Source organism: Mauremys mutica, chromosome 15 (assembly GCF_020497125.1).
Source record: "Mauremys mutica isolate MM-2020 ecotype Southern chromosome 15, ASM2049712v1, whole genome shotgun sequence".
Classification (NCBI taxonomy): Eukaryota; Metazoa; Chordata; order Testudines; family Geoemydidae; genus Mauremys; species Mauremys mutica.
Window position 1 is genome coordinate 10,093,931 of NC_059086.1, and position 71,635 is coordinate 10,165,565.

At 49.7% G+C, this 71,635-nt stretch overlaps 1 protein-coding gene across 2 annotated transcripts; it reads left to right on the plus strand.

Moving 5' to 3' along the window:
* The first annotated feature begins 7,466 nt into the window (after positions 1-7,466).
* On the plus strand, positions 7,467-24,561 carry LOC123350258. Of its 2 annotated transcripts, none has more exons than XM_044988747.1 (3): positions 7,467-7,643; positions 16,221-16,424; positions 22,755-24,560. In XM_044988747.1, exons 2-3 carry the CDS (start codon positions 16,291-16,293, stop codon positions 23,281-23,283), a joined length of 663 nt encoding a protein of 220 aa, XP_044844682.1. In that variant the 5' UTR covers positions 7,467-7,643; positions 16,221-16,290; the 3' UTR covers positions 23,284-24,560. The 2 variants fall into 2 exon arrangements, with proteins under 2 accessions (XP_044844682.1, XP_044844684.1); XM_044988749.1 differs by lacking the exon at positions 7,467-7,643 and adding an exon at positions 8,130-8,278 and having other exon boundaries at positions 22,755-24,561.
* Positions 24,562-71,635: the final 47,074 nt, after the last annotated feature.

The window sequence follows — 71,635 nt, forward strand, 5'->3', positions numbered from 1 at the left end:
CTAGGCGCCCTAAGCGGCTGCCTAGTTCACCTAGTGGTTGCACCGGCCCTGTAAACAGATCAAAGCAGATTACCTAGCAAATACACAAAAAACACAATCTAAGCTTAATATATTAAAGACATGGGATATGAGTAGCAAATTCTCATCCTAATTGTAGATTTAGGCAGTTTGTAGAGATTCTTGAGGGCAAGCTGCACTTGCCTGCAGCTTAAAACTGCAGGTATTTTTCTCACAGGCCAGAAATGCCTGGGTCCAACACTTTTCCCTGAACCTTTCACAATCACTGTCACCATCCTGGTCAGGTGGTTGGAAGTAGATTCCAGTCGATATTCTCTTATTATTCAAGCATGGAATTTCTCACCACAGAGATTTTATGGTACTGTTTGATTCATTTAAGTTTTTTACTATATTTGACTCTATGATTTCTTTCATATATGCTGCCACTTCCCCACCAGGGCGACCTACTCTGTCATTTCTACATATTTTGTATGCTGATATTACCATGTCCCATTCATTATCATCGCTCCACCAATTTTTTGTGATGCCTACTGTATCAATATCCTCATTTCATACCAGGAACTCAAGTCACCCATCTTAGTATTTAGACTTCTAGCATTTGTACACAAGCATTTATAAAATTTGTCAATATTTAGTTGTCTGCCTTCTTGAGATGTAATTGAATGGGACTCTTTTTCATTTGACTGTTTCTCTTCAGTTCCTACCTGAACTTTATAAAATTCCCTACTCTCCTCTCTACTAGGATATAGAGAGTCCCCTTTAATAAATCCCCCACAAGGGATGTCCCTGTCTGAACCATGTGATTCTCTGTACCTGCAACCATGGAGGTCCTGGACTTTAACCTCTCACGTAGCAGCCTAAATTTGGCCTCCAGAACTTCGCTCATTCTTTTTTCTGTGTTACTACCTTTTATAGTCTCTTCCAGGTGTACGGACACCTCTCTGTTCTTACTGTGGCAAATTACAGCAAAATGGAGTTTGGAGTCATATGGGCAAGTCACATGTCCATGCATGTCTCAGTTCTTTACAGGCGGCAACCATTGCTCACATGCTACCTTGAACGTTCCCAGAAAGACTTCTTATGGGATTGGAGTCTCCCAAGGTCCATTGTCCATTAAGTGGTTCTTGATTGGACACTTAATTTGCAAATTCCTTTCTCAAGAAGCTGACCAAATGCTTTACTAAGACTTCTTAGAATCAGAACACATTGAGATACAAGTACATAGCCAATATTCATAACTTTAACTACAAAATTGGTACACACCTATAGACAGCATAATCATAACCAGCAAATCATAACCTTTCCATAGATACCTTACATGACAACCTTTGTGCAAAATATTTGCTTCAAATATATATCAGGGGATAATCATAGAATCATAGAATCATAGAATTCAAGATCAGACGGGACCATTATAATCATCTAGTCTGACCTCCTGCAAGATGCAGGCCACATAAGCCGATCCACCCACTCCTTAAGCAAGCGACCCCTGCCCCATGCTTCGGAGGAAGGCGAAAAACCTCCAGGGCCACTGCCAATCTACCCTGGAGGAAAATTCCTTCCCGACCCCAAATATGGCGATCAGCTGAACCCCGAGCATGCGGGCAAGACTCTCCAGCCATACCCTCTGGAAAAAGGCTAACAATATCCTATCATTGACCCATTGTACTAATTACCAGTGTGGCACTTAATTGACCTATTGACTAAGCCCGTTATCCTATCATACCATCTCCTCCATAAACTTATCTAGCTTAATCTTAAAGTCATGGAGGTCCTTCGCCCCTACTGTTTCCCTCGGTAGGCTGTTCCAGAATTGCACTCCTCTGATGGTTAGAAACCTTCGTCTAATTTCAAGCCTAAATTTCCTGACTGACAATTTATATCCGTTTGTCCTCGTATCCACATTAGCACTGAGCTGAAATAATTCCTCTCCTTCCCTGGTATTTATCCCTCTGATATATTTAAAGAGTGCAATCATATCTCCTCTTATCCTTCTTTTGGTTAAGGAAAACAAACCGAGCTCCTCAAGTCTCCTTTCATACGACAGGCTTTCCATTCCTCGGATCATTCTAGTGGACCTTCTTTGTACCCATTCCAGTTTGAATTCATCCTTCTTAAACATGGGAGACCAAAACTGCACACAATACTCCAAATGAGGTCTCACCAACGCCTTATATAACGGGACTAGCACCTCCTTATCTCTACTAGAAATACCTCGCCTAATGCATCCCAAGACCGCATTAGCTTTTTTAACGGCCACATCACATTGCCTACGCATAGTCATCCTACGATCAACCAGGACTCCTAGGTCCTTCTCCTCCTCCGTTACTTCCAACTGGTGCGTCCCCAGCTTATAACTAAAGTTCTTGTTAGTCATCCCTAAATGCATAACCTTACACTTCTCACTATTGTATTTCATCCTGTTACTAATACTCCAGTTTACAAGGTAATCCAAATCTCCCTGGAGGATATCCCGATCCTTTTCCGAATTGGCAATACCTCCCAACTTCGTGTCATCCGCAAACTTTATCAGCCCACTCCTACTTTTGGTTCCGAGGTCAGCGATAAATAGATTGAATAAAATCGGACCCAAAACCGAACCTTGAGGAACTCCACTGGTAACCCCCCTCCAACCCGACAGTTCACCCTTCAATACGACCCTCTTCAGTCTCCCCTTTAACCAGCTCCTTATCCACCTCTGGATTTTCATTTCGATCCCCATCTTTTCCAATTTAACCAGTAATTCCTCATGCGGTACAGTATCAAACGCCTTACTGAAATCAAGATATATTAGATCCACCGCATTTCCCTTGTCTAAAAAATCTGTTACTTTCTCAAAGAAGGAGATCAGGTTGGTTTGGCACGATCTACCTTTCGTAAATCCATGCTGTAATTTGTCCCAGTTGCCATCGGCCTCAAGGTCCGTAACCACTCTCTCCTTTAAATTTTTTCCATGACTTTGCATACTACAGATGTTAAACTAACAGGCCTGTAGTTACCCGGGTCACTTTTTTTCCCCTTCTTGAACATAGGAACTATATTAGCTAATCTCCAGTCAAACAGTACAACCCCCGAGTTTAGAGATTTATTAAAAATCATTGGTAACGGGCTTGCAATTTCACTCGCCAATTCCCTTAATATTCTAGGATGAAGATTATCCGGGCCCCCCGATTTACTTCCGTTTAGCTGTTCAAGTTTGGCTTCTACCTCAGATACCGTAATGTCTACCCCCATATCTTCATTCCCATCAGTCCCTCTACCACTATTCCTCAGCCCTTCATTAGCCTCATTAAAGACCGAGGCAAAATATTCGTTCAGATATTGTGCCATTCCAAGATTATCCCTAATCTCCACTCCGTTTAAAGTTTTAAGCGGTCCCACTTCTTCCTTCTTGGTTTTCTTCCTATTTATATGGCTAAAAAACCTTTTGCTATTGGTTTTAATCCCCTTCGCTAGGTCCATCTCCACCCAGTTCTTTGCCTTTCTCACTGCTTCCCTACACCCTCTGACCTCAATAAGGTAGGTTTCTTTGCTGATCCCTCCCATTTTCCACTCCTTGTACGCTTTCTGTTTTTTCTTAATCACCCCTCTAAGACGCTTGCTCATCCAGCTCGGTCTAAAACTGCTACCTACGAGCCGTTTTCCCTTTCTCGGGATACATGCCTCTGACAACTCCTGCAATTTCAACCTGAAGTAACCCCAGGCGTCATCCGCCTTTAGATCCCTAAATATGTTAGTCCAATCCACTTCCCTAACTAGTTGCCTTAATTTAGTAAAGTTAGCCCTTTTGAAATCGTATACCTTAGTCTCAGATGCAATTTTGATTATCCTCCCATTTATTTTGAAACGAATTAGCTCATGATCACTCGAGCCAAGGTTGTCCCCTACAACTATTTCCTCAACAAGGTCCTCGTTACTCACCAAAATCAGATCTAAAATGGCATCCCCCCTCGTCGGTTGAGCAACTACTTGATGAAGGAATTCATCAGCTATCATGTCTAGGAAAAGCTGAGCCCTATTATTATTACTAGCATTTGTTTCCCAATCTATATCCGGGAAGTTAAAGTCCCCCATGATCAAACAGTTCCTATTAGTATTTACCTCCTTAAAAACATTAAAGAGCTCTCTATCCATATCCAGGCTAGATCCCGGCGGTCTATAGCACACCCCAATCACTATCCCAGGGGACGCTCTAGTAGTTTTCTTCCCCAATGTGACCATTGCCCAAACAGACGCCGTATTATCCATTGCATTGCTAGTTATTTCGTTACATTTCACCTCATTATTGATATACAATGCTACTCCCCCACCTTTACCTTTGCATCAGTCTTTCCTAAACAGCACATATCCTTCCATACCTGTACTCCAGTCATGGCTACCATTCCACCATGTTTCGGTTATTCCTACCATAACCGGTTTCAATTCTCGGACCAGGAGCTCCAGTTCCTCCATTTTGTTACCTAAGCTTCTCGCATTGGTGAACAAACATCCTAATTTTTGCTGTTTGGCTCCTCTCACCCTTTTCACCCAACTTGGTAGGGACCCAGTATTACCAGTATGACCTGTCGGTCTAGTATCCGTCCCCCCCCCCCTCTTCCTTATACCTAACCGTCCCCCTCTGGCTATATCTGTTGTTATCCTGTTGTTCTCACTCTCAATGTATAAATTTGGCGTGGAGAGTACCTGGACCTCTCCCAACCGTCTCCCCCCAGTGTCTAGTTTAAAGCTCTTTTAATCAGATGAGCCAGCCTCCCTCCTAGAATTCTACTTCCTTCCCTACTTAGGTGGAGCCCATCCCATGAGAACAGCTCTCTGTCCCCAAAAGCCTCCCAGTGCCCATACATCCCAAAGCCCTCCTTGTAACACCACTCCCTCAGCCAACTATTTATCGTCACGATCCTGTCACCCCTTTGGCGCCCTTCCCTAGGGACAGGTAGAATCCCACTGAAGATCACCTGAGCCTCAATTTCCTTGAGTGTCTTACCCAACCTGGCATAGTCTCCCTTGATTCTCTCTAGCGAGAATCTAGCCGTGTCATTTGTTCCTACATGAAGGATGATCAAGGGGTTCTTACCTGCTCCTCTTAGGATCCTTTTCAACCTCAGGTCCACATCCCGTATTTTAGCACCCGGTAGACAGCACACCCTTCTGTTCTCCGGATCGGCCCTGGTCACAGGCCTATCCAACCTTCTCAGTATGGAATCCCCAATCAGATAGACCTGCCTTTGCCTGGGGACAGTGCGGTCCTCTAACCTATCCTCCGTCCCCCCTGGTTGCAAGCTCCTTCCATTCCTATCATCCCTTGTGGTTCCCCTTAAGCCATCCTGTATCCTCCCTGGGCCCAAACTTGGTGCTGTCTCCATCGACTCTTCCCCTCTTTCTATCGGACTAGCCGCTCTTCTCTTTTTCCTTGGCCTCCCACCGTCAGCTACCACCTGCTGTACCCCTTCCTCATTCTCCATGCAACAATGTTCTATATGGTTACAGGTTATCTCAGTAACGTCAGACCCCCAATGCAAAATTGAAGCAGGAAGAGATGACACAAACCTCACTGACTGCATCCCAAGAGCTCCCCATCCTTGGGTCTGTCTCACTAGTGCTAGTGTTGGGTTAGAAGCCGTACCAGTGTATAACAGAAATGGTTTCTCAAAGTCATGTTCAATAACATGACTGAATCTCTTTACAAACTCAAGGCATAACTTGGTTAGAACAATAGTGGATTGGATCTGCTCTTACAGCATGGTTCCTGTATGTTTCATGTGATCTTGCCAAGAGCTAAAGAAGATAGCTACTTTATCCATACAAGCTCTGGCAAATGTTTGGAACCTAATTACCATCAAGTTAATGTAGATATTAATAGTGTGCATAGTATTGGAATCTTACACAACAACCTTTGTACAATATTTGCTGCAAATATATAACAGTGGTTGCAACAATGATTTATACGGTTACAGATTATGTCAGTAATGTCACAATGTCGCACCCCAGAACAGCAGTCCCAACACACACAGACACACAACTGAAGCAAGACACACAGGTAAGTTGTCCATCATCATATATCTGAGCAACTCTCAACATCAAATCTCTTTACACTCACACAGCCTTGGGGACACTGGCAGAGGTGCCCTGGACTCCTCTACCTATGATCCCGAGGATTTTCAGGGATTCCCAGGAGCAGGGCTCCTTTCCTATGGGAACTCTGGCTAGCAGGAGACCCTAAACCAGTTAAGTGTAAGGCCTTTCTTTGCTCAGCAAAACACCCAAAACAATGTGTTGTCCTGCATGAATAATTGGAGCGGAAGCTGTAACAGCCCCAGGGATTTCTATATGTTTTTATTGCATATTTGTTGTTGAAAAGCAAGTATTAGAGTTGTTAATCAAAGATGAACAGAATTGTTGATATCCTTTTCTAAGGGTTAGATAAGAGAGATCAAACACAGCAGGTAGGGAGCCCAGCAAAGCCAACACACCGTAGGTTACACATCCCAGGAGGGATTCGTACTGAGTTTCTAAAAGTTCTGTTGATGAATTTTAAAAATTCAGTTCATCCCATGTGGCCCATGTTTTCTCAGATGGGTCTGTTATTCATCTGATGCAGGTAGCACGACCATTTCTCTTCAGTCTTTTGTTCCGGTTTTGGAGACAGTATGTGTTTTTGCAGTCAAAGCGATAAATTGCATGTTTTTGGGGTGCCACCATGAGGGTTCTAAGCAGATGCCTGTCTCTATTAACTTCAGACACCTCAGGATATGTTCCTAGTACTGTGGCTATGGGAAGGTGGTTGGTGTAGGCCCTGAAATAACTCTTGCATCAATTTTCTAATATCAGATCAGTAAAGAAAATGCTTGTATTTTCAATGTTTATATTTATATTCATTATAACCTTTATAATGACTAATGGAGAAACTCAAGCTTCCCTTCTGCACACACAACAGCTCTGGTGACCCTTCCCGGAGTTCTCATGGGCTTTATAAAGCTCCTTACCAGCCTGACATAATCTAGAAACTTCTCAGAAGACATGGCAGACTCTAGAAAGTCTCCTGGTTCTAGATTCATGATTCTCCATGGCCCTGTGTCCATGTGTCACCCCAGAGGTGGCTGCACTCCCTACTGGACAACCTTATCGCTGTGGATATTTTCTATTTCCATTTGTTACATCTGTAAATGCACTGGCATCCTTTGATCTGAAAAGCCCTATTGAACTCTCCAGCCTTGGTTCTTCTTCTTCTTCTTCTTCATCATCATCACTGCTGTATTTACCCTGTTAGATGACTACCTCTCCTCAATTAACAATCTGGCATCCTCCTTGAGTGGCCCAGTTTAAAGGTTGCTGCCCCTTTCCCATTCTGCTGTGGAACCTTCATGGTCAGCACAACCAAGGTCACACCAGGATAACGTCAATGTATTCTGCACCTCTCCCACCCGCTCATTTCCCATAAATGCTGGCCGAGTTTCCTTCCTTTCTCTTTTGATATGGAGAGACAGGCCTAGAGTTGATTAATCACCACGGCTGGGCTCTCGCTTCCAATAAAAACAGCAACAGCCACAACCTCTGAGGCACAGAGAGAATCTGGAAACCCCCAAGAAACTCACAAGGAGGAGGCTGTTGATCTGCTACAGTACCAGGTAAGTAGGTTCCCACTGCGCCTCAGCAGTGCTTTCTGAGTGAGTCCACAGCTGCAGTCTTTGTGTAGGCTTGGAAGGATGAGATTTTAATCAGGGAATGTTAACAAAAGTCGATTTCACTGTGTGCATGCACAAACCGACAAAACAATATTTCCCTCAATAATAATCAACATTTACTTAGGCAGACTAAGAAAAATGCGGCTTGAGAAATAGTTGGAATTTGATTAGAGGCAATTTACTTTGTATATTTTGGTAGTTAAGATGATGATTTATGTTATAGAGGCTACAGAGCTTTAACTTTTTTAATCTCAGTCTCTACTGTTGTTAAATAATTATTGTCTCATGCCTCCATAAGCTCCTGCAACTGTGAAAATTGGATCAGCAGTTTGCAGGGGAGGGAGAAAGCGGCCATGACTGCAACCTCGTCTGTGCAGCTGGGAAAGAAACGGGGAGGGAGATAACACTACTTTACCCAAAAAGGCATCCTTTCGATTCCCACATTCCTCAGGCATCTGCAACGTTATCAAACCCTTAAAAGGAGAAGGGAGCTTTGCGAACAGGGACTGTTAACAGAGTTTTGCAAGGGAGTTCTGTTCTCTAGGTAAAGGAGGAGGAGCAAATACAGCATCCTGGGGGTAAGTGACTGTCTGTAGTGTGTGTTTGTTTGTGTTTGGGGGTTACTTGCTGTGTGCTGAGCTTGTGTTTGTCTGTCTGTTTGTTTTTTTGAAGGACCCTGTGCTGTGGCTGCAGTGCTGTAACAAGGGTGAGGCACTTGCCTCAGGTGCAAAAAGCCCAGGGCACAGAAAGTGGTGGAGGGGAAAAAAAGCCGCTGACAGGCACAGAGATATCTATAATTGAGGTGATCTCCCCCCGGCCCCACCTGCTCCCCTCCCCCCCCCCGCCGCGCCACTCCTGAGTGTCCCCTGGCCCTGACTTGCTCCCCGCCCCCTTCCTGGACCTGGAGTAGAGCAGCTCCATGCTGCCTCTACTGCTGCCACAGGGTCCTAGTGCCCCCTATTCACTGCCAGGACAGACTGACTGTGAGCCTGCCCTTCTCCCTCAGACCCTTTCATTTTCCAATGGGACCCTCCAGCAGCACAGCCCCCCCCCCCCCCCGCCCGCAGTCACTGCTCCTGACCCATGCTGGGCAAGGAGGCAGCCCCCCATCCCTCACCCCAGTGAGGCTACAGTCAGGGGCAACAGCATGGGAGGAGGAGCACACAGTGCCTCCCGGCACCCACCACGGGGGAGATTTCTGGACCTGAGAGGGGCCCTAGGAGCACATGCAGTAACAGTGGTGGGGGTGAGTGTGCTGCTGAGGGGCAGGGAAGGGGGGCTCCTCCCCCAGAGCTCACTGCTGCTGCCGGCAGGGAAAGGGAGGGGGGAGTCCTCCTCTCTGGCCCCTGTCCTGGAGCAGCCTGCCTGCACCCCAAACTCATCCCTTGCCCTGCCCCACCCCAGAGCCCACACCCCCAGCCAGAGCTTTCACTCCCCCACTGCACCCTCAACCCTCTGCCTGAGCCCTGAGCCCCTCCCACACCCCAAATCCCTCATCCACAGTCCCCACCAGAGCCCTCACCCCCCCAACACCCTGATCCTCTGCCCCAGCCCTGAACCCCTCCAACACCCTAAACACCATATCCCCTGTCCCAGCCAGAGCCCTCATCCCCCAACACCCTGACCCTCTGCCCCAGCCCTGAGCCCCTCCCACACCCCAAAACTCCCATTCACAGCCCCAGACAGAGACCTCACCCCGACTCTTGCCCTGGCCCCACACACTCCAAACCCTCCATATGCAGCGACAACCCACAGCCCTCACCCCTGCGCCCCATCCCCCTGCACCCCTCCCATCCCCAAACTCCCTCCCAGAGCCTGCACCCCAATCCCTTGCCCCAGCCTAAGGCCTGCACCCCAGACCTCCTCCCTCATGCAAACTCCCTCCCAGAGCCTTGGGCAGGTGAGCGGGCAGAGTTTGGGTGGGGGTGGGTTCTGGGCACCACCAAAACTTCTACAAACCTGCCACCTCTGATCCTGCCCTGCAGACCTGAACTCCCAGCATTCTCAGGACACTTGCTAATCCCTAGTGGCCACTGCTGATATCCAGCACCTCCCACCTCTCTTAACCTGTGAGTTCCTCTCTGGATTGGAACTGGACTGGAACCAAAGACCATCTTGGAAGCAACATTACCAGCCCAAGCAGTCAAAAATCATGAGTTGACCCCCCAAAATCACAGGCTCTACCACGGCCCCTTCATTCATTCTTCGGCGGCAATTTGGCGGCAGGCCCTTCCCTCCAAGAGGGACTGAGGGACCCGCCACCGAAAAGCCGGCCCTGGGGGAGGGTGCAATTTTATATTCTTGCCTCGGGCGCAAAAATACCTAGTTACGGCTCCGTGTGGCTGGCAGTTGGAAGCTGTGAACTTCAAAGGAAGGTCTGAAAGCTAGAAGCCTCTGGTAATCGACTGAGCCTTAATCAGTGAGAGAGGCTATCACACAGGCCAGGGCTTTGTAAAGCAGTGCATAAGTGACCAGGGAGCTTTGCGACCAGGGGCTTCTAACAGAGAGTTTCACAAGGGAGTTTGGAAGGGGAGTGGGAAGGGGGCAAGGATCCCTTGCTGTTTTCATCTGTTTCCCTTCCGTTCTCTTGAAAACCTATAAACTAAACTACATCCAAAACTTCTTGCTTGAAACAACCCTTTCATTAACTAGGAGACAATGCAGGCAGAAGCCAAGCAGCAGAGTGGGGGCTATCCAGTTTATTGCGCTGAGTGCAGCATGTATGATTACCTGCCCTCTGGGTGGGTGGCGTATGTGTGCATTTGGTGCAAGGAGCTCCTGGCCCTCAGAGACCATGTACGGGCTTTGGAGGCCAGGGTGGTGTAACTGGAGAAGATAAGGGAGGCAGAGAGGTATGTTGATGAGGCTTTCCAGGACACTGTAGAATTGTCCCACCTCCGCTCAGACAACCCCTGCTCTGTTGAGGAGGATGAAAGGCCCAGAGAAGCAGAGCAGTCAATGGGAGCAGAGGGAAACCTTCCCATAGTTGGGACCCTCCTTCCAGATGGTGTTAGGGTTGCCTCTCGCACTGAGGTTACCTCTCCAGGGGAGGGAACTCCAGTCACTAGGAAAAGGCAGGTATTAGTAATGGGAGATTCGATCATTAGAAACATAGAGAACTGGGTTTGTGATGACCAGGAGAAACATATGGTGACTTGCCTGCCTGATGCAAAGGTTGCGGATCTCTTGAGGCATCTAGACAGACTTATGTGTAGTGCTGGGGAGGAGCTGGTGGTCGTGGTACATGTAGGTACCAATGACATAGGGAAGGGTAGGAGAGATGTCCTGGAGGCCAAATTTAGGCTGCTAGGGAAGAGACTGAAATCCAGGACCTCTATGGTTACATTCTCAGAAATGCTCCCAGTTCCACGCGCAGGGCCAGGTAGGCAGGCAGAGCTTCAGAGTCTCAATGCGTGGATGAGACGATGGTGTAGAGAGGAGGGGTTTACGTTCATTAGGAACTGGGGAAACTTTTGGGATGGGGGGAGCCTATACAGGAGAGATGGGCTATGTAAAAGAAGCAGTGAGAGATAAAAAGACTTCCTTTAAAAAGTGGAAGTCAAATCCTAGTGAGGCAAATAGAAAGAAGCATAAACACTGCCAAATTAAGTGTAAAAATGTAATAAGAAAAGTCAAAGAGGAGTTTGAAGAACGGCTAGCCAAAACTCCAAAGATAATAATAAAATGTTGTTTAAGTACATCAGAAGCAGGAAGCCTGCTAAACAACCAGTGGGGCCCCTCGATGATTGAGATACAAAAGAAGCGCTTAAAGACGATAAAGTCATTGCCAGGGCCGGCTCTAGGTTTTTTGCTGCCCCAAGCAAAAAAAAATTTGGCTGTCCCCCTTCCCAGCCCTGGGCTCCCCCCGTACCCTCCTGCTGCCCCAGTCCTGGGCTCTCCCCCCACCCACACACACCCCCTGCCACCCCAGCGCTGGGCTTCCCCCTTTCCTCCCCACCAGTGCCCTCCCTCCACCCAGCTGCTGCCCCAGCCCTGGGCTCCCCCTCACCAGTGCCCCCCCACACCTCCTGCCGCCCCAGCCCTGGGTCACTGGTAACTCGCTCCCAGGGCGGGTCATTCAGCCGGAATTTTGGGTGTGCACAAAACACAGACAGGATTGGTTCCCATATGGTTACAGAGCTGCAGTAAAGTGGAACAATTTTCAGCTTGTGTGATTGGAGGATATCTGGATGCATATTATAAGACTGTCCTCCATAAATGAGGAAAAGTTGAGGTGCCTTTATTATTCTTTTGTTCCACTCTTTCTTTCTATGGGGAATTTGCCAATGCAATATCACTGTCTTCCTTTCAAACAAACAAAAAGGCAATGGCTGTTGAAAATAGCAATTCCAGTCCTAATAAGCATTTCTTGCTCAATTTTATCCTACTTTTTCTACAGCAAGTTACAGTGTATCAGTATATTTGATTTGGGAGAAATGAAGTAAAAGCTGCCCAAACCGAGCTTGAGCACTCCTAAATTTTGAGGTGTTCAAATCTGGAAGGCAGGTGCTGGGGGTGGGAGAGGGCTGTGGGCTCCATGGGGGAGCATGGCAGCAACTGTCTGGAGCTGCACGGAGCCAGACACGCTGGTCTGAGTGGCACAGCAAGCAGTTTGGGGGTTGGAGAAGGGGTAGGTAGTTCCGGGGGGCAGTCAAGGGACAGGGAGCAGGGGGGGTTGGATGGGGAAGAGGTTCGGAGGGGCAGTCAGGGGACAGGCAGCAATTGGATAGGCATGGGAGTCCAGGGGGTTTATCAGGGGACAGGTAGGGGGTGGGGTCCTGGGAGGAAGTTGGGTGGGGTCTCAGGAGGGGGCAGTTGGGGACAAGGAGAAGGGAGGCTTAGATAGGGACTGGGGTCCCAAGGGGCAGTTAGGGGCAGGGGTCTCGGGAGGGGGTAATCGGGGGACAAGGACTAGTGGTGCTTAGATAGGGGCTGGGGTCCCAAGGGGCAGTTAGGGGCAGGGGTCTCGGGAGGGGGTAATCGGGGGACAAGGACTAGTGGTGCTTAGATAGGGGGTGGGGGACCTCGGGGGCAGTTGGGGCAGGGGTCTGGGGAGGGGGCAATCAGCAGCCAAGGGCGGGGATTCAAAGGGCTCTGGGCTCCCCGCGGCTGCCGGCAGCGCAGAGCCCTCTGATTCCCGGCCATGGCTGGGATTTAAAGGGCTCTGGGCTCCCCGCGGCTGCCTGCAGCCCAGAGCCCTCTGACTCCCGGCCGTGGCTGAGATTTAAAGGGCTCTGGGCTCCCCGCAGTTGCAAGCAGCCCAGAGCCCTCTGACTCCCGGCCGCGGCTGAGATTTAAAGGGCTCTGGGCTCCCCGCAGTTGCAGGCAGCCCAGAGCCCTCTGACTCCCGGCCGCGGCTGAGATTTAAAGGGCACTGGGCTCCCCGCAGTTGCAGGCAGCCCAGAGCCCTCTGACTCCCGGCTGCGGCTGAGATTTAAAGGGCTCTGGGCTCCCCGCCGCAGCGGGCAGCGTAGAGCCCTATGATTCCCGGCCGCGGCTGGGATTTAAAAGGCTCTGGGCTCCCCGCGGCTGCCGGCAGCCCAGAGCCCTCTGACTCCAGCCGCGGCTGGGATTTAAAAGGCTCTGGGCTCCCCGCGGCTGCCGGCAGGGGCGGCTCTAGGATTTGCGCCGGCGCGCCGCGGGGGGCACTTTGGCGGTCGCCGGTCCGCGGCTCCGGTGGACCTCCCGCAGGCACGCCTGCTGAGCCGCGGTCTCAGCGGACCTTCCACAGGCATGCCTGCGGGAGGTCCACCAGGGCCGCCTGTTGCCCTCCCGCAGGACGCCGCCCCAAGCGTGCGCTTGGCACACTGGGGTCTGGAGCCGGCCCTACTCATTGCAGAGAAACTAAATGGATTCTTTGCTTCAGTCTTCACGGCTGAGGATATTGGGGAGATTCCCAAACCTGAGCCGGCTTTTGTAGGTGACAAATCTGAGGAACTGTCACAGATTGAAGGGTCACTAGAGGAGGTTTTGGAATTAATTGATAAACTAATTGATAATTGATAACAAGTCACCGGGACCAGATGGCATTCACCCAAGAGTTCTGAAAGAACTCAAATGTGAAGTTGCAGAACTATTAACTATGGTTTGTAACCTGGCCTTTAAATTAGCTTCTGTGCCCAATGACTGGAAGATAGCTAATGTAACGCTAATATTTAAAAAGGACTCTAGAGGTGATCCTGGCATTACAGACTGGTAAATCTAATGTCAGTACCGGGCAAATTAGTTGAAAGAATAGTAAAGAATAAAATTGTCAGACACATAGAACAACATAAACTGTTGAGCAATCGTCAACATGGTTTCTGTAAAGGGAAATTGTGTCTTACTAATCTATTAGAGTTCTTTGAAGGGGTCAACAAACATGTGGACATGTGATCCAGTGGACATATTGTACTTAGATTTCAGAAAGCCTTTGACAAGGTCCCTCACCGAAGGCTCTTATATAAATTAAGTTGTCATGGGATAAAAGGGAAGGTCCTTTCATGGATTGAGGACTGGTTAAAAGACAGGGAACAAAGGGTAGGAATAAAAGGTAAATTTTCAGAATGGCAAGGGGTAACTAGTGCTGTTCCCCAAGAGTTAGTCCTAGGACTGATTCTATTCAACTTATTCATAAATGATCTGGAGAAAGGGGTAAACAAAATGAAGTGATTGGGCAACAAAATGGCAAATGAAACTGAATGTGGATAAATGTAAAGTAATGCACATTGGAAAAAATAACCCCAACTATACATACAATATGGTGGGGGCTAATTTAGCTACAACTAATCAGGAAAAAGATCTTGGAGTCATCATGGATAGTTCTCTGAAGATGTCCATGCAGTGTGCAGAGGCAGTCAAAAAAGCAAACAGGATTTCAGGAATCATTAAAAAGAGGGTAGAGAATAAGACAGAGAATATATTATTGCCCTTATATAAATCGATGGTACACCCACATCTTGAATACTGTGTACAGATGTGGTCTCCTCATCTCAAAAAAATATACTGGCACGAGAAAAGATTCAGAGAAGGGCAACTAAAATGATTAGGGGTTTGGAATGGGTCCCATATGAGGAGAGATTAAAGAGACTAGGACTTTTCAACTTGGAAAAGAGGAGACTAAGAGGGGATATGATAGAGGTATATAACATCATGAGTGATGTGGAGAAAGTAGATAAGGAAAAGTTATTTACTTATTCCCATAATACAAGAACTGGGGGTCACCAAATGAAATTAATAGGCAGCAGGTTTAAAACAAATAAAAGGAAGTTCTTCTTCACGCAGCGCACGGTCAACTTGTGGAACTCCTTGCCTGAGGAGGTTGTGAAAGCTAGGACTATAACAGTGTTTAAAAGAGAACTGGATAACCTCCGTGAATTTAAGTCCATTAATGGCTATTAGCCAGGATGGGAAAGGAATTGTGTCCCTAGCCTCTGTTTGTCAGAGAGTGGAGATGAATGGCAGGAGAGAGATCACTTGATCATTGCCTGTTAGGTTCACTCCCTCTGGGGCACCTGGCGTTGGCCACTGTCGTTAAACAGGATCCTGGGCTGGATGGACCTTTGGTCTGACCCAGTACGACCGTTCTTAGGTATGTTCTTATGGATGGGAGAGGGGTAGCCCTAAATCTATTAAACACAGAAAAACACCTACATTTTATCTGTCAGGCACAGAAGTGGTACTTGCCTGTGCCTTTACTCCCTAATGCCATCTCTGTTCACCAGCAGTTTCCCAATTTTCTGCTTTAACGCTTGCATATCCCAACAAGGGCATGGCAGAGAGAGACAGAGACACACACCATGTGTAGGAGAGAAAGAGACACACATTTTCCCTTTAAGTACACTGACCCCACCCATTGCGCATGTACAAAGTACACTGCTTTCTTAAGTAGATCAGCAAGTTGAGACAGCAGCTTCTGCCAGAAAGCTCCCTCCTTCCTGAGCCTTTTGGTGTCCCCACCCTGCTCCATTGAGAAGGTACAGGAGTGGGGGTGAGGGGCGGAAGCAAGGAGGGGGACACCCTGACATTAGCACCCCCTCTGCTCCCTCCCCCCCCCCACCCCCGCAGAGCAAGCAGGAGGCTCCGGGGAACAGCTCCAAGGCAGAGGGCAGGAGCTGCACATGGCAGTTCGGGAAGGGACAGCTGAATTGCCCAGCAATCTATAGCCTGCTGGGCTGCTGCTGCACAGGGAACTTAGGGGAGGAGGGGGCTGACAAGGGGGCTGACGGTCCACCCTGGTTCCAAGCCCCCATCAGCTAGCTTCAATGGGCTGCTCTTCCTGCAAGCAGTGGACAAAGCAGGTGGCTGCCAAACAACGTTTTAAGGGAGCCTTGTGCAACTTTAAATGAGCATGTTCTCTAATTGATCAGCCACATAACAAGGAAACAACATTAACCGGGACAACTTAAAGTGAGAAGTTACTGTAGTATGTTTGGGGTGTGAATGTGGTGTGAGTAAGGTTTGTTTTGTAATCAATAAAGAGCATTTAGAGTATTATATACCAACACTGTGTCTGGTATCTGCTTGCTCCCCATCCCATAGGGAGACTTCTATTGCTGGTCTAACAGTGCTCTGCCGGAGCTGCTGCTGAACAATCCCTCATTGCTGTGAGATGACTAGCACTGAAGACCTGGTTCAGGACGAGGATGCAAGCATTGAAAAGCTGGTTCATGACGTGGCTGTCTACCAGTGTGTGGGCATCCAGATAACCAACAACACCAGAAGCGTTACCCTCGGGAACCCCAGGTAAGCAAGTTCCCATAGCCCCCTCCACGTGGCTTCGCAAGTCAGTTTGCGGCTGGTGTCTATACAGATGGGCCTGGGTGTGGGGTATGTGTCTGCTGCTGAATATCTATCAGTCCCCATACATCCCATCTGTCTCTCCCCTGACCCCACCTGATGCCCCCACATGCCTCCCCTTAGTGTCCCTGACTGTACCCTGGGCAGCGAGCGGCTGCCCCCTGCAGCTCCCCACTGTGCTCCACTCTGCCAGCTCCAGCATCAACTGCCGCCCCAGGGTCCTAGCGCCCCCCACCACTAGTGCCAGGACAGGCTGACCCTGACCCTGCCCTTCCACCTGAGATGGATGAACCGTTCTCTTTTCCAGCGGGACCCTCCACCAGCACAGGGGGGAACCCCCACCTGCAGTCACCGCTCCTGCCCCATGCTGGGCAAGAGGCAGCCCCATCCCCCACCCCCAGTGAGGCTAGAGTGAGGGGCAGCAGCAGGGGAGGAGGTGCACATGTGAGGGCAGTCCCGGCCCCAACACAGGGGAGACGACGGGGCTTACTGGACCTGAGAGGGGCCCTAGGAGCACGTGAAGTGACAGTGGTGTGAGGTGAGTTTGCTGCCAGGGGGATGAGGGGAGCCCCTCCCCCGGAACTTGCTGCCGCCAGCGAGGAGAAGGCTGGCGGGAGTTGTCCTCTCTGGCCCCAGCCGGAGGCAGCCTGCCTGCACCCCAAACTCCTCATCCCTGGCCCCGCCCCACCCCAGAGACCGCACCCCTAGCCAGAGCCCTCACCCCCCGCACCCCAATCCTCTGCCACAGCCCTGAGCCTCTCCCCTGCGCCGTGAACTGCTCATCCCCGCCCCCCCCCCACATTCCTCACCCCCGCACCAAAAGATTTGGCCAATGTAGTTTCTTTCTCTTACTGAAGAAAATGTATTAGACTTTAGTATATCACATTTTCTGATGTAACCAAACACTTTGTATTCTAAATTGAACAAAACAAGTATCAGCATCTCAATCCAACATTTCCGCTTGATATCAAATCAGACCATCTCATGAAAATATTAAACACAATAATTCTGGCAACAAAAAAACCACAACAAGACAGAACATAGAACATACAACATAATTGTGATTGCCAGTAAATCATAGTACGTTGAATGCTGTGTAGCTGGCATTAATGTTCTTTGATTATCTGAAAGACAAAAACAGAGGTCCACCCCTTCGGGGCAGTTAAATACTTAAAATATACAAATACTCTTGTTGATTCTAGGCAAAACAGAGGAATTACCCCATATTTTCTCGTATGTGCTTCTTAGACAGCCCTGGTTCAGCGGCCTCTACCTTATCAGTTAGTTAATTTGCATTAACACAGATGCTCTCCGGCTTGCTTTTTTTTTTTTTTTTACTGTTAACTCCTGCTTTTAAACACTGAAAGAAAACATCACCACTTATAGTGCCTGTAGAGCCTAATAAAATTTTCATTACATAGCACTGTATACAGTCTTCAACTGATTTAACAAAATTATTCATAGCCAAATGAGTGCAATCTAATAATTTCTTTGCCTGAATTCATTCACAAACATGTCAAAGACACCAAAAACTGTTCTCTCTAGCTTTTTCACAAAGTTCAAGTGCTGTTCCCCCCAGCAAACACAGAGTCAATTTTTCATTTTCCCTTAAAAATCAATTGCTTTTTCCTTCCAACAGCCACTTTACCAATGCAAATCACCATTCCAAATATCCTTCTGAGTATTTGAAATCCTCATGCTTATATTCACTTACTCCTTCTTTCCACTACACCCTCAAAAGTTTCCAACCTGTTTTCCAAATCTCTCTGTCTGTTGCCCGTCCGCCTGGGCCCGATCCTTTTTCTCGCTGAATCGTCCCTATCCTAGGCACTACCAGTTCTTAGCTAGGAGGGTGGGCTACTCAACTAGCCCTCACCCTTCTGGTCTTGTCCCTAAAACATTTTTACTCACAAGACTACCTGAGTCCTTCCTAGTAAGGCTTGCCACCTGGCAAAAATACACGGCCATCGGGTAAAGGCCATTTACTTAACACACAATCCAAACTCCTAAAGGGGGTCTACCCAGAGACCCACCCATTTGTCTGCTGACACTTAAACAAACAAAAAATTACACAAAAAGCAAAGAAAATTACAGTCTAAGCCAAATTTTTCTACTTCTATTATATTGTCCGCTACGGGGGGGGGCGGGACTGTAAAAATCTCAGGACAACCTCAGAGCTTCATCGCACACATGGCTTCCACCCTGAGGAATTACGAACGAGAAGTTCAGTTCCGCTCACACACCTAATGCCCAAATGAACAGAGCAGAAAAACATCAGTAACTGGTTAAACAAAACAGAGCCAAAGCTAAATAGTGCACCAAAACCAAATAGTGTTTCCTTATTCTATCAGAGCTCACCTATAATCATGCTATTCTTAACACAAAACACCAACAGTACCAAACAAAGCAAACATAAACTAACAAGGGTAAAACAGATAGATGGTGTAAATTCTGCAATGCCCCCCATTCTTAATTGCTCACCAAACTGTGACAAATTCCTGTTACTAATTTATCCCTCATGTCAGGTGATCAGACCGACAGAGCATATAATCAAATTTTAAAGCTTCATTAAAAATAATAAAACAACAATGGAGAGTGTTGGGAATGCTCCCACATCACTCGGGAAAAATATGAATGCCCCAAGCCTTAAGCCACTTTAATACTTACACATATCCAGACTGGCATGTCTGTGTATAATGTTCAGAGAAGGGAAATAGGTGGACGGGAGATTATCCTGTATACAGCTTGTCCAGCATTTCCAACATGCTTCCACTCTTGGGATGGCTGTTCTTTTACACCCTGGAATCTCCTGCGGCGTCTCTTTCAGAGATTCCAGTTCAGGTCAGCTGCCTGTCCGGCTTCAGGGTTGCAAAAACTGTTGGATCTCACTGAACCGTTAAGCTTTTCAAATGCAATCTAAGTTTTGTAACTTATACTGCTTTTTGGTTTGCCTTTTTTTTATTTTCCACAACCAGCTGGGGCTGAAGCAGTTTTACTTAGCACTTAGCATAGTCCGCACTAATTCATGACCTTGAACACAAAACAACTTCTCCTTTATCTCAGGGCTAAGCCGAATTTCAAATTAACCCGTTCCTAGACAAATTGCTCACACTGTGACAGAGGTTTTTCTTTGTGATTAAAGCTCCACTGAGATATATGATCTTATCTAGATTGAAGGTACCTTCTAATGGGCATTGTTTAAATGAATTTTCACGCGTATACAGATTCCAATCATTTAAATACCTGCAGGTTTTAGGACCATAATGTACGTACATGTAATATGCTGGGGTACCCTTAGGGGGTGAGGTGGAATATTTAGACAGTCCCTTACCCATTTTCCACTCACACAGGAGAGACTCACAAGGAAAGGGGAGGGAAGATGGGTTCACACACTCCTAGACCCAGGCAGCTTCCTCGCCGGACTATGCCAGGCTGAGTCAGCCCACCGTGGGTCGGATCTCCTAAAGATCCACTAGTTACCGGGCTAGCCCGGTAACAGCCACTCACACTGGTGTACACACACACACACCAAGGCCTCTTTTTCTTCCTTTTTCTTTTTCTTTTTCTTTTTCTTTAACCCTTTTTCAACCTTTTTATCTTTTTTTTTTTTTTTTAACCATGATGCATCTTTACCTGGTCCGGACCAATACCATGAGGCGGTATGACAACCCCTCTTGAGGCGGTAAAAACCCCTCAGCACCGGTGCATTCTAATGCATTTACCTATGCATTACCTTATGCATTACCTTATGCATTTCCTTGGCCAACTCAGCAGTTCCCAGTACTGCTATAAACTAACCTTATTGGGGCCTCTCCCCAATACCACTTTGCATCTGATCCTGCTGCACAGTCAATAAGTTCAGATGGCGTGAGCCCAACAGAGAGACAGACGTCCTCACGGAAAGTCCTCCTCTGATACCCCAATAGAGATTTCAAAAGGTCTCATACCTCTCATGTGGCGCCATGGGGTTCGAAGGGGAATGATCCGTAGTAGTTGTCTGTGGGTCCGTGGGCGTTGCCATCCCGGACGAGCCCCCAAATTGTCGAAGAAAACTCAGTTCTCGCTTTTTGTTTGGGTGCAGCAAAATTAAATACTTTATTATTTCTCCAGTAATTACCATGGAGGGAGAGAGTGCCATAGGACACAGGGTCCTGGACAGGTCTCTCAACTGGTAAACAATTACAGCAAGCCTTTATACCTTTTACAGACAATTTCTAGCAATAATACAGACAGTAAAAAGCAACAAATACATTTTGTTTATACATAAGCTTTTCTGCTATCTCACTAGAAAAACAAGACTGCAAGACTGCATATTGCAAGGTCGTAATAACTTTCACACAATTCACTCTGTCTTACATTATCTTGCTTCCTCACGTCACCAGGGTCACAGTTAACCTAACTCATACTAACTAACATTCATTAAGATCTCTTCAAAACCTTGTTAATTATTTACTGGCTTCCACAACCTCATCCCTGGCCCCGCCCCACCCCAGAGACCGCACCCCTAGCCAGAGCCCTCACCTCCCCGCACCCCAACCCTCTGCCACAGCCCTGAGCCTCCCCCCGCACCATGAACCGCTCATCCCCGCCCCCTCCACATTCCTCACCCCCGCACCCCAACCCTCTCCCCAAGCCCTTCCCACACCCCCAAACCCTTCATCCCCAGCCCCATCTTAGAGACTTCACATTTTTAGATTATTTTAAAATATATACATATTGGCTTACAAGGTGGGGGGGCAGGACTTGGACCTGTTCTGGGCACCACCAAAAATTATACAAACCTGCCACCCCTGTATGTGTCCAGGACTAGGGTTGGGGGTGTTCAGAGGGAAATCATACTTTTGTTGGGGGAGGGAGAAGAAGGAAATGTTTCCCTGGCCAGATGATTTGAAAGGAAACAGCTGCTGGAAGCCTCTTGGGAGATGGACTGGGGGCAGGTGACATGGCGATAGGCCTGTGATATAATTTAAAGGTGTTCAGTGTATTTATTTCACATGGATACCACCTCCACATACATGTATGTCTGTCATGTACACTCACACGTATATGCCCACACATAGTCATACAAACATATACACACGTGTACTCACATACACACACAGACACACACACATCATACGGCTGTGTATGGCTCTGAACACTTTAGTTAATAACATAATGTGCAGAACCATGTAACGCTTTCAGCATTGCCAGATTTCTACTGCATTAATAGCCCAAAGTCATTTAAATACTAGCCTCAAAGTAGCCCATACATTTATTGAAACAAAGGTGTTTTTTTTTTATTAACCCGTTGGTCTGTACATCAAATAACAAAGGAAAACTTTCGTTAGTATCCAGTACAGATTTGATTTAAAAAAAATAAAAAACCTACAAGCCCCAGCTGACGTTCGTCCACATTAGCAACAATGCTGTGAGAAAACAATCAAATTCAAAATCAACCCCCCCAGGGGAATTTTGACAGGAAGGTCACTCCACCAACTGCCCCCCACCTCAACCATATTAAATTCCCCTTGACAGTTAGATCATTACACACCCAGCCCAGATGAGACCCCCTACAAAAACCATGACAGCCAGTGACCCCACCACTAAAAATCCTTCCACCCAGAGTCCCCTACACCCTAGGGAAACCCAGAACTTGCAATATAAGCTCTGTCACCCAGACTCCCCCTTCTTTCCCCCCAAGTAAACACTCTGATGCCCAGAGCTTCCTGCCACCCAGTAAAAACCCAGAGCCCCCCAACAGACAACCTGCCACCTAGAGCCCCCCTCGCCCAGCCCTTTCATGTGCAGCCCCAGAGGGGCAGCTCTGGCTCCTCCTGCTGCCTTAGATCCAGCCTGACTGCTGCTATCTCGGAGGCTGGAGGGCTCCTCCTTGCCCAATCCTGGAGCTTGCTGGAAGCTGCTGGGGTCCAGCACCTCAGCCCAGGCTCTGCAGCAGGCACTCCCACCCGGCAGGCTGCAGCTGTGTGAGTGGGGAGCAGGGCAGTGGGGGAGGCAGAGCCCAGCCCAGGTGAGGTTGGAGGGTGGGGGCCACCCCTTATCTGCACTACCTTGTGCCTTGGTCATGCAGGAAAGACCCCCCTGCCTTGGGGGCTGGCTGAGGTGGGGCTGTGCTGTCTTGTCCAGCGACCTGTGTGTCCCCTCTGCAGATGTAGTGGCTGGACTGTGACCCACCCCAGCCCCTAGGCTCAGGATTCCCCTGCTGCTGGGATGCAGTTATTAATTATTGTTCGGGATGTTGTGTAATGAAAGGAACCCCGTGGTGTTTTCCTCCAGGAGTTACTGTTATAGTGGCTGGGCCAAGAATGAGCCTGTGCCCCAGATCACCCCCGGTTCTTCAAAGAGCTGCGTGTTTGTGAAAACAAGTGGCACAGCCCGTGGGAGCGTCGGGGTGCTGAGCTACGAGTCCGACACTTTCACCCTGGCCATCATGTTCTCCAGCCCCTACGACCGCAACCTCTACAGCTCTGAGTTTGCCATCCAGATCTTCACTGGCAGGAAGCACTTCGACAACATGGAGCACCTCTACCACTACATGTACAGCCACGACCCTCCCTATAATTGCAAGTCCTTCCAGAAAATGATGCTTACTCATGGCAAGGATGGTGAGCTGGAGGTGACCAATGAGAAGATCCAGGTGAAGGCTACCATGTCCAAGGAATATAAGTCCATCATTAAAGTGCAGATCAAGGAAAAAAATCCCTGTTCCTGCCCCTGCCCCTGCCCCAATGTGATTTTAAAAAGTTGTGTTTCTTGCTTATTTTGTAACCTCCGAAATAACAGCTGTTGTCATACGAAGACCTGAAGTTTAAGCATTTATCATGGTGATAAAACTCTCAGAAAGCTTTGCAAAAAGTAATGCTAAAAAAGAGAATATAGAATTATTAGCAAATAAGAGCTACAATTCTTGTACATGGAAATATGTTTCAGAGCCTGGCCTTTGGGTATAGCTGTATAAGGTTGTTTTTAATTGCATGTGTGCTTGCCAGGTAAAATATAATTGGCTAAGCAACTTAAATAACAATTCTACATTGTAATGGAAACCAAAAGAAAGGGATAAGTAGATAAGTTCATAACGTAAGAATGGCTATACTGGATCTGCCCAATGGTCCATCCAGCCCAGTGCCAGATGCTTCAGAGGGAATGAACAGAACAGGGCAATTTCGAGTGATCCATCCCCTGTTGTCCGGTCCCAGCTTCTGGCAGTCAGAGGTTTAGGGATACCTGGAGCATGGGGTACCATCTTGACTAGTAACTGTGATAGGTTCCCCACTCGCCTGGCAACGAGTTTCACAGTTTGCGTGTATGTTGCAGGTATGTTGTATGCCCCCAGTGCTGCTCGGCTGGGCAGCGCAACTGGAGCTCCCTCAATCCTGGAGCGCTGGGCAGGCAGCATGGTCCCAGCACTGGTAGTACGGGTGGCATGGTGTGACGTGGCCCCAGCCCAGGGGTCTTGTGCACACCACGACCCTCAGCCTGCCTACCCCAGCCTCGGCCACAGAAGGCAGGAGCGGGATTGAGGGTGGAGCGTGGATGGGGCCACGCCAGGTTTGTTTTTGGGAAGCACAACCTTCCCCTGCCTATGATACCTGCTGCCCGTGATTGTCCTGATAAAATGAGAGTAGCAACATTGTATGTAAAGTTATACAATTCCATTGCATGGTGTTAGTAAGACATATTCGAAGACTGGGGAGTGGCCTCTCAAAAAGCTTCATCTTACAAAGAAAGTGCTTGGCATTTCCATCCACACAGACTTTTTGTCTCTTGAACCTCAGCTGGAGATTCTTCTCAAAGAAGGAAGGGTGGATGCCGCAAATCATTCCCCCCTTTCTCTCTGCCCATGGCACCCATGGCACCTGGAGAACAAAGGAAGGAGCATTGGACCAGGGGAGGGATCTTGACTGAAAGTTCAGTCAGTAGAACTGCTGGGACATGTGGTGTGAGAGCTTGCTTTGAATTCATTCCAGTTTGTTCAGTTAGGCATTAGTTGCATTTTACTTTTATTTTTTCTTGTAACCAGTTCTGACTTGTGTCTCGTTACTTGCGTTCACTTTGTCTATCCTTTTGTAGTTAATAAACTTGTTTTATTGTTTAATCTAAACCAGTGTGTTTGCATTGAAGGGTTTGGAAAAACTCCATTTGGGATAACTGGATTTGTGCATATCATTTTCTATTAATAAATGCCAGACTTTCTGTGAGCCTGTATTGTCCAGGAGGGAGCGCGGCAGTACAAGAAGCACATACCTGGGGAAAGTTGGGGACTGGGATTTTCCTGGTGTCCCTCTGCAGTGTAACTCATGAGTGGCTGGCTGCAGCACTCACACAATAGCAGTGTAAAAGGCACCGCAACTTAGAGATGAACCGCAGCAGTTCATCAGTCCATCAGTCCAGATTGTATCCTGGATATGTCACAATCCCCCCTCTGTTGTCTCTTTTCTTTTTAATCTTTCCTTGCACTGAAGCTGTTCCATACCACTAAACAATTTTGTTGCCCTTTTCTATTTCCAACATAATTTTTTTGAGATGGGACAACCACATCTGCACAGAGTATTCAAGATGTGGGTGTACCATGGATTTAGATAGAGGCAATATGATATTTTCTGTCTTATTATCTATCCCTTTGTTAATGATTCCCAACATTCTGTTACCTTTTTTGACTGCAGCTGCACATTGAGCGGATGCTTTCAGAAAATTATCAAGGAGGTCTCCAAGATCTCTTTTTTGAGTGGTAACAGCTAATTTAGGGCCCATCTTTTTTTGTATTTGTGGGATTATGCTTTCCAATGTGCAGTACTTTTCACTTATTAACGCTGAATTATGTCTGCCATTTTGTTGCCTAATCACCCAGTTTTGTGGGGTCCCTTTGTAACGCTTTGTACTTAACTATCTTGAGTAATTTAGTATCATCTGCAAACTTTGCCACCTCACTTCCACCCCTTTCTCTAGATCAGGGATTCTCAAACTTAATTGCACCGTGACCCCCTTCTGACAGCAAAATTTACCACATGACCCCAGGAGGGGGGCCCAAAGCCTGAACCCACCTGTCCCCTGCCACCCCTGGTGGGGGGGCCAAAGCCCAAGCCCCACTGCCCAGGGCGGATGGGGGCCCAAAGCCAAAGTCTGAGCTCACTGCCCCATGTGGGGAGGCCAAAGCCCAAGGGATTCAGCCGCAGACGGGGCAGGGGTGGCTATAACCTGAGTCCCGCCAGTCAGGGCTGAAGCTCCTGGGCAGTGGGGCTCGGGCTTCTGCTTTGTACCCAGGCTCCAGCAAGTCTAACACCAGCTCTGGCGACCCCATTAGAACAGGGATGTGACCCACTTTACGGTCCTGACCACTCTTGCCAACTTTCACATGGTAAATAGGCAACCCGACTTTCACAATAAGGCAAAAATCAAGCTAATCCCATTTCAAAACAAGGCGAAAACAAGCCAGTCCCTAAGAACCCCAACACTTGATGTGAAAGGATCCCCCCAGCGTGCAGTCTGGAACTGTGGTGGGCCCGCTGCTCACCCCTGACTCTATCCCCCACTTCCCTCTGCTTTCCCCTCCCCCGTCCCTGTTTGCCAGGAGACGATAAAAAAAAAGAAGCTACAAGCCAACAAGCAACTCACAAGCCAATTAAGCCAAAAACAAGCCCAATTTCTGCATTTTTTTTCCCACGGGTTTGGCATGTCTGGTTCTGACCCACAGTTTGTGAACCACTTGTCTAGATAATTTATGAATATGTTGAATAGCAGTGGTCTAAGTACAGATCCTTGTGCGACCCTGGTATTTACCTCTCTTCTATGTGAAAACTGACCATTTATTCCTACCCTTTGTTTCCTATCTTTTAACCAGTTACCAATGCATGAGAGGACATTTGCATTATTTTGTTTAAGAGCTTTTCTTGAGGGACCTTGTCAAAGGCTTTCTAACAGTCCAAGTACACTACACCCATTGGATCACCCTTGTCTACATGTTTGTTGGCCCCCTCAAAAAATTCTAATCGATTAATAAGACCCATGATTGCTCTTTTAAAAGTTTTGTTGACTCTTCCCCAACATATTGTGTTTAGCTATGTGTGTGACAGTTTTGTTCTCTACTATAGTTTCCAATCACATTGTCTGGTAGTCAAGTTTGGCTTACTGGCCTGTAATTGCCAGGATCACCTCTGGAGCCATTTTAAAAGATAGGTGTTACATTAGCTACCCTCTAGACATCTGCACAGAGGCTGATTTAAGAGTAGGTTACATACCATAGTCAGTAGTTCTGGAATTTCATATCTGAGTTCCTTCAGCATTCTGGGACAGTTCCTGAGGTCTGTCACCTAAAAAGAATGGCTGAAGTGTTGGAATCTCCCTCACACTCTCTGCAGTGAAGACGAATGCAAAAGAAAAAATCATTTAGCTTCACCGCAACTGACTTTTTCTTCCTTGAGTGCTCCTTTAGCACCTCTACCACCCAGTGGCCCCACTGATTGTTTGAAATTTGCTCTTAGTTTTTGTGTCTTTAGCTGGTTGCCCTACACGTTCTCTTTTTGGCCTGCCTAATTATACTTTTACACTTGACTTGCCGGAGTTTATGCTCCTTTCTGTTTTTCTCGGTAGGATTTGACTTCCAATTTTTGAAGGCTGCCTTTTTGCCTCGAACCATTTCTTGTACATTGTTGTTTACTCCTGGGGGCATTTTTTTGGTCCTTTTATTGTATTATTTTATTTGGCGTATACGCTTTGTTGAGCCTCTATTATGGCATTTTAAAATAGTCTACGTGCAGCTTGCAGGCATTTATCCCTTGTGACTGTTCCTTTTAATTTCCATTTAACTAGTTTCCTCGTTTTTTTGTGTAGTTCCTCTTTTAGAAGTTAAATGCTACTGGTATGGGATCCTGTGATAAATGAAGAGGGGGTGGTAGCTCCCTTTTATCGACACCCAGCCAGTCAGTTAGCTGTAAAATCCCTCTTGGTGGCTGTTCTCTGCTTGCTTTACCTGTAAAGGGTTAACAAGTCCCCCAGGTAAAGAAAAGAGAGTGGGCACCAGACCAAAAGTGTCAATGGGGGGCTAGAACTTTTTAAAATGGGGAAAGAAGCTTTCCCTTTGCGTCTGTTGTGGCTCTCCGGGAAGGAAGGAGTCATGGAGCAGCAATGCTATAAGCAGCTTTAAGCCAGCTATGAGAAATTATCAGCTCATACCTAGAATTACTTATTTAAAACCCTCAAATATGTAAGTAAATAAGGAATGTTTAGAAAGACGTGATTAGGTTTATTTTTGTTTATTTTTTAAGGCTTGTAAACTCCTCTGTGCTAACCCCAGGTGCTTTTATTTGCTTGTAACCTTTAAGCTGGACCCCCAAGAAAGCTATTTTGGGTGCTTAATTTTTGGGATTGCTCTTTTAAAATCTAGCAAAAGCCTAAGTTCCAGATGTATTTTCTTTCTTTTTGTTTTTCATAAAATTTACCTTTTTTAAGAACAGGATTGGATTTTTGGTGTCCTAAGAGGTTTGTGCATGTTGTTTGATTAGCTGGTAGCAACAGCTAATTTCCTTTGTTTTCTTTCTCAGCTCTTCCCCAGAGGGGGGTTAAAGGGCTTGAGGGTACCCCACAGGGAGGAATTCCCAAGTGCGTCTTTCTGGATTCCAAGGGGTTTTTTGCATTTGGGTGCAATTTAATAAATCCCCCCCAAGGGGTCTCTGTCTGAACCTTGTACGTCTCTTACCTGCAACCACGGAGATCCTGGACTTTAATCTCTCACCTAGCAGCCTAAATTTGGCTTTCAGGACTTCTCTCCTACTTTTCCCTTCATTACTTGTACCTACATGTAACATGACATTATAATAACATTGCAAAAAGAGGGAAAACAATAAAAAGGCAGAGCAGGTTGGGCTGATAATGTGAAATCACAAAACACAAGTAAAGCAATGGCAAAGCAGAGGCTTATTCTAGCTGCTTACAGACATACGTGGATCTTGCAACACACCCAGCACATCTGTCAGCAGGTGCTTTTGGGGGAAATATATATACATTAACAGAGCTGTGCAAAATTACAACAAGAAACCAAGAAGGATGTAGATATAGTGCTTCACAGAAGGCTTGAATAGCCAACTTTAATTTGTGTGATGATTTTAAAACATGAGTTAAATCTAATAAAATGGTCATGGAACAGTTTTCAGTTTTTACTATGGTGCCATACAGCCCACCTTTGGCCTCACGGCCTCACCCTTCATTGGCCCTCATTCCCCCCCTTATAAATTTCAATACCCCCCAGTATCAATTTTTGGGGAAAACACTGGCTACGTGCCCTCCCCAAACACTGATCTCCCATTGTGTCACCTGGCTGGGTCAGGCCTGGCATGAGCGGGAGGAGAAGTGCACCTCAGCGCCCACCATGGAGCAGGTTGGCCCGCAACTTGGGTGAGCCCTCGTGTGCTGAGAGCCTCTCAGGGTATGTCTACACTGGGCACTAAGCCCTGATTCAGACTTGGGTTTGATCCCAAGCCCCGCTTCTGTCCACACACAAATCACATCAGCGTGGACTCAGGATCTGTGTCCTTGGACCCTGCTGGGGAATGGGTCTGAGTCCCAGCCAAGCCCTGTCACGTTGCAGTGTGGATGCAGGTCAAGCCACAGACCCGAGGCAGCAGGTCTGTGTAGTGCAGTATGGAGACATTAGCACGGCTGTTGCTTGCACTCCAGCAATTGTAAACTCCTCACCCCCCCTTCCCCGTTAGCTCCATTCATTCTTATTGTTACTTATTTTCTGGTTCCTCATAACCAGTGAAAGTCCCTGTCATTCATAAGAAAAGCCCGATCAGCTTGTGCCACCCACACAGCCAGGGGCATGAGACCTCCAGCCCCGTCCCCAGACACCCAGCCTCTACCTACCCCCTTCTCTCCTCTCTCCATCTCCTCCTTTGCTGCCCTCTCCTCCCCGTAGTCTCCTAAGTATGATCCCCAAACATCTGTGCCCCTGTCTCTCTAATAATCACAACAGCAGTGTCACGCCCACTGAAATGCAGGGGGAACTGCCATGGCTAGCCCCAGCCTTTCTAACCCAGGCTCCTGCTCAGCCTCCCTGATTGCACCCAGCATCTCTAGGTGCTGCAATTTGCTCCGGCAGGTAAATATTGGTACAAACCATGGGCGGCGCATAACGGAGGCTGGGGGAGGCTAAGCTTCCCCAAACCTTGTGCTGCTGGGGGCTGGGCAGTGGTGGATTTGGGGTCCCTGGAAAAGTCTCCCCCACCACCATGGCCCCAGGGCTGGAAGAGCTCTCGCTCCTGGCTGTGGCCCCAGGGCTGCATCAGGGGCACAGAGCTTTTCTGGTCTTTGGGTGTGGGGGAAATGGGGGAGGGTTGCCGGGTGCCCAGTTTTCTACTGGAACATCCAGTGGAAAAGGGAACCTGGCAGCGTCCGTTCAGCAGGTGAGTCCAGGGAGAGGTGGGAGTGAGCGGGGGGAGGGGAGGAGAGCAACATAGGGAGGGGGGAGAGGAGTGAGTGGGGGCAGAGCCTTGGGGGAAGAGGCAGGGTAGGGGGCGAGGCAAAGGTGATTGGTTTTCAGTAACTAGAAAGTTGGCAACCCTGCGGGGGTGAAAGGAGATGGAGCGCGGAGTGGGGCATGAGGGAAGGGGCAGAATGGGATTGGGTCATGAGAGGGGCTGTAGGTGATGGGGTGGAACAGGGGAGGGGCTCCAGACTTGAAGCTCCAGCCAGGGCCAAGCTCTCAGCCCCCCCACCCCATGGCCCCAACCAAACGCTCATCGCCTCCCGCCCCAGCCGGGTCCACAGGTGGGGGCAGAGACTAGCCAGCAGTGGGTGTGGCCTCGGCCGGAAGAGGCTGGGCAGGGTGGGAGTCAGGCTGAGTGTGGCTGAGGGGTACGTGCCTGGGAAAGGCACTGGCTCTTTGCACTCCTGCCAAGCCCCTTAGAAGCACCCGGAGCAGGGACGAGAGATGGGGCTGGCACCACAGCTCCATCAGACAAGGTGCGGGTAGCCCACTGAGTCCCATCTCTTCCTTGCCCGCAGCTCGGCAGTAGGTGTCTGACTCCGAAACCCACACAGGCCTGCATCGCCTCTGCAGTGGGAGGCGATGGGAGAAGTGAGTGGGGGAGGAGCTGTGAGGGAAGTGGGAACAAGGTGGTGCCAGCTTGGAGTGGGTGTTGTTGTATCCTTGGGGGCAGGAGGTTTAGGAAGAAATCACATGAGCCCAGAGACTGTAATTCTTAAAAAGCAACCATTTGTTTTCACACACTGAATTATCCAAACCAGCCAATACTGGCTGGGCTATCCCCTAGTAATCTAACTCAGTTGCCATAGGAACAACCACCATGACAATGAAATACACAACACATGACAACATCCATTTAATCCCCCAAACCCAGTAATAAAGGAATCCTGTGCTCCCAGCCCCACAGCGGCCCTTTCTCCCAAGCCAGCAGTTCATCATGCCCCCCTCCACCCAGCCCCACATCAGTTTTGATTTCTGGGAGTTCCAGGGGGTCTTAACCTTCCTGTCCCCTTTCCCAGGCTGGATGCTGCTGGGAGGGAGAGGAGAAGGGTTGAACAGACTGGTCCATTGCTTATAGCAGGGGAGGGGGAGCAGAGTTGCCATGAGCTGCTGAGCTCTTTCCATTCCCTCCTCCCCTCCTGTGAGCAATGTGTCCATCTGCCCATCCCCCACCCAAAAACGCCTCTCGATTCCTGAGGGGTGGAGGGACATTGGCAGCAATCCTGATTGGCTGCCCTTCTCCAGGAGGCGGGCAGTGTGGAAGGGAGCCAATCAGAGGCAGTGTCCCCTGAGCCAGACACTCAGGGGAACCTATATATAAGAACCCATTTAGAACAGAATGGAATAGCATAGCATGAGCGTTTCCCATCATCGTCAGATGGGTGCCTGCAGGAGCCAAACCTACCTCGCTGCCAGGGAATTGCCAGATGTGGAAACACTGAAAGAATGAATGTTGGGGGCTTTTTCTTTGGTTTTCTGGTCATGTCTCCCAGCTTTTGTCCCCACCCCAGAGGCTAGTGCCTTGCCCAATAGTAAAAATACAAAGAAACCATAGAGCAGCTGAGTCCCTGATAACTCTGTTTAGCGACTCTGTTTGCCAGCTTTACAGGCCCAGCTACCCACTAACTACAGCTCTGACTAGTTTGGGGTGACTTCTAAAACACCAAACACAGTGAGCGCCAGGAGAGGGCTCATATACTATTTAAAGGGATACCACCCAATCCCACTACAATTAGACTTTTTTTGTAAACAAATGAAAGCTGAGATTCCAGCAGCTGAGCTTTAAGAGAAACACCCAGATTCATAAAACTGATGATAAATTGTGGGAGTTGTCAAGACTATCAATGGTGTAATCAGGTTACTAAATGCAGTCTCTGCTTTGTTAACTCATGATTGATTCTAATAACCTCCTGCTGAGGATGCACTATAACAAACAGAAGTCTTGTCTGCCCACAGCTTTTTCTGTTACAGCGGTCACACCTTCATCCCCCCTGCACCAGCCATCAGCCCTGGCTGCAAGGAGATATGTGTGTTTGTGAAAAGGAACCTCAGTGCCTGGGGAGTTGCAGGGGCTTTCGCGTATGAGTGACCCGGGTTCTCATTTATCCTCATGTTCTCCAACCCCTTTGACAACAACGTGCACCGCCTCCAATATGCACTGGAAATCCACGAGGGCAGAATGAGCTGCAGGGAATTGGAGAGTCTCTACCACACGATGTGTGGCAACAGGCCTCTGTCCAAAGGACCAACTTGGGAGAAACACCACTGCCCTTGTTGTTACCTTACATAGCTTTCAGATTTCTGCCACTATGTCCAATCACAGCAAAGCTGCCCTTAGAGTATTAATTGAAGAGAGAGATTCTCCTCCCGGCTACACTCTACAGCCACCTTGCTCCCAGCAGCCATCTTCTCCGCCCCACCGCTTCTCTCACAAGCTGACCCAGTAACACGCCCGAAAATGGTGTTCCTGTCTCAGAAATCCCAAACGAGAGGGAGACACTTGGAATGCTCTTCATGCAGAATCCAGGACCCACAGAGGGCAAATTTTCAGTGGATTTCCCCCCATCTTTTCTGTTCAGAGTATTATTTTGTTTTGTCCAGGGGAAAAAAAATCAACCTGTATAGCTGTTCCCAAACAAAGCAAATAATGGGTTCAGGGCCACAGAAAGAAGGTCACCAGAGAACCCATGGGAATCAATCACTGCTCGGTCCCTGGGCTGTGCCAAGAACCTGAGTAGGAACAAAGCTCAGCAGCAGAACCATTCCAAAGCCAGTTGACAAGCAGTAAAGATGAGTAATGGGAAGACCAGAGGGCCTGATTCTGCATTTGGGCCTGATCTGACCATTCTCAGCCGCATTGGATGAAATTCCCCTTGTGCACAGTCAGTAGGAGTCCCAAGAACCCCACCGATGCGCCCAAAATTTGATTTAGTTGCAGATTGGTCCTGCTTTGAGCAGGGGGTTGGACTAGATACCTCCTGAGGTCCCTTCCAACCCTAGTCCTCTATGATTCTATGAAATATAACCTACCTGGTATTTTGGCATCTGAGGAGGGGGCGTCACCTCCTGAGTGACTAGATCCTCAGCAGCACAATTCCAGGGGCCCAGAACCCACAGATGGAGCTAGATGACCAAATGGGTTCAGCACCCAACATGCTCCCAGCTGTTCTCACAAACTGGCCCTGACTGTGGCCACACTCTGCAAGTTAGTCCCAATGGGGGCCCTTGCAGAGCAAGGTGCTGCTGAGGTCGAGTAAAGGTGCCAGAGCCGAGCCCCATTATCAGCAGTCTGGTCATAGACACATGCAGGAAAATTCCTATACCCCACAGCTGCTCCAAGTGTCCCATTCCTGGGAGCTGGAGCCAGGCGTTTGCATATGTTGATATGGGAGGGGTCAGGAAGGCCTGTGGGAGGGTTTTGCAGCACCAGTTGCCAGCCCTGTATCTGGGACTACGCAGCCCTGTTCTGGAGCTGATGGGAAACATAAGAACATAACAACAGCCATACTGGGTAAGACCAAAGGTCCATCTAGCCCAGTATCCTGTCTTCTGACAGTGGCTAATGCCAGATGCCCCAGAGGGAATGAACAGAACAGGCAATCATCACATGATCCATCCACTGTGTGTTGTGTGGAAAAAAACCTTCCTTCTGTTTGTTTTAAACCTGCAAGGCACCATCCAGACAACCTAAGACATGCACCAGCTAAACCCCCACAATGCACCATCCGGACAGCCTGAGACATGCACCAGCTAAACCCCCACAATGCACCATCCCCACAGCCTGAGACATGCACCAGCTATAGGGGCAGAACCACATTGGAAACGGCAGCAGGGATGGAGTTAAGGAGGGGCAAAGGTTGCTATTTCTGCTGTCTGTAGCAATGTTGGTTGGCCCCTGCCCTTTCTCCCCACATTACCTGTCATGTCTACAGGAAGACGTTAAGTCCCTGGGTGCATGGACTGTACCCTTGTGTCTGTCCCAGACAAAGGCACATACATTCTGGGTGCTGTGAAATCTAATAAAACTTCATAATACTAAAAACTGTCCTGAGGAGAGTCACTTCTAAATAAAGAACAGAATTAATTATTTTGTTCACATAAATACAGAGGGTCCAGGTCACCACTGATATCAATTGGCCATAGCTCCATTGTAGTCAAAGGGCTGGATCCCAGCTGCAGTAAACTGGTCCTGCTCCATTGGAGTCAGCTGGAGGTCTGGCCCAGAGATCAGCCCAAACCTATTGCCGCGGACTCCATAGGCTATCTGAGTTTCTCACCTGCAGCTGGACTCTCACTTCAGCCTTCAATAGGAGCAATGCATGCTGGGAAAGCCACTGACTTTTCTACCATCTCCTCTTTATGGCAGAGGCTTAAGTTAATAAGCTCACAGAAATCTTATATCCCCAGCAGCAAGATGTTCCATTGGGAAGATGACACATCCCCAAATGCCACCTGTGGTGGGGTGGGCTGTATCTGTATCAAATGACAAGCTCTATTTTTTATTCGGTGTTGAACACAACTTTCCCAAGGAAACCTATTGTGTTGTGTTAACCTTTGTCCCCTGACCTGAGCTCAGGTGGTCATTTATATATTAGAAAGTGTTAAGATGCTTGTTCAATTAGCATAAATGAAATTAAAGCAATAAACGCAACAGGAGTCAGCGAAGAAGCGCAACGATTGTTTTAAAATAGGCTTTGCAGTGGGCCTGGTGGCTAGTATTTAGCTAGCAGTAGTAACAGCTAGCACAAGGCCACATTATGCTTAGCAGATTTAACAATATATAACTTGTGATTGACTGTCTAGATCAGGGGTCATCAATTATTTTTTGGTCAAGGTCCACATTTCTTGGTCAAGGTATAAAAATATATGGAGATATGCCTATCTCATAGAATTGGAAGGTACCTTGAAAGGTCATTGAGCCCAGACCCTGCGTTCACTAGCAGGACCAAGTACTGATTTTGCCCCAGATCCATAAGTGGCCCCCTCAAGGATTGAACTCACCACCCTGGGTTTAGCAGGCCAATGCAGCCCCCCCTGAGTCAAGGTCAAGACTCCAGAGACAATACAAAAATAATAATAATGATAATAAGTAAATAAAAAGAATTTGGGGTCCATTCAAAAGTGTCTGGCAGTCCAGATTCGGCCCGCAGTCCTCCTATTGACTACCCCTGGTCTTGACCAGACAGGCTTTATTTAGCCAGCCTTCGTCAACCACATTATACAGAAAACTCTCTGTCTGTGCAACTGCGTACAACAATAACTCTAACCCCAAATGGGCAGTAGGAAACTAGGAATGACACATGCGGAGGCCAAGACTTAATTGAATGTGGTCTCAGAAATAGGTGGGTGTAAGGAATAGGGGCATAAAAAGGAAACAAACTTAAGCTTCTGGGGCAACCTCACAATGGCAGGATGATGACAACCTTAATCCCTCTCACCTTAAGGCGAACCCACAGCCCTGTGGATTGGTTAGTACAGATGTGCGGACTCTGCTGTTCTTCTCCTGTTTTTCTAATGGAAGCAGAGTCTGAACGAGCTCTCCCCTGACGTCTAGTGGTGAGCTGTGGAAAAGCACTTCAGAAGCTGATCTCGTTTGCACGGGCACACCCACCCTGCCTAGGTGCTCAGCGTTGGGGCAACTCCCATCTTTTCATGTGCTGTGTATTTATACCTGCCTACTGTATTTTCCACTCTATGCATCTAATGAAGTGGGTTTTAGTCCATGAAAGCTTATGCTCAAATAAATTTATTAGTCTCTAAGGTGCTACAAGGACTCCTCGTTGTTTTTACAAGACACAGTTTGGCTACATATTCTGACAATGATGCGTTGACTGTGCCCTTTGCCAGTTGGCATAAAGGGGTTCTTGGGGTTACTCTGCCATGGTATTACAAAGTTTACAGGGTCAGTGTGTTTAGTTTTGCCTGGGGAAAGGACCTGATATGTAACCTCACCCCTCTGCTTACCACAGCCAGGTTGAACTGAGCCCTAGGCTGACATCTCACAGTGTGCCTGGTGGGGGAGAGGCAGCGGGAGGTGGCTGGACCCCTATAGACAGGATCCACAGAGCCACTGTTGAGAGGAAGTGTAACACGGAGCCAAAGGAAGGGCAGGAGGTGGAGCTGAGTGTATCTGAACCAAGAGCTCCCACGCTGCCTGGGGAGGGGACAGAGTTGTGATAGCAACAGACCAAAGCATGGCCAAGATGAGACTGCGCGATGATGAGGGATTTGTGGTGACCCCGAGCAGGAAAGGCAGAAGGTCACTAAAGGCATCACATGAACCCCTGTGTCGCCCCTCCTCCCTGAGCTCCCGCCCCTACACCGCCCCGACCCCTGAGGCCCTGCCCTCATTCCACCCCTTCTCCCAGAGGCCCCACCTCCATGCTGCCCCTTACCTCTGATCCCTCACCCTTGCATTGCCCCTTACCATGAGCCCCCCCATTCATTCCTCTCCACCCACGCCCCCCCCACGGTCCCCTTATGGCCAGCAAAAAGTGTGATAGCCCTGGTCCCCTGGCCACCCCTGTTCCAGTGCCCCTGATCCCAAGTCCCTCCAGCACCACCCAGGCCAGCTCTCCTGCCTTCTGGGGGACCTTCCCCTCCCTGCTACATTGGACCAGGTCATGGTGGGTGCTGCAGCTGCTGAGTTCTGGCAGTGCAATCCCCATGCAGTGCAGCCCCCATGGTGCTGAGGTGCAGGTGAACCCAGCCCTGGGCTCTGACAGGCAGAATGTCCAACAGCTGCTTCCTCACAGCAACACCCAGCATGCCCTGCCGTATTCAGTCTTCTGGTTTCAGCCTACGTGGTGCATTGCACATGTGAGCTGCAGTGCTTGCAGCTGTATGCACGTTAAGCACGGTGCATATCATTGGCCAGCAGGGCCACTGGGGGCAGGGGCAAAAGGGACAGTTTGCCCCACATCCTTGTTTGAGGGGCCCCCAAACCAAGTGACATTGTGGAGGTTGCGGTGCCACTCAGGATGGACCCATCCAGCTTGCTCTGCTACCCAGTGGGGGCTAAGAGTCCTGTGTACAGAGTACTGGGCACGGTGATGTGTGGGGCCCAGTGGCTGAAGCAGGGATGGCTCCATAGGGGTGGGTGGTGACACCTGGGATCTCCCTGGCTCACACCATACAGGTGCCTACCCTGGGAAACATTTATAGGGGCACCCCTGATCTGATCAGAGCAGCCTCTGTGTCCAAGAGAGAATAAACTGAAAGTGAAAGAGATTTGTCACAGTTACGGGAATCCAGTTACGCTGCTGGGAAAATATTTTGTCATTCTTGAAAATCTATCACTACACTACAATCTGTGTCAGCAGGGTCTGAGTGAGCTCTCCCCTGCCATCTAGTGATGAGCCGGGGGAATCCTTCGGGAGCAGACCGGGTTTGCATAGACACGCCCACTCTGCCCAGCTGCTCAGCAAATAGGGCTGCTTTGCCCTGGTGACCTATTTTGGCTGGTGTTGGGTTACCAGTCACTCTAGTGCAGGGCTAATGACATGTTGTTATTCTTACTGCATGAGTAAAGGGCAGCAGAACCACGTTTAGCCGGCTCTGAATCAGGCTGTCACCCTCAACTGAACTGCACTAGCTAAGCAGGAGGTAGGGATGCTACATGATAGTAACAGAAAAAGATGATGGTGATAAGTGTTTTTGTCCAGTGATCTGGTCTTTGTCATGGTTCTCTTGTTTCCTGCTGTTTAAAACCACACGTGATTAAGTTCAATTGAGAGTCTTTGTCTGTGTTGTGGAAAATTAACCATGTGTTGTGTTTGGATCAGAACGGCCTGAGGCTCCTTTATTCCAAGTATGCAGGAAGAGTCAGCCAGCCTACCTGCTCTGCTCAACAACAGAAACTTATATAGATCAAAGGCAACACTCAGTTAAGCAAACTTCCTTATTAGTAACACAGCAAAAATAAGCCTTATTAGGAATATAGTAAAAAAACAAGCTTTCCTGTTAGCCACAGGTTGTTCTTTTGTGGTTAATGACTTTCCTAACACTAGCTGTTGCAATTATATTTCATAAGACTGGCTGTTGTAATCGTTCTGCTTTGTAATTTTCCTCACTCACCCTTCTGCCCTTTGAACAAACATGCATTTCTCTTGACCAAAGTTTAGGACTACTGAATTCTGCCTTTACATTTGGTTTGATGATTGCTAGAGCTGAGATCACTGATAACTGCATTATTAAGTGCTGAGCCTTAGATGTCCCTGGGGGCAGCATTTCAGTGAATGAGGCCTGGTCTACACTATGATTTTAGGTCAAATTTAGCAGCGTTACCTCGATTTAACCCTGCACCCGTCCACACGACGAAGCCCTTTTTTTCAACTTAAAGGGCTCTTAAAATTGATTTTTTTACTCCACCTCTGATGAAGGGATTAGTGCTAAAATTGGCCTTGCCGGGTCAAATTTCGGGGTAGTTTGGATGCAATTCAACGGTATTGGCCTCCGGGAGCTATCCCAAAGTGCTCCATTGTGACCGCTCTGGAGAGTGCTCTCAACTCAGATGCACTGGCCAGGTAGACAGGAAAAGTCCCGTGAACTTTTGAATTTCATTTCCTGTTTGGCCAGCGTGGCGAGCTGATCAGGACAGGTGACCGTGCGTCAGCAGAAGTGACCATCGAGTCCCAGAATCGCAAACGAGCTCAAGCATGGACTGAACGGGAGGTACGGGATCTGATCGCTGCATGGGAAGATGCATCCGTACTAGATGAACTCTGTTCCAGTAAACAAAATGCCAAAACATTTGAAAAAGTCTCCAAGGGCATGAAGGACAGAGGCTATAACAGGGACTCACAGCAGTGCCACATGAAAATTAAGGAGCTCAGGCAAGCCTACCAAAAAACCACAGAGGCAAACAGCCGCTCCAGGTCACAGCCCTAAACATGCCGCTTCTATGATGAGCTGCATGCCATTCTAGGGGGTGCAGCCACCAGTGCCCCAACCCTGTGCTTTGACTCTGTCAATGGAGTAGGACACAACATGGAAGTGGGTTTTGGGGACGATGAAGATGATGATGAGGAGGTTGAAGACAGCTCACAGCAAGGAAGCGGAGAAACCAGTTTCCCCAACAGCCAGGATCTGTTTCTCACCCTGGACCTGGAGCCAGTAACCTCCGAACCCACCCAAGGTGGGCTCCTGGACCCTGAAGGAGAGAAGGGACCTCTGGTGAGTGTATCTTTGTAAATATTATACATGGTTTAAAAGCAAGCATGTTTAATGATTAATTTGCCCTAAGGACTTGGGATGCATTCACGGCCAGTACAGCTACTGGAAAAGTCTGTTAACGTGTCTGGGGATGGAGCAGAAATCCTCCAGGGACATCTCCATAAAGTTCTCCTGGATGTACTCCCAAAACTTTTGCAAAAGGTTTCTGGGGAGGGCAGCCTTATTCCGTCCTCCACGGTAGGACACTTTACCATGCCAGGCCAGTAGCATGTAGTCTGGAATCATTGCATAACAAAGCATGGGAGTGTATGGACCCGGTGTTTGCTGACATTCAAACAGCATCGGTTCTTTATCTCTCTGTGTTATCCTCAGGAGAGTGATATCATTCCTGGTCACCTGGTTGAAATAGGGTGGTTTATTAATCAGACATTCAGAGGTGCCCGTTCCTGCTGGGCTGTTTGCCTGTGGCTGAACAGAAATGTTCCCCGCTGTTAGCCACACGGTGTGGGGAGGGGTGAAGACATCAAAATGCTACCTTGTAATGAAAGCACATGTGCTATGTAATGTGAACAGCAAGGTTTATCGTGAAAGAGTGTATCCATTGTTCTATAAAATGTGTCTTTTTAACTACCACTCTCCCTTTTTTTCCCTCCACCAGCTGCAAATGTTTCTTCTTCCCAGAGGCTAGCGAAGATTAGAAGGCAAAAAAAACTTACTTGGGATGAAATGTTCTCTGAGCTCATGCTGTACTCCCACACTGACAGAGCACAGCAGAATGTGTGGAGGCAGACAATGTCAGAGTGCAGGAAAGCACAATATGAATGCGAGGAGAGGTGGCGGGCTGAAGAGAGTAAGTGGAGGGCTGAAGATGATAGGTGGTGTCAGCTTGCTGACAGAAGGCAGGAGTCAATGCTCAGGCTGCTGGAGCATCAAACCCATATGCTCCAGAGTATGGATGAGTTGCAGGAAAGGCCGCAGGAGCGGAGACCGCAGCTACAGCCCCTGTGTAACTAACCATCCTCCTCCCAAGTTCCATAGCCTCCTCACCCAGACACCCAAGAACACGGTGGGGGGGGGGGGGCCTCCGGCCACCCAGCCACTGAACCCCAGAGTATTGCCCAAGCAACAGAAGGCTGGTATTCAATAAGTTTTAAAGATTTTAAGTTTTAAAGTGCAGTGTGGCCTTGTGCTTCCCTCCTCCCCCACCTCACCCCGTACTTCCCTCTCCCCCAACCCTCCTGGGCTACCTTGGCAGTTATCTCTCTATTTGTGTGATGAATTAATAAAAATGCATAAATGTGAAGCAACAATGACTTTATTGCCTCTGCAAGCGGTGATCGAAGGGGGAGGGGAGGGTGGTTAGCTTACAGGGAAGTAGAGTGAACCAAGGGGGTGGGGGGTGTTTCATCAAGCAGAAACAAACAGAACTTTCACACCATAGCCTGGCCAGTCATGAAACTGGTTTTCAAAGCTTCTCTGATGTGCACCGTGCCCTCTTGTACTCTTCTAACTGACCTGGTGTCTGGCTGCGCATAATCAGCAGCCAGGCAATTTGCCTGAACCTCCCACCCTGCCATAAACGTCCCCCCTTACTCTCACAGATATTGTGGAGTGCACAGCAAGCAGTAATAACAATGGGAATATTGGTTTCGCTGAGGTCTATCCGAGTCAATAAACTGCACCAGTGTGCTTTTAAACATCCAAATGCACATTCTACCACCATTCTGCACTTGCTCAGCCTATAGTTAGACAATTCCTGATTACTATCCAGGCTTCCTGTGTACGGTTTCATGGCATTAATGGGTAGGCTGGGTCCCCAACGATTTTAACATCCCCAAGGGTTATTTTCTGGTCTGGGAAGTAATTCCCTTCCTGCAGCTTTTGAAACAGACCAGAGTTCCTGAAGACATGAGCATCATGTACCTTTCCCAGCTATCCCATGTTGATGTTGGTGAAACGTCCCTTGTGATACAGCAGTGCTTGCAACACCATTGAAAAGTATTCCTTTCGGTTTATGTACTCACTGGCTTGATGCTCCAGTGCTAAGATAGGGATACGGGATTCCATCTATTGGAATCCCATTGCAGCAAAGCCATCCACTATGACGTGCACATTTCCCAGAGTCATTACCCTTGATATCAGCAGCTTTTTGATTGCATTGGCTTCTTGGATCACAGCAGCCCACACAGTAGATTTGTCGACTCCAAATTGATGCCCGACTGACCGGTAGCTGTTTGGCGGTGCAAACTTCCACAGGGCTATCGCCGCTCGCTTCTCAACTGTGAGGGCTGCTCTCATCTTGGTTTTCTGGTGCTTCAGGGCAGGGGAAAGTAAGTCACAAAGTTCCATGAAAGTGCCCTTACGCATGCGAAAGTTTCGCAGCCACTGGGAATTGGCCCAGACCTGCAACACTATGCGATCCCACCAGTCTGTACTTGTTTCCGCGGTTCAGAATCAGCATTCCACGGCATAAGCCTGCCCCATTAACACCATAATGTGCACATTGCCAGGGGCCATACTTTGTGAGAAGTCTATGTCCATGTCTATGTCCTCGTCGCTCTCGTCACTGCGCTGCCGTCGCCTCCTTGCCTGGTTTCGCTTTTGCAGATTCTGGTTCTGCATATACTCCAGGATAATGTGCATGGTGTTTACAGTGCTCATAATTGCCACAGTGATCTGAGCGGGCTCCATGTGGCATCTGCACTGAAAAAAGGCGCAAGACGACTGTGTGATGTTGTTCTGACAGAGGGAAGGGCGACTGATGACATGCCTTACAGGGAATTAAAATCGACAAAGGGGGTGGCTTTGCTTTAGGGAGAAACACAAACAACTGTCACACAGAATGGCCCCCTCAAGGATTGAACTCAAAACCCTGGGTTTAGCAGGCCATTGATTTCACAGAGGGAGGTGGGAGCAAATGAATACAAAACAAATCTGGTCTATGTCTTGTTTTGATCCAGTCCATCTATCTTTTACATCTTAGGCAGGCAGCAGACGATGCAGTACGACTGCTAGCCATCGTCATCTCCTGGGTGCTCACCAGAAGATGGTGCAGTATGACTGGGGAATGACCTGGCTGAGTCACTCCCATGTCTGCCCAGGCGCCTCGACTGACCTCACTGAGGGTGGCTAAAAGAGCACCCAGGAATACCATGACAATGGCTACCAGTCGTAATGCACCATCTGCTGCATTGCTCTGTAGCAATGCAGTCCCATGTCTGCCAGCACCCAGGAGATGCATGGTGACAGTCAGCTGAGCGGGCTCCATGCTTGCCATGGTATGGCGTCTGCTCAGGTAATCCAGGAAAAAAGGCGTGAAACAATTGTCTGACGTTGCTTTCACGGAGGGGGGCCTGACAACATGTATCCAGAACCACCTGTGATGCTAGTTTTGCCCCATCAGGCATTGGGATCTCAACCCAGAATTCCAGTGGGCAGCAGAGACTGTGGGAACTGTGGGATAGCTACCCACACCTACCCACAGTGCAATGCTCTGGAAGTCGACTTTAGCCTCAGTACTGTGGACGCAGTCTGCCGAGTTAACGTCCTTAGAGCATTTTTTGTGGAGACATACACAATCGACTGTAATAAAACGATTTCTAAAAAAACAACTTCTATAAATTCGACCTAATTTCGTAGTGACCCTGAGATTGTCTAGCCTGTGCTAGTAGTGAGGTTCTGCGCTAACTACTGAAATCACTGAGAGCTCGGTTAAGTGGTGGGACCTCAAGACATAGCCTTGCAGAGGGTGCAACAGAGCAGCAATGGCCCATTGGCTAATGGCAGCAGAGCAAATGTGGAGCCGTGGCTATGATGACAGGAGCTGGCAGCAAAGCTGGATTAATGGCAGCAACTGTGAGCCAGTTGCAGCAGTGGCCACAGTATCTGAGATATTGCTTGATGCCTCTGGGGTTGGAGGTGAACTCATGTGAATTTGCCTCTGAACCTGGGTCCTCACTGAGCAAGGGCAGAAACCGTGAGGTGGGTGCAGCGGAGGGAGAGAGAACTGATGTGTTAAAGGAACATTTGTTTGTCAGACTTTCACACTACAAGTTGAGAAACTGAGGCAAAAGACACTGCCCAATGTACTCTGGGCAGAGGGGTGTTTGCTCATGGTCACATGCCTTTGAATGATGGTTGTGGTGTTTTCCAGATTAATGCTGGGTTCCTTTCCCCACTCAGTGCTTGCGAGAGAGGAAGCATTGCCTCTTGGAGGCACCTAAGGGTGCTGTGTACTTTTTACCAGATTACTGGGTAGGGGCTCAAGCCAGTTCTGCTTTGTATTGTTAAGAGGAACCCTGAACATTGCCTGGCAGAAGGGTTACATCCGGTTATATCCAGTTTCTTCTCCCGTGTTTGTTTTTGTTTAAAGAAATGTTCTTGCTGTTTGCCAGGGCTGACAAGAAGGGAGGAAATGGAGAACTGTATTGGGGCTGCGAGATCAGGGCCACCCAAAACCTCTGTGTAAATAAAGTTAGATGGAAAGGCTTGGGGCCCCAGCGAACATGAATGTACCAGGCTCCATATTTCTTTCAATGGTCACCTGCCTGTGTCTGGCTGTAGCGAGGCGGTGGGATACCCCACAGCCCCGCTGAGGGACAGACCTCCCCTGACACCAACATGGGCGGAGCCACTGGGTCCTGTGCCCGCCCCTCAGAGGTCACGGCACAGACCCGGAAGTATAAAAGCTCACCTGCAGAGCTCAGTTGAGAACCAGCCACCGCAGAGACAAGATGTCTGCGGCCGAGCTCCCTCGGGGGAGACAGCAGAAGGCCGCGGCTGGCCTGAGGTCGCACTGTGCCGGCCGAGCCTACCCCTCGCTCGTTACCCCGAAGAGGACTGCCTGAGCCTGCCCCGCTCCAGCTACCCCGAGGAGGAGCCGAGCCTGCCCCGCTCCAGCTGCCCCGAGGAGGAGCCGAGCCTGCCTCTTGCCAGCTACCCCGAGGAGGAGCCGGGCCTGCCGGTTGCCAGCTACCCCGAGGAGCAGCTGAGCCTACCGTCCGCTACTTACCTGGAGGAGCCGATGGTGTTTGAGACCGCCCGCGACGCTACCGTGACTCAGGTACCCAACGAGGGGGAGTGTGGAAGTAGCCCGGGGGCAGCTGACCGCAGTCTGGCTGCAACACTGCCAGAGCCTATGTCAGTGTGTTGCGGCCAGGATCCCCACTGACGGCAGAAAATGAAACAAAGGTAGGGAATAAATATTGGTTACCAGCCAGTCACAACGTTCACTGTAATGGCCCGAAGCCAAGCTCTGGTCCCAACCCCGCTCTGGTCCCAACCCCAGCCACAGCCTGGTTCGCAGTCCTGGCCCCGGCCCCCAGCCTCATGTTTGGACGGGGCTTCATTCCTGGCTCCAGTCCCGACCTCACTCCCACCCCACAGCCTTGGCCCCCTTAACCAGGGCCCTGTCTGTGTCCCTTCCCTCGCCCCCTGAGAGCCAGGGCCCTGCTCCCAGCCCCAGCTCTAGGGGTGTGCGGACCGAGGTAAAGGGGGGCAGGATCCTGAAAAGGACACTGCCCTACAGCTACAGTGCTTGTTACATTCGGGGGAGGAGCACGGCCCAGCGGAGCTTAGTAGGGTTCAAAACAAACTCACTAACTTAGCTCACAGAGGCCGGGAAGGCCTATTACAGACACCGAATCGACCTAGACAATAGGATGAGTTGCTCTGTAAGCACTTGTCTGTAATGTGGGGAAAGAAAAATTGTGTTGTTATGTGGGGCCTCGTGCAGTCAGCCATCAAACAGCATTAGCGTTCTGAGAAATGACAGCGGATACATTTTTACACACGTGGTATTGCACATCCAACGCAAAGTGACTCCTGCTTGGCCCTCACTACGATGGATAATGCTCAACTCCTCACTGGACAGTGAGGTGTATTGAGGACTGTGTTTGAATTGCGAGCTTCAGGTTTCCCTTGGAGGTGGCTAGTGTCCAGAAGGGCTGGGAGGCACTCATCTGATGCAAAGGCGGTTTAAGGTTTCCTGGGGCTCTGGGCCTGAGTAAGTGAGGGGCCCCTCCCTACTCCTTCTGCCTGCAGTCCTGCTCCCATTCCACCCATTCCACCTGCACTCCTGCCCACAGCCTCACCCCTTTCTGCCCCATCCCTGGGCCTGCCCTATTCCACACAGGGTCCCCCCATTTCACCCCCCGATGCAGCCCTGCAACCCATTTTCCTCCCTCAAACTGTGGCCCCAAGACTGTAGAAGCTCTGTCCCTGCACCACAGCCCGGGGCGCAGCAGGGAGTGACAGCTCCTCCAGTCCCAGGGCTGCAGCCAGGGTCTGGGTGCTGGGGCTTCCCCACCTCCCCCCCGCGCTTCAGCTGGGGATGGGGTCATGGACCTCGGGGTAGGGGGGAGACTTCCCCTGCCCAGTGGCTTCTGCCAGGGATGATCTTGGGGTGCACTGAGACTTCCCCCGCCCTGCCCGTCTGGCAGCCAGGGTACTGGGCTTCGGCCGCCAAGTGGCAGATTTTTTTCCGGGGCCCTAAGCACGGGCCCTGTTGGCCCAGAGGCTAACCCACCACTGGTCTGACCGAAGACCTGGCCGTGCAGGAAGCAGGAAGGCTCCTCTTCACTATTTAGGGTTATTGTGTAACTCACTGGGGAGTGTGTGTCCCAGCCGCTGCTCCGCCCCATGCCGACCCACAGGGTTGAGTTGCTGTGACAGCCCCACCCACAGAGAACTGGCTCCTTAGCTTATCCTGTAGCAGCTTCTGCTTTAGAAGCCCCTGGTTCAGTCTCTGGTGTATTAGCCATGAGGGCTAAAAGCTTGAGCCAAAGGCTGAGGGCTGGTGGCAATGTGACAGTTCTTAGAGTGCCCAGGCGTATGCACCACCTTATTGCCCCTCTGCCTCACCACCCACACCACAGCCCTCTGGGTCCCGTCAGCATCCAGTCCCTTCTCCACGGAGCACTCGCAGTAACACCAGGGCTGCTGTCCCCAAGGGACCGGGGCACACATCCACTCGAATAATATGACTCAGGATCAGCCCCTTGTACTACAGCCCAGCCCTGAGAGCTACAGAGAGTGAAAACAATCGTAAGAGTATTGCGATCGGGATTGAAGAGCCGGTGAGTAAGGACATCAGCCTTCCTTTCATACCTGACACAACGCTCTTTGGTGAACCGGGATGTACAGAATTTTGCCAGGTGGCACTGAGAGGAGCAGGGAACTCACCTCCTCTGTGGATTGGCACGGAGGGGCACCTGTGACACACACTCCCCACTGGGTTACAGGGGCACCTGGGAAGCAACAGAAGGACTGAAAGGGAACAAGGCCTGAGTGGCTGAGAGGAGCCTCTTTGGAATGTGGCTTCAGGACAAGGTCAGGAAAGGCGAAGTACGTTAACACAGGCAACTCCTTAGTTTACTGATGGCATCGGGATGTACCCAAGCCTTAAAAGGAGGGAGATGAGTTAAAAAGACAGACTTGTGTATTTGCGGATTACCCACAATGCTGTGGGTCATGGCCTCTACCCTGCAAAAAAACCCACACGTCCCCCAATTGTATCCTACTCGCTCTCTGGCAAAAACCCTTAATGGGGCCCACAGAAGCTCGGACACACAGATCTGCCCACCTGGCTGTCAGCCGCTCTGGGTGATGGGGAAGCTACTCTGCCTTAACACTGCTCAGGGGCCCCTGTGACAGGTTTGTCCCAGAGAGCGAGTTGGATGGTATTGCAGGATGTGTTGCTGTTTGCTGATATTCAGGGTGTTGCAGGGCATTTCTGTTAGGATGAAAATCTGTGAGACGAGTCAGGGAGATTCTCGGTGTCATCCTGGTCATTCACACACGGGTGTGTTCCTTGAGCACCTCAGAGTCTAACAGCAGCAGGCAGCTTCCTCACCATGCAATCCCCATGTCTACCCCTCCAGCGAGCTCTGTGCCCAAGAAGCTCTGTGTCAGGAAGCCGAGCCTGCATCAAAGCCAGTCTCTGGGCAATGTAACGAGTGCAGCTGGCCCCTAGCAGGTTGCCTGTCAGGCTACGTCCCCTGACTGATTGGAAGAGTCAGGCAGGCCTCTGGGGGAAGAGAGTGGGAGTGAGGACTCAGATCCTTTCACTATCCAATTCCACTAGAGTATTGCAGAAGCCAGGAAACTGCCCCACAATAACACGACCATTCCCCCACTTACACTGGTTACTGACTCCTGCTCTAACCAGTAGGCACAACCACCCATGTCCTGGTCACTTGGTCTCTCTGTTCTCCTCCTGGCTGGGTAGTGGAGATGCTGTGAGCCATTGAACCAAACTGTAAACCCTGTATATTATGCCAAGGGGTGCTGCCACAGCCCCAGCACCCCAAGTTCCAGCACCCGTCAGAGCGTCTCTGTGTAGATGGTGGAGGTTTGTGCTAAAACCTGGGTAAGAGCCAGGATCAACTGTGCAGTGAAGACAGAACCTGTGAGAGCTCCTCCAAATTTTTTTTCACTGACACTAGGTTACTGTCTGCATTTGGGGTGCAAACAGCTTGATGAGGAAGCAAACAGACCTAAATCATAATGCCTGACAGACCTCCCTGCCTGAGCTGCCCTTTGCTCAAGTCACTTCAATTAGTATCCACAGCCAACATGCAAAGCTCCTGGCCATTTCCTACCCAGGTTTGTCAGGGTTTGCAATAAAGATAAATATTCCCAGCAGCAGCTTTGAGTGGCGTGGTAAGGGGGCTGCGGCGGTGCGCGCGCGGGGAGGTGAAGGGGTTTGGTAAGGGGTCCCAGCGGGCAGTCAGGGGACAGGGAGCGGTTGTATGGGGTTGAGGTTCTGGGGCGGTCCGAGGTCAGGGAACACGGGGGGTAGGATAGGGCGTGGGAGTCCCGGGTGTCCTGTCGGGGGGGCTGGATAGGGGCCGGGGGTCAGTCAGGGGACAGGGAGCAGGGGGGGTTGGATAGGAGGTGGGGTCCTGGGGGGGGGTAGTTAGGGGTGGGGGGTCCTGGGAGGGGGCGGTCAGGGGACAAGGAGCAGGGTGGGTTGGATGGGTCAGGGGCTCTGAGGGAGGCAGTCGGGGGGCAGGAAGTGGGAGGGGGTGGATAGGGGGCGGTGGCCAGGCTGTTTGGAGGGCACAGCCTTCCTTACCTGGCCCTCCATACCATTTCACACCCTGATGTGGCCCTCGGGCCAAAAAGTTTGCCCACCCCTGCGTTAGGGCATCTGTGTCCCATCGCCCACATTGGTGCCTCAGCAAGAGAGCATTCTTCCCTTGTCCTCATGTCACCTCAGGGACTGAATCACTCCTTGCTCAGTCCTCCTCAGACTTTTCCACTTAATTATTCCCCTTCTTTCCTCTCCCCCCACCCGGGCATTCGCCCAGGCTGCTCACTTCTCAATGCTGCTTTACCGTGTAATATCCGAATTCATGTTATATCGGGTCGTGTTATATTGGGGTAGAGGTGTACCTTGTGGTGACAGGATAGAGCAAGGGGAGGAGAATGGGGGACAAGATGGGAAATGTATCCACAAGGTTTCCATGGCTCCAGACAGGCCCTAGTACCTCCAAGCAAATTCTCTGTGTCCACGTTGCATGTGGAGCTGCGTAGGGGAACCCTTTAGGCCAATTCAGCAGTGCAAGAGACACCAGAGTGCAAGTTGTGTGTCCAGGTGTGGTGCAGAGTGGTACTTATCACTGAACCCCGTGCAGTACTTCCAGCCACAGAGCATTCTGGGTAATTGTTGTGAGATCTCGTCTGCAGCCCAGAGGAGCTGTGAGGCAGGGGTCACACCTGTCACCCCTCTCACCATGCCCCAGATCTCAGCTCCCACCATTTCCACACGGACGTTGCAGCGAGACAAATTCTGACTGGAAACAGGCACAAATGCACAGCAGGGAGGGCGGTTAAGCATTGGGTCGCAGGCCCAAGGGATGTGTGTGTGTGGGGGGGGGGGTTCTCCAGCACTGGAGTCTTTACACCAAGACTCCAGCTTTGATCAGCAGAGGAAAACTGAAAAGAGAGAAAAATGAAAACGTGACATCCCCCCTCAAACCAGGGCATCCTTCGTTCTCCTGCATCCTGGGGCAGGCAGGGAAAACAACAAGGACATTTCAAAGTGTTTCCAAAAGGCATTTAATCAAATATTCCAAATGTCCTTCAGTTTTGGAGTTGCTGCTGGTTTCCCCCTTTGGACAGCTCTAGATAACATCTGTTTCCTTGGCCTTTTAGAAAGGAAGAGGTTTTGCATAAGCTTTGCCTTGATGTTCCAGACAAACACCACAGGGTTCTGGAGGATGGGAGGTGGAGTCCTCCAGGCAGCAGCCAGATCTCCCCTGGAGACACCCTTTGCCTTGATAGTGCGTGGGAACATTTATTGCTCATTGCTGAAGTCCAGCTTCCTCATATGTGCTGGATGCTCGGCAGAAGCAGCGAGAAGCTCAGCTGAGACTTGCTGAAAATCCTTGTGTGCACTGGTGAGCCACAGAGATGGACAAGAGCGAAGCCATCGAAGAGATTCTTAAAGGTGTGGATCATTCAAGATGTGTGGGAGTCGAGATAACCAACAAAACGACCGTGTCCCTCGCATCCCCAGGGTATGTGGGATTGTTTTATCCAGAATGCTTATTTCCAGATGCTCTCTCTCGACATCTAGAGCAGTGTATATTTCTCTTGGTAGCTTCTCCATCTGTCAGCAGCCATCTAATTTCTTTTTACAAAGCCTCTTTATTTTGTGTAGCTCACAAGCTTGTCTCTATCACCTCACCCACCTTGTCTCTCTAAAGTAGGTGGGATTGGGAGCTGCTTGGATGGGAAGGGTGCAAGACTGAAGAAAGTGGTGCTTATATAGGGAAGGCCTTTGTCCAGCACAGGCCTGAAAACAGATGATTGAACAAAAAAGGAAGGCTAAAGACGAGGCAAGGGCATTGTGCATATCCACCAGGGGCAGAGTTAAGGGTGCACTGTGCCACTTTGACGTTTTCTACTTACAATAAAGATATTGGGCAGGTGCTGCCATAGCAAATGCCAGATAGTGTCAGGGCAAAGGTCTTCAAGTGAAAGTCCACAGGGAATGGCTGTTTAAGGGAAAAGATCTTTGAATCTAAAAATATCAGCCAGACCTGGTGAGACATTCCTGGCTAAACACAGACACTAGAAGTATCAGAGGGGTAGCCGTGTTAGTCTGGTTCTGTAGAAGCAGCAAAGAATCCTGTGGCACCTTATAGACTAACAGATGTTTTTGCAGCATGAGCTTTCGTGGGTGAATACCCACTTCTTCCGAAGAAGTGGGTATTCACCCACGAAAGCTCATGCTGCAAAAACATCTGTTAGTCTATAAGGTGCCACAGGATTCTAGACACTAGAAGCTGACTTGTTGTTCAGGGAAAGACAGCTGGGGAAATGCACAGCCGCAGTCCCAAGGTGGGTTAACCCACGGGGATGGAACTTCCTGCTCCATGCATGGAGTACAATTATTCTGTTAATTCTGGGGAATCAAATGTCATGTCTGCTTTGCTAACAGCTAGTGATTACAGTAATCCCACTTTTGAGGATGCAACACGACAAGTCAATTTCCCATCTCTCCACAGTGTTTTCTGTTACAGCGGCCACACCTTCAGTCCTGTCCCACCATCCATCGGCCCCCAGAGCAGGGGGACCTGTGTGTTTGTGAAAAGGAACTTCAGCACTTGGGGGGTTGCAGGAGTCTTCACCTATGAGTCAGACAGGTTCTCATTTATCGCCATGTTCTCCAACCCCTGGGACAACAACCTGCACGAACTTGAGTACGGACTGGAAATCTTTGAAGGCAAAAAGAACTTCAGGGAAAACGACCTGAAGTTAAAGTACAAAGAAATGCGCAACTGCAGGTCTCGAACGGAAACATACGTAAGCGAGAAACTTGGCAGAAATACAACAGCTCTTGTCGTTAAGCTAGGGCAGTTTAAAATTTCTGGCACCATGTCCAACCACAGCAAAGCTGTCTTTAAGATACTGATTGAAGAAATTGATTCCCCTCCCGCCTACTCTCCAGCATCTAACCAGCCACAATGCTTATTTCAGAAACCCAAGCAATAAAATCCCCACAAATGACTGAACTGCCCCATGATGCATTTCAAATGAGCAGGAAATGTCCCCCTCCTTTTGAATCCCTTTCGACATGCTGCAGAATTCAGGCTGCTTTTCCCCTAAGAAGTTCCCTGCTTTTTGTCTGCTTGGGAACTTCTCATGAACAAATTCTGAGATTTGCAAACTGTTTGAGTTTGGTCATTTTTCACCTACAACTTTTAATGAAGATCCTCCTCCCCCCACTGTTTGTTTATCTGCTTATGTTGCATTTTAATCTATTTTTTTTAATTTCCAGTTGCTACCAGTTATGCTCACTCCTTAGCTGTCCAAAATATAGTCTGCTTTTATCCCAAATAATAGTCTGAAAAGAACATTTTCCTACAGAAATATTTTTGACCAAATCCCATTTTTTTGGTGGGAAAATGATTCTAATAAAAAAGTTTTAATTCATGGTAGTGCAGTGGTTTGACAGACTCCTCAAAACTAGAGCAGGGGCTTGTTAGGTTATAAGGCTCAGTATTGATCAAAAAATTAATGGAAAAGAAGAGAGATTTGCTAGGGTGTGTGTATTTAGTAGTGGCTACTTTGTCTGTATGTTGCAAAAAAAAAATCTTATGATCCTAGGCTGGGTTTTTCCCACGTCAATAAAATAAGTTGAAATAAAAGTGAAAAGCCTAAATCAAGGGAGATTGCACATCTGCATTCCTTTGATGATGATGATTGTGCTCGTTAAAATGTTTTGCAGTCCGTTTCCCTTTACTTCTGTGCTTTTCTTTGACAAATAAATTTTATTTTTTTTAAATGAAGACGACTCAAACCGCCGGCCCTGGGTTAAACGGCTCAGTCCCTCAGTACATTTCTAGCACTGAGTGAGAGGTCGGTGTGGGGCTAGGCATGGAACAGGGGCGGTGGGCATTAGTCAGACTGTGTTTGTGATGACTTGCGCTGTGCAGTGAAGGGAGCAGGGCAGGTTCCAGCCTCCAGGGGCTATCCTCTGGCACTGAGAGATAGTCCTGGATCTGCTCTTTTTGAGCAGTGAAACAATCCAGATAGGAAAGAGATCCTGACATGCACCGCCGCCTACTGGGGATGCGGCTCAGCAGGCTGGGTCCTTGGCTATGCTGCTGCAGGGGAGACTTGGAGCTGAAGGCCAGGTGCTCTGGCTGGGGGGACACACACAGTGGGAGGCTCCATAAGGGCATGTGGGAGGGGGGGAGTGAAGCCTCTAATATCATGGGACCAGCTTCCCCAGCAGTTGTTGGTGCACAAGAGCCCCCAGCCTGGTTCCAAACCTCCAGGCTTCTTGGCTGAATTGGCGGGAGGGATGAAACCTACAAATCCGCACCAGCTCACAGGACACCAGCAGAGGCGGCGGAGCCCTAGGCACACCCCACAGCCCTGCCTCTCGGACATGGCCCTGCCGCTCATTGCTTGGCAATTGCTGAGGGGCCCCCACTGTATCCTGGGTTTGTCAGGGAATTGCCACACCTCCTGTCTGGATGGCTCAGCCCCTGCTTGCCTAAGCAGAGAGCTCTGGGGGCTGGAGGGGTGGGGGGCTTTGTGAGCCAGCCCAGCAGAGCCAGGACAGCAAGGCAGCAGCAAACAAAGGGCCCTCTGCTGGGATGGTGTCGCTGGGGCCCAACCAGAACTGCAAGTGTCATAGAGCAACACCTCTGGGAGCTATTGTTACAGACTCTCTGCACACTCAGGCGGGTCCCATTTCCAAGCCTTTCTCCCCAACTCAACAGGCCTGGAAAATGCCATCCAATTGTCATCCTGTGGCTTCAGGAGATGAACCCTGGCACAGGTGTCTGTGCCTTTCTCCAGCGCCGGAGAGGGCCAAATTCAAAACAGTCCCACAGGCACGCAAGGCTGCTCAGGTGTGAGAGGTAACGGCAATACCCAGCATGCCTGCAGCATGCCAGAGCAGGGTGCAGCCCGTGCTATTTCTATGGCACATGGGTAAGCAGGAGAGGGGCTGGTGTGAAACCCCGATGAGTGTCTGAGTTGGTGGCAAAAATACTGTCTTAGAGAGAAGGAGCGACATGAGCATCACCCCGAGTGGACGGGCAGCTCTGGGGCACAGCACAGGATCTGGGGCTGTACCTGGGAATGGTTCAGAGCTAGGAGCTGTTCAGTCAGTGCTAAACCCCTCCAAGTGAGTTACCCCAAGCAGCTCAGCACCAGCCAGCCCGGGGTCTGCGCTGAGAGCCAGGGTGAAAAGCAGCTTCTAGGGCCCTGAGCCAGACTGAGCTGCGGTAGCATGTTGGTTATTTGAACCCAGAGCGCCCCCTGCTGTTAGCACAGGATGCTGGTTTGCTGGCATTTCACGGATGGGGACGGATCGCCCAGCACACCCCAAAGGCTGTGAGGAATTGGGCTGCCTGCCCTCAATGGAGCTAAGGAGAGTCACCAGCTGAGGGTCCCCCATGGCATTATTTGGCGGGGGCGGGGGAAGGGGCAGTGAAATTTGTACAGCTCAAGGCCAGAAGGAGCCACTGTGATCATCTAGCTTGAGTTCCTGTTTGGCCCAGGCCAGAGACCTGCTCCACATAATGGCAGCAATTCCCCAGCTCACAGGACCCCGGTGATCGTGCTGGGGCCAAGGGCAGCCAGCTGCAGAAACGGGCTCTGACTCGAGGCACAAAACAGCAGGTACAAGCCTCCAGGGGCTGGGGCAGCATGATTCCAGGAGTCCAGCGGAGGGCAACAAAAATGATTAGGGAGCTGGAGCACATGATTTATGAGAAGAGGCTGAGGGAACTGGGATTGTTTAGTCTGTGGAAGAAAAGAATGAGGGGGGATTTGATAGCTGCTTTCAACTACCTGAAAGGGGGTTCCAAAGCAGATGGATCTAGACTGTTCTCAGTGGTGGCAGATGACAGAACAAGGAGTAATGGTCTCAAGTTGCAGTGGGGGAGGTTTAGGTTGGATATTAGGAAAAACTTTTTCCCTAGGAGGGTGGTGAAGCACTGGAATGGGTTACCTAGGGAGGTGGTGGAATCTCCTTCCTTAGAGGTTTTTAAGGTCAGGCTTGACAAAGCCCTGGCCGGGATGATTTAGAATCATAGAATCTCAGGGTTGAAAGGGACCTCAGGAGGTCATCTAGTCCAACCCCCTGCTCAAAGCAGGACCAAACCCAACTAAATCATCCCAGCCAGGGTTTTGTAATAGCACATCCACTGCTTTCCCCTCATCCACAGAACCGGTTATCTCCTCATAGAAGGCAATTAGGTTAGTCAGGCATGACTTGCCCTTGGTGAATCCATGCTGACTGTTCCTGATCACTTTCCCCTCCTTTAAGTGGTTCAGAATTGATTCCTTGAGGACCTGTTCCATGATTTTTCCAGGGACTGAGGTGAGACTGACTGGTCTGTAGTTCCCTGGATCTTCCTTCTTCCCTTTTTTAGTTGGTGTTGGTCCTGCTTTGAGCAGGGGGTAGGACTAGATGACCTCCTGAGGTCCCTTCCCACCAGCAGCACAGCAGCCCTTCTCAGCGCCCCACCCCAAGAGCAACCTGTGTCTCGAGCAGTGAATAGCTGCATGCTGCCTCTAACGTTAACAGCTGTGTGACCACAATGAACAGCACTAACAACTTGCATTGCCATCCTTACACTTCAGAGTCAACATCCATTGAGATGAATGGGGCTGGTTCACACCCCTCTGGAAAGTCAGGCTGGCTGCAGACTCAGGCACCATCACTGCATCAGGGCACCCTCATGTCAGTGCTACCTACTCTCAGGAGCTTATTGTGAGTCTGGCACTATTTTTTGTATATCTGAAAGCCCAAGCCCTTGGCATCATGAGCATAAGCCAGAAGGGGCTGGTTTTTTAAAAGGTTTGTAGCCCTCCTGGTCGCAAAGAAAAAAATGTGACTCCTAAAGGCTCAGAAGACACCAAATAAAAAGAATTCTGGGTTTTTTAACTGAATGATTTTAAAGCCAATCTCATGATTTCAGGGGCCCAACTCATGACGTTCAAAGTCCTGGGAGTGGCAATGCTCATTGCAGGTTTGGGGGGTTTCTTTGCCCTGTGTGGAATATTAATTCGAATGGACCCCCTGGTGTTGGGATGGGGGAAGCTCTCACTTAGTTACACCTCACCATGGCTTGCAAACAGGCTCAAACCCTGGGCAGCTGGCTCAATTCCATGTGGTCTACTGGCTAATGCAGAGGGCCCTATACAACCCAGCACTGCTATAGACCTGCAGTGAATGGGTGACTCCGACTTGATCTTGGGGGATTTGAGATCAGAATCCAGTCCAATGGATGAGGGGGCTGGAGCACATGATTTATGAGGAGAGGCTGAGGGACCTGGGATTATTTAGTCTGCAGAAGAGAAGAATGAGGGGGGATTTGATAGCTGCTTTCAACTACCTGAAAGGGGGTTCCAAAGAGGATGGATTTAGACTGTTCTCAGTGGTAGCAGATGACAGACTAAGGAGTAATGGTCTCAAGTTGCCATGAGGGAAGTCTAGGCTGGATATTAGGAAACACTATTTCACTGAGAAGGTGGTGAAGCACTGGAATGAGTTACCTAGGGAGGTGGTGGAATCTCCTTCCTTAGAGGTTTTTAAGGTCAGGCTTCACAAAGCCCTGGCTGGGATGATTTAGTTGGGGTTGGTCCTGCTTTGAGCATTGGATTGGACTAGATGACCTCCTGAGTTCCCTTCCAACCCTGATATTCTGATTTAGGCCACGTTTATCTGTTAGTGTTGTTCCAGGGTGAGCTCCAACCTGACTCCTAGGCTCACCGTGCCTCCCCCGCCCCCCCCCACATGCCTATGGTGGTTGGCTGCAGTTCCATTGGTGGCGAAGAGGCATGGAATCCTGTGACACAAGGAAGGTCAGCCACCCACAGCTTGCTGCAGACCTGGCACCAGCTGGGGCAGAGCGCTCCCCTCCTCCATGCCGCTGCCTCCTACAGGGTGGCTGGAGTGGTGAACTGGGGAAAAAAAGGGTGGCCATGCCACCCTAGGACTGGACAGAATGGCACCCCTTAGAATCTGCCGTCCCCAGCATGAGCTTGCTTGGCTGGTGCCTGGAGCCGGTCCTGGGAGGGATGGACCCAGGGCTGGGAGAGGGTTAAGGGGCACCTCAGGGCTAGGGAGGCAGGGGTTGTCAGTTGGGACACTAGCATTGCTCCGGGAGGTGGATTAGGTAACACCCGCCTGTTCTCCCCCTTTCCCTGTCCTACCCCTCCTCCACAAGCACCAAACTGGGCCCCCATTTACAAACCAGTGGCTCTGGGGCAGGTGGCAGTAGATCCCCCTGGGATAACAGGAGCAACTGGCGAGCTGTGATCAGGCCCGGCCCACAGAGCAGAGATGAGACAGAGACACAGTTAAATAACTGTCCTGTAATTAGTGTTGAGGAGCTGAGTGGGGGTCCCCCACCCTTCCCTACAGTAGCAATACAAAAGGGGGACCCGAGGCAGCGAGTCCGCGCAGAGTCCCATGGCTTCGGTGCTGGGGAGTTTAGTGTGGAGCCAGGCACCTCCAGGCCAGCACAGGCGCAGGGTGAGTCTGGGTACAGGGGGTTGCTGCCCCCCAGTGTGACCTTCTCTGGGAAAGATCCTCCCCCCGCTGATGGGCAGGCAGAGCCGTTAGTCCACAGGAACCAGAACGGAGCTTAGCAGCAGCCGGAGCCCAGAGATGCTGCCCGGCAGTCACCCCGGGCCCCGAGAAGCAGGCAGGCCCAGTGGTGTAGTGAGGAGACACCTGGCTCTCCCCAAGGCTGGCTGGGCCCATCCCCTCCACCCCACGCTCCTTCCTGGCTGCAGGCGATGCAGGACCTGCCCAGGAACTTGAAATGTCCCATGACCACTTAAATAATTATCTGTGCCCAGAGGCTACCCTGCCCCCACCTTCCTGAGGGACGGCGTGGCCCCCTGGCATGCTGGGATACTGTCCCCAGCCAGGCCCTGCAGATGCCAGCTGGGGATGGGCAGCCCTGCAATGGCCTGGGCACCCAGCAGCCAGGCCAGGCCCCTGCAGGGGAGGGTTAGTGTTTGGAATCTACAGGCATTGGGAGCGGCGCGGGCTGAACCAAACATGCCCGCTACAGAGCGACCACAGTGCCCTCAGACCATGGGCCACACCTCACTGCCTAACACAGTGCGGGGCACGGCCACCACAGCACAAGGACGCAGCACCCAGCGACAGGCTGCAGCTGTCAGGTGAACCCCCTGGGCACCGTGTGGGTGAATTGCTCTACCCGCCGCTCCCAGGGGCAGAGCTCAGTGCTGCCACTTCCCCTGCCAGGTCACATCCCCTATGCACCCCACAGAGGCTGGAGGGGTGTGTGCGCGTGCAACAGAACATCCCATCACTAGCAATAGGGCAAGTTATTCCTCCCAGCAGCAGGTTCTAGTTGGGCCCAGCTCACCGACCTGTACCTCCTAGCATTCATCCACCCCTCGGCTGCCCATTACGTGGCACCAACCCCATGGGGGCAGTGCCCCTTGCTGGGGAACCCACCAGGCTGCTGCCCCTGCCTCTGCTCGCTGCCCCTCACCCCAGCAACTGGCTCTCGCAGGGTAGCTTGCAGCAGGCTGGCAGGGCACACCTGGCCTCTCCCTTAGTCCATACAGTGCCCAGCACGACAGAGCCCTGGGCACCATTGTAACGAACGTGATACTGTGTCTGCTCCGCTGAGCTCCCTGCTGCATGGCACGACTCAAGGGCAGCGAGGTTCCCTGCTGCTGGGGGGGGCAGGCAGAGCAAACAGCCATCTCCTCACAGGCACAGCACCGGAAGCACGACCCCCCCGCCCCCACCATGCTGGAGCTGCGTGTCAGAGCGCCTTCACCTCAGCTACAGCCCTTTGAATTAGGGAGGGGACGTTCTGGACTGCCCTCCAGGCTCTTCCCACGCTAGCAGCAACCCTCCCTCTACTGAGCCCCAAAACACAGCCATGGAGAGAACTGCTGGCTGAGGGGTGCAATCAGCAGCCCCAGGAGAACCTGGCTCACCCCACACCCTGCTCCCCTGGGGTGGGAGGCTGTAAACCTTTCCGCTACTGCACACATGGCTCCGCTGGTCCCATCTCACACATCCTTGCACTTTCTCCACTGGGGGGTCTCTCTGAGCAGCCTTCGCTACAGGAACACACCCCACCTGAGCAGAGAAAGGGGTACTGCGGCTGGGGGGGGGAAGGGAGCAGATAAAGGGCACCTGCCTCCTCAGCTGCATGCGGAGTGGGGGGCACACTGTGTGCCCTGGGGGGAGCTAAGGCCAGGAAAGGGCCTGAGTTGGGTTCCCTGAGGTCTCCTCAGAAGGCCTGGAGAGGCAGATGGATCAGCTCTCACAGCCCCACATGGGACAAGGCTGCTAGGGCATTAACCAGGGGACTCCCCTCCCAGCACCCTGTAGGCATAAGTTAAATGGGTGCAGGAAAGGGGGCTGATCCATGCTGTCCCTGCAGGAGGACTGGCCATTTGAGGAACTGGCTCCACGTCTCCTAAGCTCAGTGGTTTGAGCATTGGCCTGCTAAACTCAGGGTTGTGAATTCAATCCTTGAGGGGGCCACTTAGGGATCTGGGGCAAAATCAGCACTTGGTCCTGCTAGTGAAGGCAGGGGCTGGACTCGATGACCTTTCGGGGTCCCTTCCAGCTCTATGAGATATACCTATCTCCATATTTCTATTTCAACCCTGAGAACAGGGCAAGGATCCCACAGCCCCATCTACATTCCCTCAGCACTAGCAGGATTTGAAGCCAGGCCCTGCTCTACCAACCCCCAGACATCTACAGCTGGAACTGAAGGAGGCAGTCCCTTAGCTGTAGCAGTAGTAGGCATTTATCCTCTCACGCCCCACATTGCTCCTGGGAGCACCCCACACAGTGGGTACACCGGCACATGAACGTGTGAGTGCAGCAAGCACACCTGCACAAGCAACGGCGGTGGTGGGGACACCTCCTGCCACCTACTCCACACACAGCCAGGCCTGCTGGCTCTGGGTCCACACTCAAGGGCCAGCAGCACACAATGGCTGCAACTGAACCTTGTCCTCACTAGCAAATTGGGTCCTGCCAGGACAGGACCTGGAGGGGCCAAGGTGACTGAAACGATACCTGGTGTAACTCAGTGCAGACGGGAACACCTATTACCGGAGCTCCAGCAGGGTGACACTTCCAGGGCCTGGTGCTACGGCAGGCAAGCCCTCCCTGGGGCAAGGTACTGTCCATGAGCGGCCCGAGCGCTCCATAATAAAAGGCAGTGCAGTGCTGGGCACGTACGGCACCGTGCCAGCCACCTCTCAGCTCTCGTGTGGGTCACCCAGGTGCCAGGCTCTCAGTTAGGCTAGAAGGGCCCCCTAACCTCCCACTGGCTGCACATCTCTGCAGTCTGGCACAGCAGGCATCTTTAACACCTGCCTTCCCAGGGCAGAGGGGCCAGGAAACAGCCCGGCAATGGGGGCCTCATTCAGTCCCCCCTTTGTAGCTTCTTGTGTCTCAAACAGGAAATTGGGGTGCACCCCTTGCTTTGTGTGATGGTGCTTCTGGATGATGTTTACAGGAGCCCCTGCTGCCCTGCACCCCCCCCCCCTTCCCTTTTTTACTGAGATAGGGAAACGCAGGCTGCCTGTCCCACTGTTCCTGGCAGTAGTGGGGGTTTTATCCAGACTTTCTGTTGACACCTATTTAACCCAAGCATGGAGAAGTGTCAGATCCGACCCCCACTCAGAGCTGAGAACTCCCCTGCGCCGACTCTCCAATCCCCAAGGGATCCCCCCAGCCCAGCAGAGCAGACAGCACATGGGGGTGCGCCTGGCACCAGCTAGCAGCGAAGTGGCTCTGGGCTGTAATTCACATTGCACGCCATTCTGGCACGTGTGCACACAGCGCAGGCTCAGAGAACCCGATCTGGATCTAGAGTAAGTTGTTTTCTTATTGCGACACCAAGAGGGGGCAAACCACAGTAGCTAGGCTCTGTCCTACGGAGGTGCTGCTGGCAACTCCATCCTTATTGTTCCACTTAAAGCAGGGCTAAAATCCCCACTCCCATGACTGATTTTAGGCTCCAAATGAGGCCCAGTAACAAGCCTGTAAGAGCAGCTTGAATGGCCGATGTGAAGTCCCCAGTAACCTCTCCCAGAGACCAACCCCACTGCTCACATTCTCTGGGGTTCTTATAATGTGCCCTTCTCTGTGTGCGGCTTTCCACCGGGCCCCCCGGCTGCCCCCAGGGGACTGGTAACCAGGCAAGCGCAGGGAGCAGTCTGTGTGTCTGAGCACTGCCGTCCATGGAGCAGCTTTTCCCAGATGGGCTGAACTCCTGGGCCCATTGCGACCAGAGCCACAACTCACTGTGACTGCACTGGGCCAGGATTACACCCCAGGCCAGGGGTGGGTGATGTACAGGAGAGTATCAAATGGGGCTCCCTTTAGCACCCCCAGGTACCCCCAGCCAGACCTATCCTCACATCCCTGGCCCTTCCCTTAACACCCTCTGCCCCCCATCCCCAGACCTTCCCCTAACACCCACTCACCCCCTGCCCCCCATCCCCAGACCTGCCCCTAACACCCACTCACCCCCTGCCCCCCATCCCCAGACCTCCCCCTAACACCCACTCACCCCCTGCCCCTCATCCCCAGACCTCCCCCTAACACCCCCCTGCTCCCTGCCCCCCATCCCCAGACCTCCCCCTAATACCCGCTCACCCCCTGCCTCCCACATTACTAGACCTCCCCCTAACACCCACTCACCCCTGCCCCCCGCATCCCCAGACCTCCCCCTAACACCCACTCACCCCTTCCCCCCACATCCCCAGACCTCCCCCTAATACCCACTCACCCCTACACCCCACATCCCCAGACCTCCCCCAACACCTCCTGCCCTGCCATCCCCAGACCTCCCCCTAACACCCGCTCACCCCTGCCCCCCACATCCCTGCCCCCCATACCCTGCCTCTCCCTAGGAGCACAGTGGGCTGCAGAGTGAGTGCAGAGTCCTAATACAGCTGAAATTGAAACTGCAGGTACTGGGCCAACCAGCTCTAGGGTTGCCACCTTCCTATTGGCTGGTAACGGGACTCCTGCTCCACCTCTTCCCCTAAGGCCCCACCCTTACTCCGCCTCTTTCCACCCAGATAAAAAAACAGATGTCAGGGCTTGTTAAGTGGCCCCGGACACACAAGCCAAACCCAGAACTGTCCAGGTGAAAACTGGGCTGGTGGCATCACTAACTGGCTCTTTCAGAAGAAAATCAAACCTGGGTTAACCGTGGGGATTTGTTTGGGGCTGGAGTTCATCAGTTACGTTTTGGAAGCCTGCCAGAATGTGAGGCTTCGCCAGGCCATGTGAAGGTCTCTGAGTCACCCTCTCCCAAGGGATGCAGGAACGGCTCACGTCACGACAGGGAGGTTTAGCAGATGTCGTGTACAGTCCCGGGTTACCTCCACTGTAGTAGCATGAGTTCTCCATGTGTGTTTTTAGCAACAGTGAGCTGTGGTGTACAACTTCACCTCCTTAAATCATCTCTGATCATCCTGCTTGGAGAGCACAGACCCAGCAGCGTGTCTGTTAAGAGCTATTCTCAGTCTTTCTCCTTCTGCTTGCAAGGGAATCCAAATAACACTTTTTAATTGTCTTCTAAATTAAACAGATTGAAACAGAGGCTGCTGGGGCTGGTCAGAAAATTGATTTTACATCCTAAGAAAAAATGTTGAGATTTCAAAACAAAACAAAACAAAAAAATCCTTGTTGTGAATTGGGGCAACATTTAAAACATTTTTTTCTAAATGAAATTCTGAAAATAACATTCAGAATTTGGATCAATCAAAATGTTTCATTTTGATAAATTCAAAACCTTTCATTTCAGTTTTGATCTTTTAAAAAACTTTTTAAATATAAAATGAAATAAATGTAGAAAGGAAAAGTCATTTTACAAGGAAAAATCAAAACGGTTAATTATGAAAATGTTGAAACGGGGTGTTTTGAATTTTTTTCCCAATTTTTTTTTTCAAAATGAAATGTAATCAAAATCTAAATGAGTTTGTGCAAAATGTTGGTTTTGTCCAAATGGCACTTTCTTAGAGAACACTAGTTTGACATAAACTTGCCAGCCAGCTGTAGATGCTACAGCATTCTGTGTGGACGACACATATGACACTGATCAATCTAAAATTCTCTGGAGTGCCTTCATGAGAAAGGGATTGTGCATTTTGCACTATCCTCCACATTTGTAGTGTCTGCCCCAGTGAGTTGCAGTTTCCACAGCATGTGACCTTGAACCAACAGTTGTTTGCATCATGAGACTGTTTGCTACAAGGAAAACACAGTCTTTGAGTGTTCGCCATGTTGTGCTTTCTTCTTAAGCGCCTGCTTTATTTGTTGTACAACATGATGCTGTTGCCGCTTCCTGGCATCTTTAGTAGCTGCCTCCATTGATGCATCAATTTCCAGTGTGCATTTTAGGGTCAAATCAGCCTTGGTCAATAATTATTCTTGGGTTGCTTCATTTTCCATGCTGCACTCTGGTCTCTTAGGGTTCCCAACCCTCCAGGATTGTCTTGGAGTTGCCAGGAGTTAAAGATTAATTAAAGATTATGTCATGAGATGAAAGCTCTAGGAATACATCCAATCAAAATTGGCAACCCTACGGTCTCATAAGCCATCATTTAAACCTTCTCCACACTCGCAATGCTCTGTTAATTTCCTTGGTTCAGCTACAAATTCAGGAATTATTTCATTTTCTTTTTGACTCCATGTATAAAAGCAAAAATTCTCTGCAGCTCCCAGTGGCTTTGGGGAGAGGCGACTTGATAGAATTTCCAGAATTTCGATGAATGTTTTGTCTGCTGGTTCAAGGGGGGAGGGGGGAGCTCTCGGGCTCCACAGCAAGTTAGAGGTTTTAATGCCTTTAACACTCAGTATAATAACCACCGTGTTTTCATCACTGATCCCATGAGCCATTCTAGACACTTCCAGCCTCTCAAGTTGAGTGGGCCTGGCCTCTGCTGAGCTTGGAAATGATCTAATTTTCCCCAAACAGCCTTGTTTTCCCCTAGCTGAGTATGTCCCTCAGAGTCCAGGGGCTGCAGGCTGCAGTTTCATCCCAGAGGCGTATGTACTTCCCCCGTGTTCCTGGATTAGGATCACATCCCCATCATCAATTCTTGTGTCTTTTGCTCTTTAGTGCAAGGGAACGACACAGTCATGGTGGGCCCCAAATAACTGGGTTTGCTAATTATATGCAATAGGCCAAGCCTGTCACATACACCCTGCTGCTCCGGTTGGGCTCTGGAACGCAGAACACAGTGAATGCCCCAGCAGTGCTCTCCCTATTCTTGTGCAGTGCAGCTAACCTGTTAAACCTGTTTGCTAATATGCTTCACCGGAGCACTTTTCATACCTTGTGAAAGCTGAGGAGCTCTGACTCTGTGCTAGATTCCTGGCCAAACGGGGCTCTCCACAGCAGGAACAGATGGGAGCAGGATACCGCGTGGAGATGTCATTGCACAGGGCCGTCCTGTACCTCTCATTAGCACACATGGTATGTGAGCATTCATTACTCTGGTCCACTCAGACGTGCTTTGCAAAAGGCTCAGCTGGCGCTCACTGACTATCTGCTCGATAAATTATTTTCCTCAGAGCTGCTGCTATCTTCCGAGATGGAAAGGGGCAAAGACATTGAAGAGATTCTTAGAGGTGTGACGCATTCCAGATGTGTGGGAGTCAAGATAACCAACAAAAGTACAGTGGCCCTCCGCGCTCCCAGGTTTGGAGTTTGTCCATTACACCTGTTTCTAACGGGCTGATTTTCTCCTTTTTACCATATAATTATAAAATAAAATATAAATATTGTAGTTACATTTCAGTGTATAGTATATAGAGCAGTATAAACAAGTCATTGTGTGTATGAAATTTTAGTTTGTACTGACTTCGCTGGTGCTTTTTATGTAGCCTGTTGTACAACTAGGCAAATAGCTAGATGTACCCCCTGGAAGACTTCTGCGTAACCCAGGGTACACGTACCCTTGTTTGAGAACCACTGCTGTATGGCCGTTGTGCCGTGGGTCTTTCATGTCCTGTTTTCAGGATCTGGTTTCATTTCACACAGCTTTTTCATCAATTCCCTTTTTCATGAATTAAATTTCTTTCAGGTTGTTCCCCGTGATATTCATTCTCTGGTACGTCTGTAGATTTTATTTCCCTTACTTCCCTCCTCTAATAGAACCTGCTCACGTACCTAGGTCTCTTCCGCCCTCTCCCCCCCCACCCCCGGCTTCTCCTGACCTAAAACCTTTCCTATTTACCTTCTTTCCTCCTTCTCACTTCCCTGTCCCCTACTTCTATTCTCCTGTTCTTCTTTTATATTGTCACCTTCCACCTACCCCAGTTCCGGTGTATCTGCTAGCTCACCATCTCGATTCTTCTCCTCCTCTAACAGCTTTTTCCAGCTGCCCCTTCAGGTGGATCCCAAACCCCCTCACTCATCAGCTGTGACCTTGTTTGTTCACAATAAATCTACAAAGTCCTGTTTCCCTGAATACAGAAGAGACAAACAACAGCAGGCATTATAGGCAAACAGAGGACAATCCCAACCAGTAATATATATATATATATATATATATATATATATATATATATGGTGCTTCAGATTTCCTGTGTGTGGTGCCTAACTCCCCAAAATTAGACAAATTATGAGCTAAATTAACACATCAGCCGTATACAATATCACTAAAACACATAAATGGACTAAGAGCTGGCTAACTGACAGATCTCAAAAATAACTCATGGTTGATTCTAATAACCTCCTGCTGAGGACGCACTGTCACAAACAGAATTCTTGTCTCCCCACAGCTTTTTCTGTTACAGCGGTCACACCTTCATACCCCCTGCACCAGCCATCAGCCCTGGCTGCAAGGAGACCTGTGTGTTTGTGAAAAGGAACCTCAGCGCCTGGGGAGTTGCAGGGGCTTTCGCGTATGAATTGCCCAGGTTCTCATTTATCCTCATGTTCTCCAACCCTTTTGACAACAACGTGCACCGCCTCCAATATGCACTGGAAATCCGCGAAGGCAGAATGAGCTGTAGGGAATTGGAGAATCTCTACCACACAATCTGTGGCCACACGCCTCTGTCCAGAACCTATCAAAAGGACCAACTTGGGAGAAACACAACTGCCCTTGTTGTTACCTTACATAGCTTTCAGATTTCTGCCACTATGTCCAATCACAGCAAAGCTGCCCTTAGAGTATTAATTGAAGAGAGAGGTTCTCCTCCCGGCTACACTCTACAGCCACCTTGCTCCCAGCAGACATCTTCTCTACCCCACCGCTTCTCTCAAAAGCTAACCCAGTAACATGCCTGAAAATGGGTGTTCCTGTCTCAGAAATCCCAAATGAGAGGGAGACACCACCCTGCCTTGGAATGCTCTTCATGCAGAATCCAGGACCCGCAATGCACCATCCCCACAGCCTGAGTCCTACATAAGCTAAACCCCCGCAATGCACCATCCAGACAGCCTGAGACCTACACCAGCTAAACCCCTGCAATGCACCAGAGACCTACATCAGCTAGAGGGACAGAACCACACTGGAAATAGCAGCCGAGATGGGGTTAAGGAGGGGCAAAGTTTGATATTTCTGCTGTCCGTAGCAATGTTGGTTGGCCCCTGCCCTTTCCTCCCATATCACCTGTCATGTCTCTAGGAAAATGCTAAGTCCCTGGGTGCATGGACTGTACCCTTGTGTCTGTCCTGGACAAATGCATGTACATTCTGGTTGCTGTGAAATCTAATAAAACTTCATAATACTAAAAACTGTCCTGAGGAAAGTCACTTCTAAATAAAGAACAGAATTAATTATTTTGTTCACATAAATACAGAGGGTCCAGGTCACCACTGATATCCATTGGCCATAGCTCCATTGTAGTCAAAGGGCCGGATCCCCAGCTGCAGTAATAAAATAATAATAGGAGATATACCAATCTCCTAGAACTGACCTTGAAAGGTCATTGAGTCCAGCCCCTTGCCTTCATTAGCAAGACCAATTTCCTGCCCTGATTCCTAAGTGGCCCCCTTAAGGATTGAACTCATAACCCTGGGTTTAGCAGACCAATGCTTAAATCACTGAGCTATCCCTCCCCCTAGTCCTGCTCTATTGGAGTCAATGGGCCAATTTACATCAGCTGGAGGGCTGGCCCAGCGATCAGCCCAAACGTATTGCCGCGGACTCCATGGGCTGTCTGAGTTTCTCTCCTGCAGCTGGATTCTCACTTCAACCCAGCTCTACTCAAACATAATAGGAGCAATGCATGCTGGGAAAGCCGCTGACTTTTCTACCAACTCCTCTTTATGGCAGAGACTTAAGGTAATAAGCTCACAGAAATCTTATATCCCCAGCAGCAAGATGTTCCACCGGGAAGATGATACATCCCCAAATGTTGCCTGTGGCGGGGTAGGCTGTATCTGTATCAAATGACAAGCTCCGTTTTGTATTCGGTGTTGAACACAACTTGCCCAAGGAAACCTATTGTGTTGTGTTAACCTTTGTCCCCTGTCCTGAGTTCAGGTGGTCATTTATATCTTAGAAAGTGTTAAGATGCTTGCTCAATTAGCATAAATGAAATTAAAGCAATAAATGCAAGCAGGAGTCAGGAAAGAAATGTAACGATTGTTTTAAAATAGGCTTTGCAGTGGGCCTGATGGCTAGTATTTAGCTAGCAGTAGAAATAGCTAGCACAAGGCCACATTATGCCAAGGTTAGTAAGTAACCTTGGCTTACCAGATTTAACAATATATAACTTGTGATAGACTGTCTAGACCAGGAGTAATCAATTATTTTTTGTCAAGGTCCACATTTCTTGGTCAAGGTATAGTCAAAGTCCAGACTCCAGAGAAAATACAACAACAATAATAATAATAAAATAAAAAGATTTTGGGTCCATTCAAAAGCGTCTGGAGGTCCAGATTTGGCCTGCAGTCCTCCTATTGACTACCCCTGCATACAACAATAACTGTAACCCCAAATGGGCAGCAGGAATGACACATGCGGCCAAGAGGCCAAGATTTAATTAAAAATGGTCTCTGAAATAGGTGGGTGTAAGGAATAGGGGCATAAAAAGGAAACAAACCTCAACTTCTGGGGCAACCTCACAATGGCAGGACGATGACAACCTTAATGCCTATCTCACCTTAAGGCAAACCCGCAGCACTGTGGATTGGTTAGTACACATGTTTGGATTCTGCTGTTGTTCTTCTCCTGTATTTCTAGTGTAAGCAGAGTCTGAACAAGCTCTCCCCTGACATCTAGTGGTGAGCTGTGGTAAAGGACTTCAGGAGATCTCCTTTGCACGAGTATAATAGAATCATTGAATCTCAGGGTTGGAAGGGACCTCAGGAGGTCATCTAGTCCAACCTCCTGCTCAAAGCAAGACCAAACCCAACTAAATCATCCCAGCCAGGGCTTTGTCAAGCCTCACCTTAAAACCCTCTAAGGAAGGAGATTCCACCACCTCCCTAGGTAACCCATTCCAGTTCTTCACCACCCTACTAGTGAAAAAGTTTTTCCTAATGTCCAACCTAAACCTCCCCCTCTGCAACTTGAGACCATTACTCCTTGTTCTGTCATCTCCTACCACTGAGAACAGTCTAGATCCATCCTCTTTGGAACCCCCTTTCAGGTAGTTGAAAGCAGCTATCAAATCCCCACTCATTCTTCTCTTCTGCAGACTAAACAATCCCAGTTCCCTCAGCCTCTCCTAATAAGTCATGTGCTCCAGCCCCCTAATCATTTTTGTTGCCCTCCGCTGGACTCTCTCCAATTTATCCACATTCTTCTTGTAGTGTGGGGCCCAAAACTGGACACAGTACTCCAAATGAGGCCTCACCAGTGCTGAATAGAGGAGAATGATCACATCCCTCGATCTGCTGGAAATGCCCCTACTTATACAACCCAAAATGCCATTAGCCTTCTTGGCAACAAGGGCACACTGTTGACTCATATTCAGCTTTTCGTCCACTGTAACCCCTAGGTCCTTTTCTGCAGAACTGCTGCCCAGCCATTCGGTCCCTAGTCTGTAGCGGTGCATGGGATTCTTCCGTCCTAAGTGCAGGACTCTGCACTTGTCCTTGTTGAACCTCATCATATTTGTTTTGGCCCAATCCTCTAATTTGTCTAGGTCCCTCTGTATCCTATCCCTACCCTCCAGCTTATCAACCACTCCTCCCAGTTTAGTGTCATCTGCAAACTTGCTAAGGGTGCAGTCCACACCATCCTCCAGATCGTTAATGAAGATATTGAACAAAACCGGCCACAGCACCGATCCTTGGGGCACTCCACTTGATACCGGCTGCCAGCTAGACATGGAACCATTGATCACTACCCATTGAGCCCGACCATCTAGCCAGTTTTCTATCCACCTTACCGTCCATTCATCCAGCCCAGACTTCTTTAACTTGCTGGCAAGAATACTGTGGGAAACTGTATCAAAAGCTTTGCTAAAGTCCAGAAATAGCACATCCACTGCTTTCCCCTCATCCACAGAGCCGGTTATCTCATCATAGAAGGCAATTAGGTTAGTCAGGCATGACTTGCCCTTGGTAAATCCATGCTGACTGTTCCTGATCACTTTCCCCTCCTTTAAGTGGTTCAGAATTGATTCCTTGAGGACCTGTTCCATGATTTTTCCAGGGACTGAGGTGAGACTGACTGGCCTGTAGTTCCCTGGATCTTCCTTCTTCCCTTTTTTAAAGATTGGCCCTACATTAGCTTTTTTCCAGTCATCCGGGACCTCCCCCGATCGCCATGATTTTTCAAAGATAATGGCCAATGGCTCTGCAATCTCATCGGCCAACTCCTTTAGCACCCTCGGATGCAGTGCATCCGGCCCCATGGACTTGTGCTCGTGCAGCTTTTCTAAATAGTCCCGAACTACTTCTTTCTCAACAGAGAGCTGGTCACCTCTTCCCCATACTGTGCTGCAGAGTGCAGCTGTCTGGGAGCTGACCTTGTCTGTGAAGACAGAGGCAAAAAAAAGCATTGAGTACACTAGCTTTCTCCACATCCTCTGTCACTAGGTTGCCTCCCTCATTCAGCAAGGGGCCCACACTTTCCTTGACTTTCTTCATGTTGCTAACATACCTGAAGAAACCCTTCTTGTTACTCCTAACATCTCTGGCTAGCTGCAACTCCAAGTGTGATTTGGCCTTCCTAATTTCACTCCTGCATGCCTGAGCAATACTTTTATACTCCTCCCTGGTTATTTGTCCAATCTTCCACTTCTTATAAGCTGTTTTTTTGTGTTTAAGATGTTAAGCCAAGCTGGTCGCCTGCCATATTTACTTTTCTTCCTACACATTGGGATGGTTTGTTCCTGCAACCTCAATAAGGATTCTTTAAAATACAGCCAGCTTTCCTCGACTCCTTTCCCCGTCATGTTATTCTCCCAGGGGACCTTGCCCATCAGTTCCCTGAGGGAGTCGAAGTCTGCTTTTCTGAAGTCCAGGGTCTCTGTTCTACTGCTCTCCTTTCTTCCTTGTGTCAGGATCCTGAACTCGGCCATCTCATGGTCACTGCCTCCCAGGTTCCCATCCACTATTGCTTCCTCTACTATTTCTTCCCTGTTTGTGAGCAGCAGGTCAAGAAGAGCTTTTCCCCTAGTTGGTTCCTCCAGCACTTGCACCAGGAAATTGTCCCCTACACTTTCCAGAAACTTCCTGGATTGTCTGTGCACTGCTGTATTGTTCTCCCAGCAGATATCAGGGTGATTAAAGTCACCCATGAGAACCAAGGCCTGTGATCTAGCAACTTCTGTTAGTTGCCGGAAGAAAGCCTCGTCCACCTCATTCCCCTGGTCTGGTGGTCTGTAGCAGACTCCCACCACGACATTATCCTTGTTGTTCATACTTCTAAATTTAATCCAGAGACTGTCAGGTTTTTCTGCAGTTTCATACTGGAGCTCTGAGCAGTCATACTGCTCTCTTACATACAACGCAACTCCCCCACCTTTTCTGCCCTGGCTATCCTTCCTGAACAGTTTATATCCATCCATGACAGTACTCCAATCATGTGAGTTATCCCACCAAGTCTCTGTTATTCCAATTACATCATAATTCCTTGACTGTGCCAAGACTTCTAGTTCTCCTTGCTTGTTCCCCAGGCTTCTTGCATTTGTGTATAGGCATGTAAGATAACTCACTGATCGTCCTGGTGTCCCAGAATGGGGCAGGAGCCCTCCCCTCTTGCACTGACCTACTTGTGCTTCCTCCCGATATCCCACTTCCCCACTTACCTCGGGGCTTTGGTCTCCTTCCCCCCGGTGAACCTAGTTTAAAGCCCTCCTCACTAGGTTAGCCAGCCTGCTTGCAAAGATGTTCTTCCCTCTCTTTGTGAGGTGGAGCCCGTCTCTGCCTAGCAATCCTTCTTCTTGGAAGACCATCCCATTGTCAAAGAATCCAAACCCTTCTCTCCGACACCATCTGCGTAGCCATTCGTTGATTTCCATGATTTGACGGTCTCTACCCTGGCCTTTTCCTGCCACAGGGAGGATAGACGATAACACCACTTGCGCCTCAAACTCCTTTATCCTTCTTCCCAGAGCCACGTAGTCTGCAGTGATACGCTCAAGGTCATTCTTGGCAGTATCATTGGTGCCCACGTGGAGAAGCAGGAAGGGGTAGCGATCTGAGGGCTTGATGAGTCTTGGCAGTCTCTCCGTCACATCATGAATCCTAGCCCCTGTCAAGCAGCACACCTCTCGGTTTTCCCGGTCAGGGCGGCAGATAGATGACTCAGTCCCCCTGAGGAGAGAGTCCCCGACCACCACCACCCTCCTCCTCCTCCTCTTGGGAGTGGTGGTCGTGGAACCCTCATCCCTAGGACGGTGCATCTCATGCCTTCCAATCAGTGGAGTCTCCTTCTGCTCTGTTCCCTCAGATGTATCATCCACTCCACTCTCTGCACTAGTACCTCCGGAGAGAACATTTCTGTGTTTCTGGTACATGGACGTTTCTGGTACTCTTTCCTCTTCTGGAAGTCACATGCCCCCAATTATCCTCGCTGGCCTTCTTTCCCCGCTGCATAGCCTGCTCTGAATCTTCAGAACATTGTGCCCGCTGAAGCTGATCCTGACGTCTATCCAGGAAATCCTCATTTTCTTTTATGGAACACAGGGTTGATATTCGTTTCTCCAGACCTTGAATCTTCTCTTCCAATATGGAGATCAGCTTGCACTTTGTACAGACAAAGTCGCTTCTATCCTGTGGAAGGAAGACAAACATGGCGCATCCTGTGCAGGTCACAACAGCAGATCGCTCAGCATCCATAGTCTCTTCCTTCTAAGAGCTTCCTTACTTGTGGCAGAAGCTACTCAGAGAAACCTGCGAGAGGGGAGCCTCAGTAGGCTCTCTCCAGGCGAACTCCCAGGCAAACTTCTTCTGTTTCTCTCTCTGCTGTTCGCTTCGCAGCTGACTGCCTTTTTATAACAGTCAGGCCCAGCTGGAACAAAGCATTCCCAATTCACATAGCGCAGTCCCCCTAATGCAGCACTTAGCGTACCTCT

Excerpts from the sequence above, each read along its gene's own strand:
- LOC123350258 (XM_044988747.1), top strand. The coding sequence starts at position 16,291 with ATGACTAGCACTGAAGACCTGGTTCAGGACGAGGATGCAAGCATTGAA. Across the intron at positions 16,425-22,754 it reads GTTACCCTCGGGAACCCCAG|GAGTTACTGTTATAGTGGCT; the intron begins GTAAGCAAGTTC and ends GTTTTCCTCCAG.